This window comes from Musa acuminata, chromosome BXJ2-11 (genome assembly GCF_036884655.1).
Source record: "Musa acuminata AAA Group cultivar baxijiao chromosome BXJ2-11, Cavendish_Baxijiao_AAA, whole genome shotgun sequence".
Taxonomy (NCBI): Eukaryota; Viridiplantae; Streptophyta; class Magnoliopsida; order Zingiberales; family Musaceae; genus Musa; species Musa acuminata.
The window spans coordinates 23,497,205-23,567,480 of record NC_088348.1 but is presented as its reverse complement, the minus strand read 5'-3'; the positions used below and the strand labels follow the sequence as shown (position 1 = coordinate 23,567,480).

The following is a 70,276-nucleotide window of genomic DNA, read 5'->3' as shown; positions in this document are numbered from 1 at the left end:
CGGCGGTGCAACCGCTAGACCCCGGAATTCCGGGAATTGATAGTTTTGAGCTCAAAATTTAAATTGGGTTGGAGCCTATAAATACCCCACCCTTTCAGCAATGAAAGGGCAACAAAAAAAAACACCGAAATCCTGATCTTATTCTGTGATTTTTAGAGCTCAAAAGTATTGTAAAGGCCAAAAGTTCTTCTCCCTCTTTTCTTCCAAGTTCTGATCTTTCAAGAGAGGAGAGAAAATTCTGTAAGGGTTGTCTCCTAAGCCCGTCAAAATGAGTGAAACTGTAAAAGGGTGGTTGGCTTGGATGTGGTAGCCGTTTCTCAGGCTCCCTCTCCGGAATCGAACCCTAATTCTCCGTCACCCGTCACCACCATGGTAGGCCCCTATCCTACCATCGAAAGTTGGCAGAAATTTGAATGATGCGTCGCCGGCACGAGGGCCGTGCGATCCGTCGAGTTATCATGAATCATCGGAGCAGCGAGCAAAGCCCGCGTCAGCCTTTTATCTAATAAATGCATCCCTTCCGGAAGTCGGAGTTTGTTGCACGTATTAGCTCTAGAATTACTACGGTTATCCGAGTAGCACGTACCATCAAACAAACTATAACTGATTTAATGAGCCATTCGCAGTTTCACAGTCTGAAATAGTTCATACTTACACATGCATGGCTTAATCTTTGAGACAAGCATATGACTACTGGTAGGATCAACCAGGTAGCACGTCCTCTACAACGCCAAGCCCAACATGCCGACCCATTACCACAAGGGAAAGGGGGGCAACGATGGGAAGGCCGTCATCCGTCAAAGGGCGACTAAGAAAGCCAACCGATCATGTGCCAAGAGTCCGAAGACCCATGGTACATTCTTATCCACTGCATCCAAGAGCACTCACGTGAACACTGGAGCCACTCGAAACGAGAGGTCTGAGACATGCCATCGTTCGAGGAGACACAAGGTGCACGGACATCGACACTCCTCACGGATAAGTATTGGTAAATGGCTATGAATGGACAAATTTGCTGAACACATAATGATGGATGAAGATCAGCATCATGAGGATGAGCACAGCATATTAATTATGTGAAATCCAAGTTAAAAGAGATGAATGTGAAGTAACCAGCAGGGTAGAGAAAGGCAGCATATTCATAGCAGCAGACGATGCTGTTAGAATACAACACAATGTAGAATCGTAGATGACCATCTTTATTACAAGAAATTGACAAGCGCATGACAAACATATTCTACTAAAATGTTTCAAACTTGACAGAGGAATGACAAACATATCAAGGGGAGGAAAGCTGAAATAAAATGGATATGTGAAAGGGGTAAAACCTAATGATCCAATGATTGTTATTCCTAAGAGGTATACATTAACAGTGACCTCAAAATAAGGTTAGTCGGAAAGCATTTTAAGAATTAAAGTGAACCATTGAGTTGTAAAGACATTTACACACGATAATACAGAGTGTCCAAATTTAAGGGAATGAAAGGCACATATAGCTAGCCCAAGATAAGGTTTCACAAAACAGGACCTTAAAGCTAATAAATGTGTCTACAGTATAGGATATTCTATGAAGCTGAAGGACAAGTCTAAATGATTTTAGCCACATATTTATTGGCTGAAGTGAGTATCATAACTGTCATCTATTTTATCGAGCTGCAAGCATTATAGCAGATATTTACATAGGGACTTCTTTCTATTTTACTTTCTTTTTTGTTTTTGCTTTTTTTATAAACGATTCGACTTGCAGTTGGTGATAATATATGAATCACCACCAAGGACTAGCAAATTCCTCACCCAAGAACTTTCTCATGCACAAGTCATTTGAAACTAAACATACACCTTATATGGGTCTTGATATACTCTCATCCTCTTAAGCCTGGTTTATTTTCAAAAGAAAGTAAAGTCACAAACATCATTATTAGTGCAAGGTCATCTTCAAAATTCTGTTGCTATAACTCATGATGAAACAGAAATTGTAACTTTTAGTTCCTAGATTCTACAAGTAGTTGAGATCTTTACATGAACACATTAATTTTGGACTAAACATGTCACGACTTGGCCCGAGGGAAAACTGACCCATTAATTCGATCAATTTAAACAACTGGCCCAAAAATACTTAAACTCAAATTAGTAGTAGGTTCATTTAGTCCTATACACAATCACACACTTATTCTCCAACTTCCAGTGCAGGACTAGATGGGGATGTCATAACTTTAACATCCTTGTCAAAGCCCAAGGTCCAACTCATAACTTGAAATTATAATTATTACATGGTTCATAAGGTGGCGGGTTCACCTCATGATATGCCACCTCCAGCCCCACCATCAAGAGCTATTTCCTAGTAGGGTAAATCCGATATGATACTATTTGTCATAATCCAACCCAATGAGAAACCAACCCATAACTTGATGAACCTAAACCATGCAAATGCTTAACCTCCGATTAACAACAATAAGCTCATCTAGCCCTATATACAATCACATCCATCCTCCCACTTCCAATGTGGGACTAGATTCGGGTGCCAGGAAACGTATTATCAAAAGATGCCATGCAAGCAAAATCTATTAAACATGGATACTTTGAATTGCTTGCCATATCCATGTTTGCAACAAATATTTGTTAAATACAAAAATTATAGGATACTTTTGGATAGTATCAAATACTTTTTGACATACGTACTTATGTTCTAGTGAAATAGCTAAGTGATACATCAAGGGCACTTCATTCATGGATGTAATATGGGAAAAGCTTAACTGTTCTTGAATGATTATCTTGTGATCAGTCAAAACGATTATATAACAAATTTATGTAATACTAGATTGAAATAATCGAACATCATATATGATTAATGAAATTAAAATAATGCTCTTGATTCATTTACGTTATTATTATCAACGTACTGCATCAATATCCATGCAACTGGATCAGCATGCAGGAGAAGCTTTTCAGTCAGTTAAGTGTTTCAGCCAAACTAGACAAAATGGCTATGTTTTCAGTCAAAACATACAAAAATCTCACTGGTAATGATTTAGTCACTGAATTGATCTAATCCTTCTATGTTGGCTCACTGTGCAACATGGGCAAAATGGTGATGCCCATACCCTCTGTTTGCTCAGTCTTCCTCCATAGTTCACAATATCTGTGCTCAGACTCTCATGTAGACTCCAAGAATCTCATCTCCAAATTCAATTTTCTTTTCTACCAAACTTGCATAAGCTGCTACCAACAATATCTAATTCCACATGTTAATTGCATAGACCCCTGTTGTAATTTCATTAATTTCAAAATACTCTAGTTATTTTGTACAGCATATCTTATTTAAAATTGTGCATCATTGTTGAAATTTTTTTTATCACTTAAAAACATTTGTCCTCAATTTCATGAAGCAAAAAAAATTAGTTACTCTGCACAAACTATTGACAACCTCATGGTTATTGATTTCAGGTTAAATTGTGAATTAACATTCCGTAAGAGAAAATAACCTGTGCTGAAACAAGTTGCTCTGTGTCTGAAATTGGTGATTCCTGATTCCCATAACTGCAAGCAGAGCATAATATCAGTAACTTAAAGATGATGGTTAAGAAAACACACTTCCAGAATTTCCCATAAAAGTAGCTCCTGTGGCAGCAAGCTTATACTATTGTTGTAAGCATTGAGTATATGGTTATTATATACTGCCAATCTGCCATAATATCCAGAAAAAGACTAACTTCAATATTGTTTTACAGAAAAGAAACATAGAATATGTATTTTGTTTTTTTCACTGATTTTTATGCATATATAATCAAGATTGAGCATGATTTGTCTTAACACTATTATATATTTACTTAGATGAGTCTCGATTTAGCCTCATTATATATTCACTTAAAATTCAGCTCAATTCTGAAAATAGTTATGGTTATAACCTATGTCAAGCCTTTGTTCCTCAAAATTGCTTCTTACAAAGCTTAATTAGTTACTCAATCAGTCTCAATTGCAAGATGAATATCTGAAACAGGAGAATAATTCCAGGTCTAACAATTTCAAACACAACAAGAGAATAATTCTGGGGCTCTGTTGAGCATGCTAAGACCCTTGGTTTAGGATCTTATGTCTAGTACATGCAACTAGATGGTACATATTTCAATTCCCAAGTTGGACTGTGACAAGTAGAAATTATAATTAGCAAAATCTAAAAACCAATCAATTAGGCTGGCAAAGTTAAGTTGTATATCCAAAATACAAACCCTAAAACTTGAAACAAGAAGTCTAAACAACATGCGAAAAATCAAGGAATGTTAACAGGATATGAGAGAGCATACCAGATGCTATGTGGTGTGTCATTATGAATCCCATATATATTGTAAAATTTTACTGCTTCCGGAAGCTTAGCACGAGATAAAATTTCATGAGTTTCATTGGCCCATTTCAGAATTTCTAAATTCAACGGTAAAGGAACCTGCATGCTTCCATAAGCAACCTGCTAAACCCAAGGTCAAAATCAGAATCTATAAGTGAATAAAGAAAGAACCTAATTACTCATATAAATGTCACTGACTTTGTATGGTATCGTAGAATTATTTTCTAGACTAGAAGTTATAAATTTCTTCTTACATCTATAACTTTGTGAAATAAATTTATCTTTCTATAAAATCAGTTAACATCTGTTATTTAATTAAACTAGAAGCTTATTATAAGTTTTCTTGTTTGGTTCAGTTTGTTAACAAAGAGAAGAGAATCTCTACCGAGTTAATTGCAACTTACTCTCTGGCGGTTTCATATTTCACATTCTTTTCAATTTTTTTCTTCATTAGGTAATGGTAAAAGAAAGAAATTTTATTTAAAGGGCTCAAAGAGAAATCAATTGTGCCCGGTTCTCTTCACCTCTTTCTAATTTTCTCCCACTTGTTGCATTAAAACAGGAGAATCCAATTCTCTCCATCCAATAAAGCTGTGAAGGAATTTAGTTGACAGGTACTGCATCATAATCTGAGCGATCAGTCATGCCTTACCGTATTTTTTGCAAGAGCCTCGTTCATCAAAGTTATAGCTTCTAGAGGCTCATATGACTCCAGCAGAATACTGGATTTTCCAGAACCATCATGCTTCTGTCTCCACATTTGCAAAAGAGGAACATCTTCCCAACAAAAGTTGGGACAGGCCATCAACTCATAAATGGATGGGCATTCAATAAGCTGAAACAGAAGGCACATTAGCTCATAAAATCCAACCTAACTTCTCAAATCTACTTAAAATTAGTTTGTAGTACAGGAGAATAACATAACATATGATTGCATTCATACAGACTTACACCTAATGATTTATACATTATCTACCTACAATATACTAGAAAAGTACAATGAATAATAAAATCAAGACTAAAAACCAAGAATAACATCCCAACAAAACTGATCAGATAATATTAAAAGTAAAACTACAGGAGAAGACCATATAGATGATATAGAGTGAAAAGACCATTTATATCAATATTTGATAATAATAATAATAATAATTTACAAACAAAAAGCAATTCAACCACTATCAGTAGCAAATGAAAAAATGAACTTTTGCAGCGGGTGCTGTTTCTATGCATTTCAATTTCGCATCTCGAATTATGGTGAAAATTTATATACATATGCACAAATGCTGCATCTCAAGCCAAGAATAGTTGCACAACACTTTTTATTTCTTTCTCCAATAAAATGCTGAGTCCGGCAGAACTGAAGGGTATACAATGAAGGTATTGTCTTTGTTCTAATTGACAATAAGAATAAGAGAATCATGATCAATGATCTCGGTTAGAATGCTTTTATGATTCTTAATTTTGTAAATTATGAACGTATAAGTTACAAAATTCAATTATTTTCATAAGATGATTTTTAGTCCTACTCTGATGTCACACTGAGTCCTAATTCAGCTACAGTATGGTCTGTAGAGGTTGTATGGACATTGTGATTCAAAATATAGGAATCACACACAATTGTTAAAAGATTAAAAGGAATTATAGGTGCCGATATACTTCTTGTCTGGTGAAAACCAGGTACAGTGACCTTACTGGGCAAAACAGTCCTACAGTAGACTTGACAAAACAAAATCATCCACTGCACATACTGATCAGTTTTCAGCTGCTAAATACCGATCCATAACAACCAGTTCAGATGATATTTTAAACCTTAGTCTCTACCATCAGTTTTTAAACTTTATCCAACTAATATTAATTGACACTGATCCTTGTACAGATTTTTAATCTTATACCATAATGCCAACATAATACAACTCAGTCAAGGCTGCATCGTCCAACAGATGCAGCACAATGTTCACTGCTACATTGTAAAACTAAATGACCAGCAAAGAAAGACCAAACTGCCTTTTTTGAATGCACATACTGTTAGGCATTTAATTCTGACTTTTAGGTTCAATTGGCATCCAAATTTGATTTAATTAGCCAAAGGTTTCGTTAAAAATCACGTATTAAAGGAGAAGCTAAATTGTCCTTTAAGCAATAAAAATTCATAATTACAGAGAGAACATACCAGAGAGATGTTGCCTCTAATCAACTATTCAAATATAAATGATGATAAACTAATCCAAGGAACAAAGACGAGGCAGAGTTAAATGATTAAAGGAATAAAGAAATGGAGTGGGAAAATATACCAGTTGTTGCATGCTCCATTTGGTGATGAAAAAGTTTCCCTCCCACCCTTCCACGAAGGACATACCATTCAAGAGACCAGTTGTTATATATCCAGGTGCACCTGTCCATACAATAAATGAAGTATACCTAAATATACTCATAAATTTGTGCAACAATGATGTCGATTAAACAAAAGCTGTTAGTGCCTTGATCAATAAGGCATGAGGAACTCCTTAAACCAAGTAACATGATAGTTCTGATGAAATGAAAAATATGCTGGAAAGAGTTGTATTACTAGAGTTTCATTCTTGAAAGAGCATAAGATAGTCCGCTACATTATGTTTACAACTAGATGAAAGCTTCTTTTCAAAGAATCTGATAATCGTGCAAGTTACATGAGCATTGGGTTCTTGTCATGTCAGACATTATAACACTCTGACATCATAACAACCACAGTAAGAATATTCTCTAAATAATTTTGGTTGCATAGTGTAATTTATTTTAACCTAGAACAGTGCCACAGACAGAAGTTCTCATTGAACTCACAACAATTTTTAATCATTTACCCTTTTGTCCATATTATAAGGACTAAATTAGATATTTTATGTCACTGCAACAGAACTCAAAAGCTATCCAGCACTTGCGGTGAAAAAAGATGATCATTTTAGGACTAATGACAAAAGGGCAGCCACCATCATACGCAATAAATATAGCTGGTTTCCCAAAGTTTAAATATGATTCACAGTGAACATATCAAGTTTTTGGGATACATCACATCCCTTCGTTTTTGAGGCACCTCCCTTGCTTAAAATCTTGAATATCCCTTTGAGGTAAGGATAATACATGAACACAATCTTTTTCCAACCATAGATGAGATCTTAAAATTGTGTTCCTTGCACAAAGTCTCCAATCTAATCAGATCCACTTTTGTCAATAATCATATTGGATATGATTGGTTTACATCTCAAATAGAACTACAACAGATTATAAACAAACGAAAATTAAGGAATGCACCAATACTCTTAGTGATACTCTGCCACTTACAAGCACTAACTCATCTATTCCATAAGAAAATCATCAGATATCACCAGCATAGGGCAATTATTATAATACAAATAGCCTAAAAACCCAATAACTTGCAGTTCCAAGCCCTAACAACAATCCGTGATGCATACATCCAAGTTATATCCACACAGAAATGCACCATCATTATGTCTTTCTGACCATTGTGGTATCACAATTTCTTCAACTTAAATCCCTATCATACTAGGAATACTGTAATACATATTGCATAACATATAACCCAAAAATCCTCTTTTCAAATTCCAACGTGTGACATCCAAAAGAACAAACCCTACACATGTTGCTCGTCTCAGGATGCATTAGTCTACACGAAGGGGTCCATATGGCAGTTAAGCTACCATTTCTCAAGGTCTAGGTAATTTATCAACCAGAAAACGCTTTGGAGAGGATCTTACCAACGAATCATTCATATGGACAATCATTATTTCCTCATCTCTTGACATAAGACTACTAGAATTTTCTTTGCTTTCTATTTAGTCTGATGTTCAAGTTCACACTATTTCAGTCAAGGCATCTACAGGTTCAGTTTGCCTTGGGACTCGCAAATTCAACAAGAAAAGGTACTAAAATAACTTCTTAACTGAAGGCTAAATCTTAGGACTCTGGTCATTTCCAAGGCAATCCGTTGACAGGAACTTGAAGAAATCAACAATGAGATCCATAACACTGAAGGGAGTCAACGAGAATCAACCAGCATTTGACATCATTTTTCAATAAAGTAGTTGTTAGGTTAAGGATCATGCCTATCAGGTTATACTTGCACTTCTTATAGCTGCTCTGCTGCAAATTCAGACTAAAAACAATGCAGCCACAAAATTTATATTAGAACATAATAGATCAGAATATGGGAAATTCTTCACAGGCCTTATCATGTCCATGCCTCATTTATACAGGCCCAAAACACAAGAAGAATAATGACACAACATGTGGTAATAACTTCCTGAAGGAGGTAAAGGAAAGGGTCCAGCATCTTTGCTAAACTATCTAAAGAGGAAGATGTCCAAGGTTTGCTCTCACCATTTTACTAGGATCTCCTGTATAGGATGGGTCATTGCATGCGACATAATTATCTAAGCATCCAACAAGAAGAAAGCACCAAGTATTATTTACTTTCAAATCCTATGCTACTAAAAACTCAAGATATGAGCAGTAGAGATAATCATTCAAGTAATAAAATACAAAAATATAGTGCTTGGCCATGACAGAATACTCAAATTGTCTTGCAAGTTTGAAGTCTTTTCTGAACTACACTTTTCCTTTATACAGGAAACATGAACAAGGAGCAATTAGAAAAGATATCTTCTCACGTATTAACGATAAAGCAAATCTAACTAGAAAAGGTTAAATAGTTGGTCAAATAGATACTTCAAGAAGAAAAACAGTCATCATTCTCAATAACTACTAGTTCCTTTATCGCAGATAACCTCAAATGGTACACTTCAACTTCCACAAATAGTCTAGTTTCTAATGTAAGCACTAAGACCACAGAGTTCAGAATTCATCTATGTTTTCCCAGTCAAAGTAAAGCAGAATTTACAAATATGCTAAGGAATTGTACCTTGAAATGGTGCAGCAATTGCAATCCAGCTCTTCACATATTTCTCAAAAATCTAAGAAATGTCACATAATTGTAATTTGTAAATAATAGAATCTCTAAATAATTGCCACAAAGAGTAAAGGGGAAAAAGCTTATTTGCACAATAGAAGAATTACAAGGACTGTTGGCTTAATAGCAAAGAGTATTCTTACATCACTGTGAAGGCACATGAAACACTTCACAAGCAGCCCTCCCATTGAGTGGGTTATAATATTCATCTTCTTTCCACCGGATGACACACATACCGATTCTAGCTTTGCAGATAACCTATCTAGAGTTTCTTGAAGCCTGAAAGAAAAGTATGTGAAAATGTTAATAGCTATAATCCCCATAGTAGAATCAAGTAAATCAAATTTCCAAGATAAAATGGCAATTATTAGATCAGATTTTTTTTCCTTGGAAAGCTATCATGCTGGTGAAGTGATTTATTTTCATTGTTTCCAGTGCATCCCATAACTAAAGTTAGTTGGGTTTCCTCATATTTGGTATTGGGTAAACACTTTCTTTTTGTGAAACAGCCCATAGAGCCCAGAAATATGAGCAGTACTTATGTAATCACAATTCTTTTTTGCCTCCTGGTAGATATGACACGGATGGAGTTATTATACATGGCATTTCCAACCTTTCAAATTTATGATTAGGATGCTCCAAGACTATTAAATTTCTTATCAATAACCATAAGTATACTGCAGCCTGGTCGAACTTAAGAAACAAAAGAGTCTCTACTAAAATGTTCTTTGCAACCAGGACTATGATTTGAAAGTCAGGATCCTGACTTATATGACACACTGTTCAATTAGTGGGTACCTGTGCTGATGAAGAAAACATATCCTCATTATCTTGATCAAGTTCCAAGAAGCAAGAAAGGAAGAATACATAAGCAAGAATGAAAAAGACTAAAGCAAGTGATAGTGGAGCAGAACCATGAGAACATGCCAAAAAGAACAGTAAAGGTTGCAAACTAAAGATAAGAGGAAGCAAGATAAATAGGCATCCGTATAATGATGGTACAAAAGGAAAAATTTTGAAACCAAGAGGAAAAAATGGCCAATATCGGGCAATAACTAAGAGAAGGTGTTGCACAGAAAAATTGAAGAATGGAAGGTTTGGCAAGTCAAATGGTACATGATGCTTTGTCTTCTTTGGACAGCTGACATAAAGATCAGAAAGAAAGGAGTTGAATCTGAACATAATCTGGAGTGTGCCAGAATTGCCTCTAGGATGACCCCTCCAAACAAAACCACCTTCAACGTTCAACTTACATCAGGAGGAACCTAAATTTAGCCAAGGCAAGGAAAAAGTGGAACATAACTAGGAATCATGGAAAGGGCTATACTTAAGAGGGAGGGAAGATGTCTGCTAATGGAAATGAGGTTTCAAGCAACTTTCATCGACGAGATGTCCCCGTCGATGAAGACCTAGATAAAGTATAGCAAGATCAGTGGATGACCTTTCACACAAGGGAGGTAGGGATGATTAAGCTATAAAACAAAAGCATAATTCTCCTCATTCACTAGGTCCCTAGCAAATTGTGTCCCATACTGAGGATGCCCAAAAGTGACATGAACCTTCTTCATGCACTTATGACAAGAAAAGGCACCAAGACCCAAGCATTTACAGTAAACATTATATGAGGGTTGTATGCAGCAAAAGATTAAGTTTATCATAATCTCAAAGGATATGACTAAAACAAGAATTGATCCTATTAAGCCTCTTTGAGACCTTATTCCATTATTTATCACATCGACATGACATAAGGATGAGGGATTTCGTCATTATTTAATAATGATACTGTTATTCAAATCCCATCTCTATGTTCGGATTGATGGAAGAGCTATTTTGCATCCCTATTCCCTCGTCACAGAACAAAATGCATATTACATACTACTAGCAAAGACCAAGAAATATAATCTCGAGCACTTACAAAACAATTTACTCAATCATAGTAATATTCACAAAAAAATATTTCAGGTAAGCAGCTGCTATCATGGTTTAGTATAGCCATTGTATTACATTCATAGAAGATGCTACAGCAACATGATGGGTGAATAATTTTCTAAATTGCTTGTGGTGGATTATATGGTAGACAAAATAAACAAGGTTTTAAGAAACAGCCAATGCAAAGTCTCGGTCAGCTTATGGATGGTACAATACCTGGACACGATACAGTATCCTTCAGTTGCTGATGGTAAAAAAAAAAATGAAGCAATGATATATGTCAGTCAAACTGGTAGATTGTTAGTGGGGCATACCAGTCTTCATGGATCATATTTGACCCCATGCATATAACTGCTATTTCAATTACAATATAGTTCTAACCCCATTTTATTCACTGAAATGATTTGGAACAACTTGACGACTTTGGGTCTTGGATTTCCCCTAATTCAATACTATTGCTTGAGAAATTAAAGAAAATAGATATAGCAGTCCTATAACATAATGTGAATATAATGTGATTGTCCACATCTGTATCACCATTTAATGTCATCTATTATCATTGATGTTTCGCATAAGATTCAATCTTTTTTTTTTCCTCATGTGATGTGTGAAATAGTGGCGTGATGGGATAATTAAACTATTAACTTTGTTTGGCCTAAATCACTAGCCAAAATGCTTTATCTGAAGTTGACAGTACTACACCCATCAGACACTTATAAGCTAATCTTATTATTGTCTACTTCCGATGTGGGATTAATCAAGGTGTTACAAACTATCCAACTTAAGGATTTAGCGTCCTCGTCAAAGCCTGGTACAACCCAGATCAAACCCTAGCATAGTGCATGAGTTATAGCCCAATAGTGGCTCCACACCATGACTTGTCCATGCCCCTCGCCACGCCCAACACTAGGTTAGCTTTAATACCAATTGTCACGATCCGACCTGATAGGATAACTAGTCTATTAACTTCGTTTGGCCCAAACCACTGGCCAAGATGCTTAGGCTGAAATTGACAGTAGTACACTCATCAGACGCTTATAAGCTCATTTTTGTCTTACCCACTTTCGATGTAAGACTAATCAAGGTGTTGCATAGGTTTTTTAAATTTTATTGTAAAAAGAAGCTCTTCGTTAAAGACTACAAATATTGATCGATCACTATTTAATGTCTTAGTCATTATGCTATCCACATAAACTCACTATTGTTATCTATTTCATTTTACTGGTGCCATAAACAAATACATTCAATAACTAAGAAAATCTATTGCGAGTGAATACAGGAAAAACTACAGAGTTTCCATGTCTTATATTGCTGCATAATGAATATCATAGAAGTAAAGATTATACAACATGCAAACAACACCTAAACCATGTAGTAACCTAGTGTAAATTCCCATTTAACTTTCCATGTGGACATGCATGAATACATACATGCATATGCTAATGTCTATGCATACATATATAAGTTTGTAACTATGTGCTTCTATATTTACAAATATACTTTTGTATACTTTACATAGGTATATATATACAAATATGCATGTAGGTGCAGAAGCATATACTTACGTATGTATATGTCAATAGATATATGAAGTCAAGTCTGATATATAGAAATCAGCAAATACATTTTCACGAGAATGTTCCAAGAGAACTTCAGAATATAAATGGAAAAACACACTTAAGGCAAGTTGTTTGTAAAGCAATTTCTGAGTCACTTGTGAATGGAAAAGCATATTTGAGAAGGGTTGTTTAAAAAGCAACTTCTGCGTGGCTGACCTATTACTCTGTCGAAAATCATATCCAAACCCAAAAAGGGTTGTGCCCTCTTGGTAACCCCACGTTATCATCTGCTCTATCATGTCATGATAATAGCAAACCCCATCCCGTCCCACAATCTACAATACATAAAAAATTTAAATTGATTACACAACCAGAACAACATATATATATATATATATAGGGAGGAGAAAGGAAGCTGATGTCACATTCTCAGCTTATAGCTTATGAAATAAAAGCTGCAAGTCTTAAAGAAGAGACACTCAAATACCATGTCTGGGTCCAAACAATCAATTGCATATAGTCCATATCTATCTTCAGGAACCATAATTCTTGATTTTTCATCAAGTGAAATTGTCTTCCCTGCACATTGGAAATCAATTACATATTGCTTAGTTCACCAGTAAAAAAATGTGCTTGTAATAACTAGAAATGATTGTGTTTATGTTGCAAGTTTTAACCATTGTAATGCCTAAAACGATATTGATTCAGCTCCACAAAGGACACCAGAATAAGATTCAAGCTGCATATAGCCAGAGAATTACTTGGTCCACCCTAACAAAGTCTATCATAGCTGGATCATACCATGCCAAGCAAGATAATGTATGTGCATGGATGAACACCTGCAGATAGACAAAATTTGTACAAAATCTGTACAACTACATTATAGATGGCTTCTGTAGTCAGAAAAATATGGTAAAGCACAACTAATAGGAAGAGAACATGGCATTTTTCCTCCAGTTGCACCTGTAAAGAGTAGTAGCCCACAAACTGGGTGGACCGTACGATCTGAAACTTACCAGCTTGCTTCAAAAGTGGCATGCAGATTGCCTCCTACTATCAGATTCAGACTGAGGCTCACCATCCAATTTGGATCAAAAACTGTAAGCCAGTTTTAATTATTAAAGAGAACAGGTACCTGATGGTGAGCCTACCAACTAGAACCCATGTCTTTTAAAAAATATATTTATTTCAACTTTTGATAGCTTTTTTTTTCTTGTTTCCTCCCTCCCTCCTCCCTATCACCCTTCCTTTCTTTGATATGCTCTCCCCTCCAAACTTGACCACTTGCTAGTATCATGCTCAGCATGGACTGGTGATGCTAAAAATGTTAAGTTCCAATACATGTAGAACATCACACTGTCTTCCCAAACTGGCTTAGTCATGCCGCATGAAGTACCAAGATAACTAAAGAAATTTAAAAAGGTAGTTGTTACCCGGAAAAGAAAAGAAACTAAACAAGCAACATCATTGTGCATATTCTTTTAACTTTTTATTGTTTTTGACAGTGCCTTGATGAGGTAACAATGTCACTTTCTAAAATATTGGATGAATAAAAATGGATATGCCATCATATTATTTGCATTAAAATATTGGATAACTAAAAACAAATGATCAACATAATTTTCCAGCATTTAGAAACTTTAGAACTTTCTTATTTCAAATTACTGCATTCAAAAACAGAAAAATTCCCAATGATTCTAGCATCATGACCAAGGCCTATATTTCTGGACTTCAATTCAAGCAAATAAAACATAGAAAACATCTGCAAATTTTACTTTCCATCATCACTCTTAGTCCTTGACTCCTTGATACTCAACTTATTCACATTGTTTTAAGCAAGCTTGGTTCTCATGGTTCCTCGAAGAACTAGTCATCAATTTACTAAAATTAGCATGAGAAATAATTCAAGAAATACCAAACAACTACCAGGTCTTTTAACATGTAGGAGAACATTTTCAACCTAACCAGATAGCAAACTCACAATAAAGAGATTTTCTGTGAGTAAAAGATTCAGAATTGAACCACATGAAGTAAGAGAAAGAAAATTTCCCCCTTCATATCATAGGTGTCCAAGAAAACAATAATAATTCTAGAAATGCATTCCAAGCTGCCTGAACAAATCACTTTTTCAAAATCAATTTAGCAGTTTTCAGTGAGAGTATAGCAACAGGTCTTATGTCCTCCGCAACATACAAGTTGGCAAAACTATGAAAACAACTAGCTTATCCTTCTCCTTTTTATTTGGATAATTGGAGATTGGTAAAGCCAAGTACATAAATTAATTTGACCAAAACGAAACTACTAATGTATTTATTCTTCGTCAAAGTAATGTTCTCTATACATTTTAGGGTTTGTCAATCATGTCTTGAATTATCAAACTTAAAGAAAACAAGAACAAAGACCTCTCGGACCATAAGATTACTACAGTTGCGATCTTAATCGAGAGATGGGGAGAGCAAAACTTTACCAGTGGCGGGATCAAATTGCGACCAGACCTTCGCCCGGAACTCATGATCGGAACCAAGAATCCGCACCCACACCCGTTCCTCCTTACCATTATCATCAACGGCGTTCAGTATCGACCCGGCGATCCCGGGAACCAGCAGCACGGGATCAAGATTAGGGTCCACGAGCGGCTGCTGCTTCTTGACCAACCTCAAGCACAACTCAATCGACCGTATCAGGTCCTCCAGCACCGCCATCCGCGGAGAGACCAGACGAACCAGATCAACCTGAAAGGAGGGCGAGAACCCAAGAGGAAATCAATCGATCTGGAAGAGCTAATCCAGAACGGGGGATCGATCTGGTAGCGCTAACAAGAGGTCGGAGTCGATTTCCCAAAAATCCGGGCTGTGAAATGGGGGTGATGTTAGGGTTTCGTGAAAGGGTAGAGATGGGGGAGACGGGGAGGAAGGACTGCAGCAATAAAGGCTTCGTTCTCCCTCCCGGTGAGAGGGCGAAGGAAGAAAGGGGTCGCGTGATTATCAATTTATCGACTTATCGATTTGATCTGAGCCGTTGGATCGGTGGCCGTCGGTTAGTCCTCGTTGATTAAGATCGTTATACGGTCCCCTAAACAACGGTCCTAATCCGAGAGGTGCGGGAACCTTCAGTATCTTCACCGAAAAGGGAAACGATAAACAGGGGGGCCAGATGGGTGATAGGGAGGTGACCGTAGACAACTTTGGTCACGCCAACGATTGGTTTAGGATGCGTCGGGAGATACCAAGAGAGGGACGTACGGTGAAATAATCGTACGGAATGAATATAGTGTCTAAATAAGAATGAATAGATGTTATGAATGAATGGTCTTTTGCGCAATCTTTATGTAAGGATGCTTAATTATAGAGATGTTTGAAAGTTAAATTAAGCTGATTACCGATTATATCTAAATAATTAATTAAAATTCAACCGTATATCCATTAATTTTTTTATAAAAAAAGTGACGAATTCCCTTAAAATATGTTGTTGTTCGATTTACCATAATTTGACGAATAAAATAATGTCATCATCTAATCATAATTAAATTGTGATAGTATTTAGTATTTCTGTCATTATCAATTATCCATTTAGGTTTAGCATTGACCTACCATTTTATATGTATTTATTTAATTAAAGCTTAAAGATGTTATTGAATACGGAACTCTTCACCGTTGGATAAGTCATATGGAATCCTTGTTTTTCAGGGAAAAAATTTGTTTAAGAATTTTAGAATAATTTTCTTGTAGATTACCTAAACATTGCCGATTCTATGAGGATTACTAAGATTTTAGATATTATTTGCATAACAGATTCTGGATTATTAGTGATATTCAAAGTAACACTAATTAAGTCTTTAACCTCTCTAATTCGGTCTAAGATTTTTGAACTATAAATAATGGTTTGCTATGTGTCGCTTTCCCTTTACCAATCAACTCCAAAGGACAACGATCAAAGAAAACAAAACGAAGTTGGGAAACAGTTGAATGTCCAAATAAACTTACCTAATTAGTATTGACCAAAGCAATATCAATCTTACCTTAACCCTAGTAAGTCCTTTTCTATTATTATTCCAAATATAAGGTTCAACACTAAACTCTAAATCAAGCACTCTAGTAGAATTAACAAAGTTTCTAATATAAGTAATTAAAGAATTTGATTATCCACTATAGTGCTTCATATCATATTATATTGGACTTTCAAATTTGTTCATTCACTCCGACAATGATAATAATATTCTTATCACTTGTATACCACTAAATTCAAATACAATCAAAATATTTTTTTTAGACTTATTTTTTTTAACAGACCTAAGCATAAGAACATCTTTGTTCTTAAATCGGAATAAATATAACATATATAAATAACTATCATTATCAGTTTCATAACGATTGCATGGCTTATCAAAGCTTAGTAACATATTAAATTTATTATACACTTCAGCATCCTATGGGCGTATCATTCTTATTCAGAAATAAAAGTTTCGATCATCTTAAGATGGTCACAAATAATCCATTGTCTACATACAAGCAATTCTTCTCATCTCTATGAGTTTTGCATAACTATTTCAGTCCCCAAACAATCCATCCCTACTTGCATGGTCTCATCATTTACCAAGCGTCTTGTTTACCTTGTGCACCATCAATTTTAGTTACCAATGTCAAGCCGTAGATCGAACTCAACCATCCTAATTTTTGCAAACTATGCATTCTACCCAACTCATTTGTGGTGCCTCTCGTGTGAATGGTTGGTCATTCATTTAAATGTCAATGTTGGATGTCTACTCCTCTAAGTGACTCCTTTCCATATATTTTTACTCTCGTTTCTCTCAAATGATTATACATGTTGTATGCCCTTGACGTAGCCTCGCTATGTTCCTTATTTTTGTATGCTAAGTATTTTTAAATATGCTTGTCCTACTCTGAAAACCATCTATAATGGACTAAGTTGATTTTGTTTAAGTCATATAGCATCCCCTTGTGTGTCTATTTATAAAGGATTAATCTCTCCAAAACCTCTCATGATATCTTAAAGACATAAAAAAAATATGGGTTAGAAGAAACATTTAACTTGGAATCTTACAAGTAGATATTTCAATAAACACTTAATAGGCTATGTAAATTACAATCATAGACTTCACAATATGAAACAAATGGTCTAAGATAGTCTATCGCGATCAAAAATCTCAATAAGTACTCATATGATATTGCTATAGAACAAAACAATAAACCAACCCTAGATACCACCCTAAAGGCTCATCTAACTATGCGTTATTTAGATAGCTCTTAGGTGCTGTGTTAACTGACACTTCGCATTACTCTACAAACCTAGAAAACTTTCAAAATAACTACCTAATATGGTTTGTTTTTGGATAATTTTACTTTCGTACGATGATTCTATACAACTTACATTTACATGATTATAGAACCATCAAGCCTACTATAAGTCTTGTATACGCTATACTGAATAAAATAAAAAAATATGAATATATATAAATATTATATCAAATATCTTGTGTATAGATTTATCTGTAATAATATACAATATATTAGGTATGTGTATCTCATATTCATACTTCTAACTAATTAGCATACTCTCTTATAAAAGTATTTACTCATGTTCCACTCATATTACTCTAAGTTTGACATTAATGCTCAATCATGTCGATACATAATAGAGAATCATTCACAAGAACACATATGACATAAAATGATTGATTAGGTATAATCTTGATATATTTACCTATTGTATCTTTCTTATATCATAATCTTCAATCATGATATTCAAAAGTAATCATCTTAATAATTAAGCTCCCCCTTAACTTGTATAAATGTACGAAACTATTCACCAAGTAACACATGGCTTTTTACATCATAATTTTTCACTTACACATGGTATATGTGAATTCTTTACTATTAGCATCCCTACCATTAGGGAGATATAATATAAATATTTTATAATTCGATAAATATTTTTATTTTAATTTGCGTTGATGCAGCAAATGACCCATTATATTTTTTTAAATCAAGTCGGTGTCTATGTGTCAATATTTTTATGAGCACAAAAACATATTTAATTGAGTTATCTATCATAACATGTTGTTATGTTTGTGATATGTCGTTTTGCGCATCCATTGGTTTTATTTTTATCCTCCCTTTTCCAAATTAATCACGTGCAAAGCACATGAATGAAGCTAAGGTACATAACACGTGTCACCGGAAGCGCCGTTAATGTGACCCAAGTGCGTCCATCACTCACCAAACCTAACTCAACTCAACTCAACTCAACTCGGGGTTGGTGAGACGGCTCATGTCGTCCTTGTCAAAACAAAACCGCATGGGAAGACAAGCGAGTCATGACGATATTAAGTTTGGTTGGATAAAGCTAAATCTGATGCCCCCCAATTCGGGTTCATGGATGCCATTGAGATGACGGTCCACATCAGCGCGTGACTATAGGATACGGGTCAAAATGAGCATTCGTTAAAAAGGATCATATCAGATTTAAATGGGCTTTAATGATTACTAATACATTGGCTTTAGTTAACTTTCATTTTGATTTCAACACGTCATTGTTCCACATGTTAAGCTCCAAGTGGGCCGGTTAGTTCGGGAGCAAAGCGAGTACGAAGAAAGAGACAGAGAGGGAGAGAGAGAGGTGCTGGGTTTGAACATGGCGTACAGGGTGCTGTGTGCTTCGAGAGTCGCCTCCTACCTGAGGATCTCTGTCTTCCACAGAGGCTTCTCCACTGGTAAGTCTGTAATCTTCATACACTTTAGTGAATTTTGGGATTTTTCGGGTTTGTGGGTGGAAAGATCTTCTGTGCGGATGGTGAATATGCGTGGTCCCGTTTCTATCTGTTGTTTTCTATGCGAATGGTCGGATTTCTCTTGACGGTTTTTGTTCGATGCTTTTCGTTGTTTTTGTTGATGATTGGATCATCGCGTACCGGCAAAACTGAGATATATTCCGGTGACGTTAGGGTTGTGGTTATATTCGATGATAGTTTCATGATGTTTTCGTTTGTTCTATATTCTTCGTTGCCACTCGATTTGAGCGTTTTTATTTTGTCGGTGTTGGCTGATATATATCCCAGGGGTGATGGTGATGTGATGGATGATTTGGCCTCTTGTGCGTTGGTTAATTGTTCTTGCCATTTCCCGCAGTGCGGGTTGTGAAAAGGATGAGCAGAAGGGATTAAGACAACTGGCTTATGGTGGCAGTGCAGTTGCCACGGTTGTTTTCAATGTTGGAGTTCGTAGATCGAGAAGCATCAAGTTGATCTGAATCTAAGAGTCCTAGTAAATTGGACTGATGGACCAATGCAAAGATTATTAGAACCCTTACTCTGCCCCTTACTTCATCATGGTTTCCTAGTATAACATTTGCTGACGCTTCAGATCCTATCTCCCTCGCTAGGACGTAAAGCAATTCATATTGCATAACTTCATAGTGCAGAGGCATGGAATGCTGAATTAAAGATATCTAGATTTTGAAGTTTCATCAGTATCTTTTGGTATTACTAATGAATATCCCCGGAAGTATAGCGAGCTAATCGTAACTTGATCATTTTCTGTACAGTTATTAAGGATTTGAAATATTCCGACACTCATGAGTGGATTAAAGTTGATGGATCTTCTGCAACGATAGGAATAACTGACCATGCTCAGGTGATTTTTTTTTTTTTTTTTAAATAGTTTCATTTTCTGGTATCTGGTGATTAATTGTCTTAACAACATGGCAGCTCCTGGCCGAAATATAACTATCTAGCTTTTCAACTCAACATTTTGATTAGGAGCGCAATACTGTGATGGTGTCCTTTTCATTTCAACAGATTAAAAAAAAAAATTCCTGTAGACATGGTTATTTTGATGTTGTTCAGTTTTATGTATGTGTATACAATTTCTACGTTTGACTTTTGCGAGTTCTTTATGGTTTTTCCTTCCAGGATCACTTAGGCGACGTTGTGTATGTTGAAATGCCAGAAGTCGGCACAACTGTAGCACAGGGAAAGGGTTTTGGTGCAGTTGAGAGTGTCAAGGCAACCAGTGATGTCAATTCTCCTGTCTCTGGAGAGGTGGTTGAAGTTAATTCTGAGCTAACTGGTTCTCCTGGATTGGTGAGTTTTCAAATTTCTTGTTTTCTACCACTATTTTATTTAAGAAATAGAGTTTCTCCCAGTTGTCACATTATTTTTTAGCCATTTACAGAAAATGCAAGCATCAAAAACACTAGCCTTGCTGTTAGGTTTTCAAGACTGTTTCTTGTTTTAGCTTATATGCATGGTTCTCTTAGTAATAAATGAAGAATAGTCATTCAAAGTAATCACCATTGCTGAACAGTCTTAGCAGATTTAGGTATCGGAAGCTGCTAAATGCTGTCATTATTAAAATAGCTTAGGTTGGTTAAATATCTACAGACTTGTATCAAATTGTGCCATTATCAACAATGGCAGAGAGTGTCGATCTATGCTTGGCTATGGATGAGGCAGATGACTTGATGCTTGGTAGAAAATGACGACTTAATCTCAAGACGCAAATCGTCTTGGATATGTAACTGGTAGAAAATGTTTGGTGTTGTTTTCCTTGTACAGGAAGCAATTTGCTGCTCATTTTGATCTTCTTAATTATAGATTTGGCATTTACTTTTATTAAACTTAGATTTCAATTTTCATAATTTGATGCCTCTTTGCACGAGTAACAAATAACTTCCCAATTCTCTGATATGTGATGGGTTCAAAACAATACTCTCTTTCTATGCATATATATATACACACACATCCTTCTTGCCTCTATTTAGATTCAATCTAGGAAATCTTGTGCAAATAAGAGGTAATAAATGTGTAAATTAGTCTATATGCAATAGCTCTGGTGATCATAAGAATATGGACTGGTTTATGGTCCCTTAACAAATGTTCCATCGTTTGCAAATCCAAAGGGTAGGGAGAGCTTGGAGTGATTAATATTTGTGTACTTCAATCTTTTCATCTTTGAAAATAATGGTGGAAAGCAATCATGGTCACACAGTCAAGCATGAGGGGTCTAGTCTGCTCACCTCGGCAAGGAGAACCTTCTCCCCCATCTGAGGCAATATATTTATCAAAGCAGCCTTGGGGCTTATCTCTATCTTTGTTGTGGGTGATGGTCATCCTATCCTGCTTTTGAAGGACATTTGGTTGCATCCTTTCCTCCCGAGCATGCCTTCTACAGCCTTGTCACTCTCATTCGCACACCCTTATCTCTGTGAGTACAACACACCAGTGTGACAGTTCAGGCCTAGGAAATTACTCTAACCTTGTTATTTGTCCTATTTGACAGTTCTCTAGCTCTTTGTTCTTTTATCTATCATACACCAAAAAGAGCATACTAATTTATACTCCTCCAATGACTCCATCTCTTGGGGATGGACCTCTTCCAAACTTTTTTCTGTTTCTATATGTTTTTCAACAACAATGGCACTATTTCTAGATTTCAGAAGATGATTTGAGTGGCTCCCTGCATCATGAAGGCCAAAGTGTTTCATGTGGTTGGTCCTAAAAAACAGAGTAGATTATAAAGTGGTTCTCTTGAGGAAGGGATGGATTCATGATGACTTGTGCCAATCTGCCCATCAGCGGCAGAGTCCACAGGCCATCTATCTATTCTTCCTTGCATTATTTACTTGGGTACCCAATTTTTAGAGCTGGAATCTAGTAACTGAAGTAAGAAATCCTTTTGACCTATTTAGGTCAGTATTGCAGCACTGAGTCTAAATACTTTAAACATTTCCACATGGCATTCCAAGGAAGAGGAAGGAATGCTTTGATAATATATCAGCACTTTGAAATAAAAGAAAAAAAAGGGAGATAAGGTGAAGTTGGATGTCTTGGATCCAATGTGTCGTGTTAAAAGAAAGGCCCAAGGCTTTTCTGTAGATAGTCATTTTTCTCATCTCTGCAGGAAGAATATAACCCACCTAGTTGTACATTAACATTTATCACATTTGATTATTTAAAGATGATGGTGATATAGCAAAATGGATGGAAAAAGAGTGTGTATACCAAGTGTGGGCTCCTTGAAATTTCTGCATGAAACATAAGATCAGGAGAGACTGATTTGCTTTGGTGATTGCTAACTTAGATACAAAGTAACTAAACTATTCAGAGTTAAAAGGGTATTAAATCAGGGCGCAAGTCTCATCGCAAGTTCAATTCTGTGTCAAAGCTCGCCGAACTTGTTGGTATTTCATGAAATGATATCGCTACTTGATGGGCACTGCTAACAATGTGTTTCATCTCATCAAGAAATAGTTATCAGTTTTTAATTTGTCGGTCCACCAACTTCAGCTCTAGATGTGTGTTTATTTGCTTTCACTTTGACATCTGTTGTTATAGAGCAGCTTTTGGTTGCATTCTCCCAAACTCATCGATTTTGCATGTCATCCTGTAAGTGCAACATATATTGTCTTTGATATTCCAATCCCTGAGGTGAACATGCAGATGATTGGAGTATATGACTAAATCAAAATGATTTCCTACCATCTTTTCTTGTGAATTGCACAATTCTGATGTCATACCATCGAAGACACGTCTTGGCATTTGTTCGCTTGCAATATTCTAAAAGTTAGAATTTTGGTTATTGTTTACTTGTTGCTGTTCCCTTACATATTCAAAAGCATGTGTATATGTTCGTTAATATTCGTGTCTTGAAATTGACAATGTCCGTATACTTGGCTGCGCTAAAGCTGTTTCTCCTTTGAGGGTTCGATAAAACCAGTGAGATGGTCATTTGTGTTTGGTAACTTGACTCAGGTTAATGCGAGCCCATACGAGAATGGCTGGATTGTAAAGGTTAACATGGGTGACACGGGCGAGTTGAATTCGCTGATGGACTCGGAGCAATACTCCAAGTTCTGCGAGGAAGAAGATGCTAGGCATTGAGGATTTTTGGATTACAAATGGTTCCAAGTTTCTGAAGCCTTGGTTGAGCATGCAGGTTCTTGCAACACTCCACCCGTGCAATAATCACTCGTGGTTCCGTCTTTTTTGCCTTTTGTGTAGGGACAATATTTTCAGTGCTTCTCTTCAGTTTTCCATCCATCTTTCCTTTGCAGCAGACTATGGTTTACTGCTGGACTGTTCATTTTGGTGCTCAACATTTATTTATAAATGTCTCTTAAAGACCACCCTCGGTGCCTTGAAGTTTGACTATATGGAGTCTTCCTTATGACATGAGTTAGTGGACCACGATGGACTTCTGAGCTTAGTGGCTAAGAGGTAGAATTGGAATGACCAGTCTCTAGGTACGCTAAATTACCATATTGCTGTTGCTAATGGACTATGCTTTTTATCTACTTGAGATATTCTGACTAGCACAAAGTGTAACTGTAATTTTACACTTGCAGCTGCCCAGTCTTTTTTTTTGGGGGGGGGTGGGAAATCGATTTTGTTATTATTATAATAAGTGAATTTGATGGACGCTATGCATCCCTTCGAGTATGTCTTTTAGGGGCGTCCTTCATGGGTTCAAAAGCGTTTCTGGATCCGACCCGGTAAGATTTCCAACGATGAGAGCACAAGAGTGAGAACTTGAGACTGGGAGTTTTGGTGAAGGATGACATGGCGCGCAGGAGTCGGCACTTGGCATTGGATCGGCGTGAACGAGGTGCAGACATACGTGTGGACAGCAGAGGCTGCTACGTAGCGCCCTGCATGTCTCGCCACCCCGATGCATGCATTCCGAGAACGTGAGCTGGCTTCGACTGTTCACATGTCCGTGCGTGTATATATATACTCCCCGCGCCATCATCGTCAGTAGCTGCTTAATTCGGGAGTTGGAGGCAAGATGGAGGTGAAGGCAACAGCATGTGCTGTCGTCATGTTTCTGCTTTTCTCTGCCTCTCGTAAGTAGTGTTGTCTGGATAAGTGATGTGCATGTTCAAATCTTTTATGATGAATGTTTCAGCTTCATCCATTATGATCTGGTCCTGATTAGCTATGAAGATGACGATGGTAATAACGTACGTCTGGAAATGAAAACTGGTCGCAGAGCTGATGATGCCGGGAGTGGAAGCAAGAGTGTGCAGGTACCCGAGCCGCTCCTTCCGGGGGCTATGCTTCTCCGACACCAACTGCGCCCATGTCTGCCAGACCGAGGGCTTCAACGGTGGGCATTGCCACGGTCTCCGGCGCCGGTGCATGTGCCTGAGGAGAGGCTGCTGAAGCGGGCCCTGTCATTAGATGAAGAGTCAGTCTTGTTCTGCATGCATAGTAATCCAGATTAGGCCAAAATAAACTGTGTTCTTGGCAGCACGTGTCTGTAGTTTAGGTCGAGTCAAATACAATCCCTGTTAAGGAAAGGACACCATTTACTCGCATGAGATCATTGATTTCGGGCCAGATTAGTATGAATGACGACCCGGCAACGCACTGCTTGTCGAACGAGGTTGGTGGGAAATCTAGCAAAGGTAACATCACACGTCCTGCCGCGTTACTTTCACGACTGACTCGATCGGATGGATGGGTGCGGCGTTGAAGAATTAACTCGTTCAGGATCACTAATATCAATCCGTTTCATAAAATATCTTCAGCGTCTGTGAATTATGGACATGGTCTGATTCCACATTTATAGGGAAACAGAGGAAGTCCTGTTATTCTTGGATAGATCGGTCGGCATGGGCTACATGTGCTTAACACAAGGATGATGAGCTGCTGTAACAAGGAGGAGATCAATCATGCGAGTTCCTGTTCCAAATTTGCTCCATAAAGTCGAGATTTTAAGGTAGAAGGAATTGCTACGAATGGACCAATCAAAACAAGTTGGTGGGATCTTTGCTTGAACTTTGGAGCATCAACAACATTGCAGTAGCTTCGGTGTGGTTCGACGTGGGAATTAAATCGGTCAACCGTTGACTGACGCGATCGCAGTGCAGCCGTAGCATCAAAGTCGCTATTCATCAAACAGGGCCACAGGTTTAGCATGGCGTGTCAACGAGGGGAAGGAGAAGAGTTGGCTGAACCGAGACGGCATCGCACATGTTTACGCATCCCAAGCCAACCAGCACGAGTCATAGCCACCGCACCCCACCCAATCATGTCCCTGCAATCGCCACCCCAAGAAGAAGGGATGCTTCCTCGAACCTGCGCCTTTGTCCCCGCGCGCTCCACCACCATCGGCGCGGCGTCATCAGGACCGTCCGCTGAATTAAATAGATGGCTGTCATAGCATCTCGGTCAGCCTTGGTCACTGCAATCTTTCGCTGCAGCTATATAAACACGCCGCCGCTGCCCGTTTGCCTACTCCTTGCTTGCCTCGCTTCGACTGTCCATGGCAACCAGTGACGCGACCGGAAGCCCGGCGGTGTTCGCTTCGTTGTCGGAGCCGACAGCCTTCACGGCCGCATCCGACCTTACCATCGACTGGTCGGCTAGCAGCGGCGGCCGCGTGGCGAGGCCATCGTCCCGGCGGCGGCCGAGGGCCTCCAGAAGGGCCCCCGTCACCATGCTGAACACCGACACCGCCAATTTCCGGGCGATGGTGCAGCAGTTCACCGGCGTCCCGTCCGGTCCCTATTCCTCGGGTTATCGGCGCGGCGGTGGGCCGGTCGTCACCTTTGGTCGCAGTTCCAGCGATCCGGTTCGCGAGACGGTGACGGTGTTCCCGGAGCAACACTACCGACCGCAGCAGCAGCGATATCAGTATTCGGAGACAGCATTTAGCGTTAGCAGCAACTACAGCGATGCATTTCTTCAAGAGCTCACCACCAATTCCGCGATGAGTTCGGAGACGGCTGATGGCTTCTTGTTCGAAGGCCTATCGAGTCAAAGCACGGTGAGGCCAACCTCTGTGAACAGCAAGCTCGATCGTTACTTGTTGTGAGAAGACAAGGGATCAAGAGAGGAGAAGCTTCACTATCATTTAGCTTTTTCGGTATCAAAGGAATTGATGGTCAATGGTCAAAAATCAAAGAAGGAACTGAGAATATATATATATATATATATATATATATATATATATATATATATAGCTAATGAAACATATTCTTGGTTTACATTCTTCCTCTTTCCCACAAAATATATAGCTGTGCCAAAAATATATTTCAAGATAAATATTATTAGAATAATAATCAAAATAATGATTGTTTTTGGAGAAGTATGTGAACTCTGTAATCTTGAGGAAATAGTTAGAAGAAGGTTGGGTTACTGTGATGGCTGGCTGCTCTGTTGATTCACTATATGATAAAAATCAAATATTAAGAATCACTTTTCCTGGACTTAAACTCAAAGCTCACACGAGACGTATATTTTCTTACTAGAGAACTCCTATTTCACCTCCTATCTTCATCTATATAGTTTTCTCTTACGACGAGACTCATGGTTTATTTATTATTGGAACAAATCCTAATTGATTGAGAACTTTCTCTTCTTACTTAGAACCCTAATCCAAATTCAAATCGTGATAAAACCTAATTAATACTCTGCCAAGTAGTTAAGAGTGTATGATGACAAAAGGTAAAAAATTTACTTATATCAGTAATTTAAACTCGAAAACTTTCTTTCTTTCTTTCTTCTTGGCAGTGGCATCAGAGCTATGGTCACAAATGAAATGAATTTAATTGCATACATATTAAGGGATGCTTGCTCTGAAATGAAATGTATCCATAGGTAACAGGATCAAATGGAGTATCCCAAATGGTGATCCAACTTACATGGATCATACCTACATTGCATTTGGGCCTCACTATGCTTGCAGGCCCATCAGTACACAGACTTTACCACAGCGAAAAAAGCAAAGCTATAGCACCATAGCACTACCAAATGTGCTAAGGTGGTAGGGAGAAGCTGCTGCAAGTGAGGTCTTGTGCCCAAGAAGTAGATCAAACACTTGAGTCTGAGTCACCTGAACTTGATGTCTCCTTTTTTTTACATATAGCTTAGCTGCTAGCTGCCTATAAAGAATGCTTATGTAGTAGGGATAGAAAATTCAAAGATGAAAGGTAAAGTACCAAAAAAAAAAAAAGAAGTTGGACCATTGGATTATCATCATTAAGCTCGCATTGCCTTTGGAAAAAGGTTAAAATAAAATGATTAGTTTATTCCTGCGTTTGCTAGTTTGTCTGACCGTGACGAAGGGATCATTGGCTGCTGGTTTTATGAATGTTCACACTTCTTTGATGACTGCAAGGCCATGGGCAGTTCAAGGTGAATTGGTGGAAGATGATCTTGAGTAGGTACCAGTGAGGATGGTCTCATCGGCCACTGATCATGAAACCATCGAGTTGGCAGAAGGAAGGATCGATCATTGAGAGATTAGAGGCCAAATGCAGGTAGAAGAAGCATGCTAGCTAATAGCTCATACATACATTTCAGCTGACAACAAAAGCATCATATCCGAAAATTTCTCATCATCAAAAAAATACAATGATCGTAAAAAGAAGGTTTTGAGGTATCTCTTTATTGGAAAGGAAGAAAATAAATAAATATAAAAAAAAAAAGGCATAAGATTATCATGGTTCGATAATTCTTTACCTACACCAAATTCATACCTTTTTCTCTCACACTCTCTAGACACCCTAAAAAGAAACCTAGAAGCATCCAAAAATTATTTCATCACATTTTACTTTCCCTCTATACATACGACACTTATAGAACAATATAACTCTAATTTTGAGAGAGACTTTTTCATACTAGAGTTTGTTATTCTCCTGGGATCATTGGCTCTAGGAATCCGAAGATACTTGTTCTTGAAACTATGGTTTCATTAATATTTAATTAGTGAGTGTTTTGAATCTTTTTGAATTGTTGGAGTTCATAACTGGCTAGATTCATATTATGCTTGTAATTTTTTGGTGATCTCATCTAAAATTATTCTATCAACTGTTTTTTTTTTTGGGGTGGGGGGTACAGATATCATTCCATCGATCGAATGTGTTTAGACTGTGAACACCAAAATTAAGAAAGCCATATTTCAGTGGCTTAGACTGTGAACACCAAAATTGTGATTTTGGAGATGGAGTTATAGCTTTTATCAGTTCACTACTTAACCAAGCTAGGGGTTTGCCGGGAAGACATATCCTCACACAGAACTAGGGTTACCTAGAAGACGTATAGGTCATGGCGTGAAGCTTCTAAAAAGAGAGTGGTTCCTTAGACAAGGAATCAGTCAAAAGAGCATCTCTAACTGTGTGCTTGAGATCTAAGCTAACATGGCTTGTGGATATGATTTGGAGCTTGATGAACTAAAGGTTAAAAGACTGCTTTGCAAAGTATGTGGTTAAGTGGGACAGCTCCAACTGCACGTGGATTTCATTAGGAATCTTTTGCTGCTAAAGAGGCCGAAGCTTCCTTGTCGACCGATCGAATGTGTTGGATGGACTGAGAGAGAGAGAGAGAGAGAGAGAGAGAGAGAGAGAGTTTGTAGCTTTCCTAAACCATGATTTGGTTAATGTATTTCTTGCTGAAATCGAGGAATAATGCATGATGAATACTATACATGTTCATCAAGAAATTTAGTCGACCTAACTAACCGATTAGGGTTTTCGATGAATCGAAAGTAGTGGTTTGTTCTCAAGTTTGACAACTCGTTCGATCGAGTTGAAAGTTCTCTTAACTGGTTCAGTTTTACCTTGTTCTCCTTCTCATCCAAATCGCAAAAAATATGAGAAATAAAATCTTTCATTAGATAGTAACCGGTGGACATGTTTGATGCCAAAGTGAGGATGGTGAGTGCAGAAATCCTGTCCTCTGAGAATCTTAGCTTTGAACAGCACTTTATTTTTTTAGAATACCCAGGAAAAGTATATGTCCATATGACACAAGCAAAGTCACAATCTTGGTATTTCAAGAATGAAACACAATCTTTGTGCCTTCTGCCACTCAAATTTAGGGTTTCTGAGTTCCATATTTTAAGTTCCTTGGAAACAGTTGAATTTACAATGTTTGAATCTACTGACAATTTTGGATGCCATCAGATTATGAGGGATAGTACTTACATGAATATTTTGATGCTTAAATACCAAAAGAATACGTCTTTAAGAGATATTGCAAGAATTGCTGAAGAATCTCTGTTGAATTGTCAAAGAAGAAAGCATCTATTCCCTTGTGGTGTATGTACTTAAGTGGCATGGGTTTTAGGATCAAGATAAAGAAAGGGAATGATGGAAGAGGAAGAAGTAACCTTCTGTTGTCCTCACTCCTCCTGACTACCTTTTATTGCAACTTGGTGGGTTTGACATCTTAAATTTTGCATGGATTTGGGGTGATGGAATGCTTCGGTGACACACATCTATGTCAAGTAAATCTTCAGCTCCACCAATTAAGCAACCGATGGGCTATCCACTGGAGAGCTCCATACATGAAATGATGCTGTTCTCTGTGTCTCATGTGCTATTCAACTATCCTATCGCTTGCAATCACAATGATCATGCTGGCTAATTACAAACAACACACACCATGGGAGGCGGCTCAAACTCCCTGCTTCGATTGTTCTTGATGCATGCAACGCAGCCACGAAGTTACATACACGAATGGCATCCATGCTTGCTGGAGAGAAGAGTCAGAACGAAATGCAAGGTTTGACCGATAAAGATATTGGAGAGTAAAGTAGGAAGGAAGTGGTAGACATGGATGTTTGCATCGTGTTCTAACCAATTATATGGCTATTTTAACCTTTTTTTATGCACACAACATGCACAAGTTTGACTAACTCTCGGACCGGTAGAAGCAATAAAGTTGATGAGGAGATTGTTTGAAGATGGTTCTGGATCTTACGATTAACCCAAAAACCTGTTCTTTGCGAGGTGGAGAGGTGGGTGAATCATGAGTTAATATATTCTGATTATGTTTGCATGGCTTGGGATATCTAAATTAGTACGGAAGGAAAGGAAGGGGAGGGGGGGACAGAGATTGATTGATCTCAAGCATAATTGTGAGGGAGTAGTAGGGCTGCATTCCAGGGGCCAATATATGATTGCACTGTTCCTTGTTTTGAGAAAGGCTCCGTGGTGACGAGAAGAATAATGACCTAATTAAGTCATTCTCTCTCTCTCTCTATCTCTCTCCCCCACTAGCACACGTCTTTTGGCAAAGGGAGGCTTGGAGTCGGTGGCTTTTGTGCAGGGAGTAGAATAACAATAAGCCATGGCTTCTGAGGAGAGAGTGAGAGAGGAGAGGGGGGAGTGTCTCAGGCCATCTCTCCAGGAACGGAACCCTATTCCTCCATATATGCCACGCTTTTGTTCTTGAATCTAGCCCAATTCTACACAGAAGGGGAGATAGAAAATTAGAGAGAGAGAGAGAGAGAGAGAAGAAAGAATGTTCCCGTCCAAGAAGGCAACTGTGAGCTCACATGATCGGGGTATGTGCGTCCAAGGGGACTCTGGCCTTGTCCTCACCACCGATCCCAAGCCCCGGCTTCGGTGGACTGTGGAGCTCCATGATCGCTTCGTCGACGCCGTTACTCAACTCGGAGGACCTGACAGTACACACAAATCTCTCTCTCTCTCTCTCTCTCTCTCTCTCTCTCTCTCTCTCTCTCTCTCTCTCTCTCTCTCCCCATCATATGTGAATGATATGAACTGTGTTTGGTTTTGTAGAGGCCACACCGAAAACCATCATGAGAGTTATGGGTGTCAAAGGTCTTACTCTCTACCATCTCAAGAGCCATCTCCAGGTAGGTTTTCCTCAAGCTGATCCCTTTTCGTGACCTTGTCCAAATTCCTTGTCAAACATCATTCATGTATCTTCTGTTGATGCTTGCAATTGTAGAAGTTCAGGCTGGGAAAGCAACCTCACAAGGAACTCAATGATCATTCTTTTAAGAATGGTGAGAAGTAACATTCGTTTTCCCAAGTTTTACTGACTCATTCATGCTCAAACCGTATGCATATACGCTATGTATCTTTGCATCTCTTCGTCATCTTTCTTTCTGCCTCATGCTTCTTCTCTGGTGCTTCAACCTTGGTGCCAGCTGCTTCCCTCGAGCTACAAAGAAACGCAGCCTCTTCATCGGCAATGATGGGTCGTCACATGAACGAGTAAGTCACCACCATCTTCTTGAAACTTAATCCGCAGATGGTTTTGGTTGTGGATCTGAAATTATGGTAGCAGGAACGTGCACGCTGAAGCAATTCGGATGCAGATGGAAGTCCATAGGCGACTGCATGAGCAGTTAGAGGCAAGAAGCCGTCTTACCCTCTTAGACACCAAACACGCACTCGTAGCTCACATCTTCTCACACTGACACTCGAACAGGTGCAGAAACACCTCCAGCTGAGGATCGAAGCGCACGGGAAGTACATGCAGAGTATCTTGGAGAGAGCATGCCAAACACTGGAAGCTGAAAGCTTGGTTTCAGGAAGCTATAAAGGCCATGGGGACCAAGGAGTCGCCGATATGGGCGCCATCAAAGAAATGGGTTCTCCCATGAGCTTCCCTTCGCTCCAAGATCTCCACTTGTGTGGTGGAGACCAACTCGATCTGCAATCACAGGTCGATGGGCCTCTCGACGGGTTTTATCCGATCAGCGACAGCATTCTGGGGAAGAAGAGAATGATCTGGGCAGATGATCTGCGTCTACAGGAACTTGGATCAACCTCGGCGTGCGTTGGACCCAAGGAAGAGCCATGCTGCAAGAGCGAGCAGCTTCAGATTGTACCATCGGTGATCGACGCGGCCATCAGCTCCGATCCGATGGCAAATGTTTACGAGGGAAAGCCTGTGCTCTCGATGGAGAGGCCCGGGGAGAAGCAGTACGAAGGATCATTGAAGCTCGACAGGCCATCTCCGAGAAGAGCTTCTCTTCCCATGGAAAGGATTAATGCCATGATGGCGGGTGGTGCAGTGCCCCAAGCAAGCAACCGGTCTTATGGCTGAGGTTTCCTATGACCGCTTGCAAGAGATTAACCATGTCACCTTTAAATAAGAGATCGAGATGGGGTTGTCTGCCTAACCATTAAACTTGGATTAGCTATAAGTGGAGTACTTGTATGATGGTTAAAGCTACTGTTATGACATTTATGTCCGTCATTATCTTTCTGTTTCTTGTGGGTGAGATAGAATGCTTCCTCCTGTAAGGAAGTGTACTGTGACAATGCAATGCAATACAGAATAGATCTTATTTCTCTCATGCTTGCTTTCATGCATCAAGGTTTTCTATTTATGGAATCAAGGGGCTAATTTCTTAGAAGAAACAAAGCTTCAAAAGAGAAGAGAAGGAACAAAAAGAGTGACTGCAACAGTGTCCCATTTCAACAATATTATAGGTGTTGGGAACCGAGTGCAATCGCGAGAGCTTCTGGTCCTTGGGATTTCGGAGTGCTCTTCTTCCCAGCATCCTCTCGCCGGATATATAATTTGGAGTGTGCCGCCTAGGAGATGCTGCGGCACTTTGGCAGTGCTATTCTATCACTGCAGGCCATAACCTGCGGAAACAGGCATGAGCGGTCACGGTACAGAAAACCATGCAGACCTACAAGATATCTCTTCATCGCACCTACACAACAAAGTGGTGGTATCGGCAAATGTAAAGCAGGAGACCGAGTCGTGATTGGAAGGTGTTTCTTTTGAGCTGGGTCAGACACTCTGTGTAGTTAGTATCCTCTTCTTCCCTTTCTTTTCTTTCTTTTCTTTCTTTTCATTAGAAGAATACTTGCTAACATAATTTAAAATATTAGTACATTTATCTTCAGAGCTCAAAAAATACTCTTCGAACGTATTATATATATTATATTGTATTTTATTCTTTTTCATGAACATTTTGATGAAAGCATCTGCAGAATTGTTTATGGGTATCTATTAAAATAATCATATATATATATATATATATGTAATATTAAAATTTGAAGGATCAAATATGTTATTTGAAACCACAGAAAGAATATGTACGTAAAAGCCCCTAAAACAACTCAAAGCCATCTTAATTATTATGGGTCATCGGAGAGAAGAAGAGAGAGCAGTTGCCTTTATTGGTCTCGGCAACGAAGTTGAATGACGGTGCAAGTTCGTAGGAGAAACATCTGCAACTCAAAGAGAAAGGGAGGGAGGGAGGGAGGGAGAAAGGGATAAAGGCAAAAGGAGGGGTGGGCGAGAAGAGAGAAGACAACCCAGGAAGCTTCTGTAAGCAAGCGAGCGAGAGAGCTTCGGAAGGAGGCAAGAGATTGGTGGTGGGGTTGGCATGTCAAATGCCAAAAGCTGAGGGGCCGCCAAGGCCATAAGAGGAGGCATATAAGGCTTTTTGTTCCCAATGGAAATCATGGGCAGGGGCAGAAGAAATTGCCTCGGACACTGCACCGTCGCAGTCTTCGATGGAGGAGGAACAGCTTCGAGTCCTGGAAAAGCTGGAGTGAGACGCCCAAAGTAAAAGGAAGCTTCGACTTCTTCTGCACAGAACAGATATTACGAGCTATTATTTAATTTCTTATTTATGATTTTTATATTATTCTCCATCTCTTCTCCAATTTTTAATATTATCTTGAATTATTGTTCCTCGTTTTATATCTATCGAAGTTACATATAAATATTTATCCATAGATATTTTTTGGTTTTCTGATAACTCATCTCGGCATTCCTAATAATCCACACAAATATTTTATTATATATATATATTACCAACTATCCTATGATTTTTTTTTCTTTAAAAGATACAAAATATAATCACAAAATAGATCATGACACTTTTTTTATTTAATTTTTAATCATCTAATTTTTAAACATGAATAATAACTTCATTCATATCGCTTGTTCGATGCAAGCTAGTGGATGCTCATCGCTGCTTGTTCGATGCAATGACCGTGAGACTTCCCTCCTCCTGGAACGCGTTGATCGCCGGTTACACGAGGGTCGGAGCCTTTGCAGCTGCCAAGAATCTCTTCGCCGAGATGCCGGACGAGAACATCATTGCTTGGACCGCGATGATCTCTGGGGACTGCCAGAACGGGCTCGGCGGCCGCGCGCTGAGTTTGTTGGAGGATATGCGACGAGACGATTCTGAGGTGAAGCTCAACCGGGTGACGGTCGTGAGCGTGTTCCCGGTGTGCGAACACTCGTTTGCTCTCGAGCAGGGGGAGAGGATTCATCGTTACGCGAGTGCCATGGGCTTCGACAGACACCCGACCGTGCAGATTGCCAGTGATCTTTTCAGAATATGGAATGTAATATGGAAAGTGGGAGCAACTAAGGATACGTATTTCTTTATTAATATCTTTATAATTGATGAAGAATGAGAATGAGAAGTCTTCGGGGGTGTAGCTCACATGGTAGAGCGCTCGCTTCGCATGCGAGAGGTACGGGGTTCGATTCCCCGCACCTCCAAAATTTGTTTTTATATATCTTAATGTTTTTTCGATTATATGTGTTTTGGTGAATGATTTGTGTGCAAATCATGCCACGCTAATAAGCCTTAACGGGAGCAATATGTACGCCAATGCTTCTTGGCATACCTCTTATTAGTTGTCGAGCTGCCATGGAATACGCATCATCATCATCGGCGAAACGCCTTCACGCCGTCGTCATGAATCGATGAATCCCCACCAGATCTGCACTCTCTGCTCTCTGACACCGCCGGAACCTCTCCTCCTCCGCTGTCGCCGTCGCCCCGACCGTGCCCTCCGATCCGATCAAGTGCAACCGGAGCCGTCCCTCTTCTCGGCACGGGTGGAAGACCTGCGGCCGGTCGAGCCGCACCTCTGTCAAGATCAGCCGCCCATCCCTCCACTCCGTCCTCAAAAACCCGCTCCGCCGCGTCCCGTCAGCCACCTCCTCCCCTTCCGCGGCGGCGGTCATCTATCAAATTAAACAATTAATTATAAAAATATTATAAAAAGAAATTATGTTTTAGTATAATTGTGAAAGTTTGAAGTTGATCACGTTACACTTGAAGATAAACTAAGATACACTTTGGTCATAAAACTTATCCAAAAACATATCAAATTCGATAATTAACTATCCTAAATTAATCATAAAATTAGCGAAACACACGTTACGATCGTGTTCTATTATAATTATTAAAGCTTAAGATGGCTTAATCGAAGTTCACCCATTGCACTTAAAAAAGAACTGAACTGCTGCACGAGTTCACAAAAATATATCCAACAACATGTCAAATTTAACATTTAATTTTCTTACAATCATAAAAAAATCTAATTAAATCTTTATTAAAATCAATCTGTAGCTTCATCTAAAATATGTAGTGCTCACTTATTTTTTTTTTTATTTTTTTTTAGGCTTTTAATAATATTTAAAAGTATTTTAAGATAAGAAGAGAATGAGACAACAAAAGGGCACTATAATGAGGAGGGAGAAAGAGGAAGCAAACACTACAAAACAGGTGAGGTAAAGAGTTAGGAGGAAAATTATAACAAATAAGGAAGATAAAAAAAGCTGAATTAGGAATTTAGAAATTTTGACTAGGTTCGATTTAATAAAAAAAATTACTAATTTTATTCTATAATAATCACATCATGTCATTAATTCAAATGATCAAAAGAATATTTTATCAACTCAAAAAACAAACCCAAGTAAAAATAATTATGAGGGGAAATCATCTACTCAAAAATAAACTACACTGGGAATTTAGGAAAGGGGGTAATGCAAAATTCTCTTTTGACACTTCTTATACGTACATTAGCAATGAATTACTCCTGTTCGTCCGATCGTCCCAGCATGATCGCCACCGCTCGTTTCCGCCCGCGCATTCAAATTTCGAAACAGCCCCATCCGTTTTCTCTAAGCGGCCTCGCCTCGTTCAGGACACGATCCATGGAAGAAGGCTCATCGCACGTGTCCGATGGGTCGCAGCAAAACGAAGGAAGGCTTTGATTCGTGATTAACCATTTCCCTGTTTCCCATACGACAGCCCATCCTATCAATACCTACCCTCCTCTCCCCGATTCCCAACGTCCCATTTCGTGGCCTCTTACGCCATATAAAGGCCAAAACAGCCCCCTTCGTTCCTCAAACCCTAAGCCTCCTCCGGCCCTTCGATCTGGGACGATGGCCAGGAAGAAGACGTCCGCGGCGGCGCCGCTGCCCAAACAGCCCTCGTCCGATACGTTGGAGAACCTCAAGGAGCTGAACCGGCTCCTCCTCAAGGAGACGATGGAGCGGCGGGAGCAAGTGACCGCGCTCCGGTCGAGCCTCCACCAACTCTCCCATGACAGCTCCCTCTCCTCCGACCTCGAGCGTCGCGTCACCGGCCTCGTCGTCGCCTCCCGCCTCTCCGAGGTCGCCGCGGAGATGGCGGCGGCGGAGGCAGCTCTGGTAACTGCGCGGGAGCGGTTGGAGTCGGTCTCCGAGGAGAAAGATGCCCTCAAGAAGGCTTTAGATGTTGCTGTGCTGGAGAGAGATTCCGCCGTGGCGGATCTCGATGAAAACAAACGTCAGGCTGAGGCGCGAGTGGCCACCGTCGTTGAGGAAGCCGATCGGACGAAGTCGGATCTCGAACAGAGGAAGGCTTATGTCCGATCGCTGGAAGATGAGAACACCACCTTGGAGGAGAAGATTAAATCGACGGAAGAATATCTGAGAAGCGCTAGTGACCAGTTGCAGTCGATTAGAGACGAGAAGGGTGAGATCGAGATAAATTTGCGGCAAGCAATCCAGGATAGGGACGCGTGCAAAAAGGATCTCGATGTCCTGTCAGTGGCACTTCAGACGGCTCAGGAGAAGGTGGAGAATTCTCAAGCAGCTAATATTGCTCTCAGTGAGGAGATTGCGATCATGCAGCGTGACTTCGAGGAAGACAAGACAAAGTTTGTTAAGGAGATAGCTGGGCTTAAGGAAAGGGCTCACAGCATTGACTGCAAGAAGGAAGAGCTCGAGCAAGAAAAAACTATTCTTGAGACCGAGGTTGCTGGTCTGAGGGGGAGGGTTTCTGAGCTCGGGGCCATCGTGCAGCAAAGGATAGCATTGGAAGAGAAGTTGAGTTTGGCAGAGGAAGCTCTCAGGAGAACCAATGAGCGTTTGGACTTCGTCACCGCAGAGACGGATGATGTCAAGAAGGCTCTGAAACAAGCAATCTCGGAAAGAGATTTGAGCCAGGTAAAGCTTGCCGAAGAGGAGAAGTTGAAAGCTACCGCAAGGAAGGAGACAGAGAGGTTAACAAAAGAGCTTGGCTTTCTTGAGAAAGAGAAGGAAAGACTGCAGCTTGACAATGAGGCACAAAAAAGGGACCATGTAAAGGAGCTTGATGGTCTGAGGGACACGGTGAAAAAGATTGAAGAGGAGAAGGATGAGATCCACAGATTGAGAACCGAGCAGAAGGTGGAGATTGCTAATCTTCAGATGGAGGTGGCGAAGCTTCTATCCAGTGTGTCTGAGCTTCAAGAGTTGTGCAGGACCAACACCGAGTGCAATTTACAGCTGCAAGCTGAGAAAGAATCAGCCTTGAGAGACCTTGATCTCGAGAAGGCAGGAGTGGATGGCCTAAGACTGCAGATCGAGGAGCTAAAGAAGAGCAAGGATGATGCCCATGTTGAGGTCTCGGAAATTAAGGCATCACTCAATTGCCTTATAGCGGAGAATAAGAATATGAAACTGGAATTTGATTCATTGGATAAAGAAAAGGCTTCACTGGAAGAGAAACTGGACAATACATTACATGTGGTCGAGGAAATGGAGGCAAAGGCCAGAACTGCTGATGAAAACTTTAACAGGGTCCTGTTCCTCTTGAAGGATAACGCAGATGTTATGGATGGCTTGGGGGAAGGTGAAGAGAATGGTGTTGGACAGGAAATTGGCAGTGAAAGGGAGTTGGATGCCATCGTGATGACTCTCAAGAGCAAGGCGGCAAAGACCGAGGACATGGACAGAGAGATCAAGGTCTTGCGCGGTGCCATTGCTGTGGCCGAGAAGAAGGGTGGAGGAGTGTGGACTTGGCTGTATCCTACTGTTGCTACTTGTATTGCTGCTATTTCTTTTGCCTATGCAACCAAGAGCGGTTAACATCCGATTTTACAGATTAGCATCTAACATCGGAAACAATAATGTATTTTGTTGTTCCTCGATATCTTTGTCATGGAGGAAAAAACTTTTAGCTGAATCTTCAACAATGTCAAGCATTTTCTTGCTGCCATTTGTTTTGCCTACTAATCTCTGTTGTCAAACATTTTATCTTCTATCGGTGAAACCACTTGTTATCTTGTTTTAACGATATGATTGATGAATGTTTGTACTTCATTAGTTTTGATATGTAGGAAGAACAATATGAACAGCTGTTTTGATTTGCAAGACGGAAGCTTTTTCCTTTCTGTGCTTCGACATGATATGAATGGATGGTTCAACTGTTCTTATACTTTGGAATTAATCATTGTTAGTTCATTGGAGAATCTGCACACCTCTTTTCACATCCTTCGTCTAGATCAGGAACTATGGTTGTCTGATAAATCCACTATGTGCCAGGGTTGAGCAATAGTGATCTAATTACAAGTGAGAATCACAACCAAAATGCTATCTCTTCCATTTCCTCTTTTTTAGGTATCTGTTGTTCTTTGTCTGGTAAATTATACTAGCAACATTCCACATCTGATCCATCATTCGCATTATCCATGAAAAAGCTACGTCTTTTATTCTCTGGAGCAAATCATGGTTTTTATTGCCATTGGAGCTTTGTGTAGTTAATAATACACACACTATATATATATATATATATATATATATTCGATGTGGGTTTGTGGAAGAGCGAGGACTCGAAGAGGGAGGACCGGCGGGAGTGATCTGATTCGGCGGAGCAGAAACCAAATGGGAGTGATCTGATTCGTCGGAGCAGAAACCAAAATCTTAATCTCCATTCTCAAGAACTCTCCTCCTAGGGTTTTACAATGCTTCTCCTCCCCACTTTTCTCCGCCCCCTTCCCGATTTTCCGTTGCGGGATCTCACTAGGACGTGGATCCAAACCATCCTCAAGGATCGATCCGCCTCCTTCCGATGTTTCTTCCATTGCTCGTGAATTGTTGATGGTAAGTAGCTCACGGGTTATGATTATACGAATCATTTGCGCTCCACGTTGATCTTCTTGCAACTCAAGATTCTTGTAAATTTGCTGGTCATCTTTGTTGTGGTTAGTTATAGGAATTCTTGATCGGCGATGTTCTTCTTGCAACTCAAGATTCTTGGGGCCTGCTTCGGTTCGTCCCCTGGAGTTCACCGTAGGAAATTGCTTGTAAGAAACATTTTTGGGATCGATAATTGATCGTAGTTCGTTATAGGAATTCTTGATCGCTGTGTGCTGTTTCCTTCGAACTGATCAATGATGACCTTCTTGCAACTCGAGATGCTTGGGGCTTGCTTCCGTTTTCATCCGCTGTAGTTCGTTATAGGAATTTGCTTGTAAGAAAGTTTTAGGGCTCAAGAATTCTTGATCTTGTAATGTTGGATTAGGGTTTCGATGATTGTTATGCTTACCCTTCCTCTGAGAAGTAGATGTTGGATTAGCGGTTGGAGAAAAGCTAGGTGCTATAAGGTTTTGTTTATTCTTGCATAGAAATGGAAATAAAACAAGAACATTGGACTGTATGAAATGTCATGGATTATGGAATACTGAGATATATGAAAAACGCTTGTTATTTTTGTGAGGATGAAGAAAGAAATTAAATATTGATTATACCAGAATAAGTTCAACTGGGTTGAGAAATGGATCTTATAAGTGGAAGTAGAATTGGAGAACAATCAGAATTGTGAAGATGGGCTTCGTATCAAGAGACATATTGGGATTGATGTGACTTATTTGTGATGTTATTATGAGGCTTAAAATTCCTTCGACTTGTCTGCTTATACAGACTGATTTGCAGTGATAACAATGACAAACTAATTTCCATGAAGAGATTAAACTAGTCTTTAAGCTATGCCTCCTATATTCAAGATTTAAGAACATTGTGGTGTTGACTTGTTTATGTCTAATCCTATTAAAAAATTGATAGATCATTGTATACCCTTTATTCATTTCTATAACCTCTGTAGTCGGAGGAAATGATTATTAAAACAAGAGACTTTATTTTAGTGTCTCAACTAAAGAATGTCAATGTGCTCATTCTTAAATTCTTTCTTTATGATATTACATTGCACTGCATTTAAAATGCTTTAAAACTCATATAGGATCATTTAATGTTTCAAGATAATTTTTTCTGTTGTTCACCTTTCTGAAATCGGACCTCCTATCTGTATGCATGCCCCAGTGGGCTTGCCAATCTTTTCTCGAACGCCTAAAACTCATATAAGATAGTTACCATCGTTAGTAATGGTGGGCATAGTAATGATATTCTTCATTAGAACACTATGCATATTCATAAATGCTCTCCTTTCTGTTTTTACTGGATTTTATATGATAGCTTTTGCTAACATTGGCTATAAGTAACTTTGAGTTCTGTCACTTGCCATTCATTTGCAGTATCCTATTATCCATATTGCTTATATATTGTATGGTATGGATTTACAGAAGGGTAAAATTCAGAAGTCGTCTCTTGCTATCTGCATCTTTATGGCATAACCGATGTCTGGAGCTTTCGTTGTAGGCGATGGGTGTGATATGCATTTCCTCAGCTCCATGAAGGTCACAAATTAAGCAGGTAATTCTCTGCCTGCAATTTGAATTGTGGTAATATGATTAAAAGAAAATTTCAAAAATGGTTTATTTATGGATTCCAAAAGACAATTTTAGCATGGATCTACCTATACATAATATTTACAAAAATACATCTCCTGTTCAGGAATATCAACATTTTAGAAATATTTGTTTAAGAATTTGCACCTTCTTTTGATTTTCTTTGAAGTAAAACATATCCTTCCTTTTTTTAATCATATTACCACTTGGATCTGATCTATCCCTGTATAAATGGCATCCACTGAAGATTTCAGTTCTGTGAGGACATTTCTATGGAATTCTTCATGGGCATCAGATAGAATAGCAGGAACTGCAGCCTGTTCCAAGATTTCACAGGTGTAATGATGGGTACTGAGCTTGCTATAACATGTTTGATGAAATGATCAGTGAGAAGCTGCTCCCGCGTTAACAGTCAAGAGCATCTCAGTTGCCATCCTTACCTGTCCCAGTGACAGGGAACCAAAGGACAAAGAGGTCAGCGACGCAGTGTGTAACTCTGGGATTAATCTCAAGTGTTTGAATCCCTTACGTGCATCAGAATCCCACAGGGATCGCACATGGCTACCCATCCGAGACGCCAACCGCTTCGACAGTGATCCGATGGTGATAACCGGCGACAGGTGAGCGAACGAGGCCATGGGAACGAAACCTGCTTCCGCCAAAGACGAAAGCTCGTACGTTCTCGCCGGCGTGGTGAAGATCTGATGTGCCATCAGCATCTGATGATGTTACAGCCTTTGGATCACGTTATAGTATATACATAGTCTACAGTGTTATGAGCTAATTACAAATTATCTAATTAATCAGACCTTGTTAACATCCTGATTTTTAAAATTAAAAAATTTATATTGTAATCTTTAAAATATCTAATTTTATTTATCCTAATGTTGTCAATTATATAATGAAAATAAAGGATACAAAGATAATCTTAACGTTTTAGTTGATGATGATAGACGATATTGGTGGCGAACGATGATATCGTTGGAGATTGCGGGTGGCTATTATGGATGAGGAGAGTGATGGTGAAAGATGAGGGCCACTTTGTATTTGCATCGATACCGATGTAATTATCAAGCGATCCTTTTATTGCTTTGAAGATGCAAAGTGGCATAGCTTATCAATTGCATCAACGTCGATGCAGATGTAGAGTAGCATCGCTCTGCATCTATATCAGCAGTTCGACAACTGCGCCAACACTAATGTAGATGCCAATCGATGTAAGGGTCGTTCGAGTAACTATTGTAGACGAAGAGAGTAGTAGTGAGAGGTGAGAGTTGTTTTATATTTGTATCGATAACCCTTTCATCGCTCGACAATTACATCGGCGCTGACGTAGATGCAGAGCGACAAAAGGGTTGCTTGGCATTTACATCGACATCAACACAGATGTAAAGCAATCCTTATCTCTTGTCGTTGCTCTTCTCATCTACAATAGTCACCTATAGCCCCCCAACATCTTCGTCCGTCATCATCGACAACGTCTGTCACCATCAACTGAAATATTAAAATTATCTTTTTGTCCTTGCTTACCTACAATGTTAGAATAAAGCTATATGTTTTATTTTTATAAATATAAAAATTTTAATATAAATTTATTAAATAAAAATGTTAAAGAAGTCTAAGTACAAGAAATCAAGTATGACTATCAACCATTTGTATTTACATGAACATTTGTAATTAGATAAAAACTACATGATTGAAACGTGGCCAACCATTTGTATTTAGATACGTGCAAAACCATTTCTTACCAATCGATACATGAAAATTTCTTACCGATTGATACGTCAAAATTTGTATTTAGATACGTGCCCAACCATTTGTATTTAGATAAAAACTAAGGTTCCCAATTAAAATATGATTAAGTATATAAATCATCTCAACGGCATCAGATTTGGTTAAAAAAATTTAGTACGTTTATTGTTTTGCTCCTTACTTACAGATGATTCTCATATATAGCCAGCATTCAACATGCATGGGATTAGAGATAAATTGAGTGCATTGTCCAACAAAAAAGATAGTATCCATAACATTCTTCAAACAAAAGTCATGTTACTTACCAAAGGAGAGTTGACCGAATGGGATTAAGAAAACTTCAAAAAAATCTAAATATAAAAAAAATTCAATTGCTGTCTTTGAATAAGGCTAAAATCTTCACGGAGTAGAATTTTAAATTTAAAATCATTTTTATTCTTACGTGAGATCATTTAAAATTAGGAATAATTTTCTTCTTTTCAGCCTAGTTAACAAAAAAATTTAAAAATAATTACAAAAATCTCTTGTAAGATAATGGGAGAAAGCAAAACATATGATTAGAGAAATCTTCTCCCCCTCCACAAAGCTTAAGCTTCACATAACAATGGAGATAGATAAATGAATATGAATACAATTCACATGAACTATGTAAATTGAAAAAAGAAAATAAATTGAAATATGAATACAATTCACATACAGTTACTGATAATATATTCTTTTTTGTGTTTTACTGTTTTCAACTGCATCACATAATCGTAGCATACATCGGTAATAATAGACACACAAATGTCAATAGTTCAGAGAGATTACACACACGCCCTGTCGATGATTCAAAGCTTCCAATAAATCCCTGTTCACTTTTAGTGCAATCTGTTACCTGCCATCCTCGCTGGAAGTGTTTGATATGCCAAAATTTGCAACCCCACCCAAAAAGACGGTTAATTTTAGTCGCGGAGGAAAGCATGTCACAGATACGAGGGCTCATGCCATCATACTAACCCAACTTGTCAGTAATGTGAAAAGAAGCCATATAAAGAAAGCAGGCATATGCCACAGGAAGATCCAAAACTAGGAGCATGGCCGTTAGCATCAGTGCCAAGGCTTCCCTCCAAAATTTGTTCAGAACAGCATTCCTGCCAACAACTATACAAGAAACAAAAAGGAACGACTTGATGTATGAGCAGGTACTAAAGTGGGGAACAAAATCATATTTGTTACAGTACCGGAACCTTCATCAGCACTTCCAAGGCTTTTCCCCGGAAACTGCAGCAGGCAGCTTCAAGTTTGATCTCCCCTAGCTTTTCAGTAGAACATCAGGCACGGAAGCAGGATCGAGCTCCCAATAGCCACGAAGCTTTCCTCCATTTTCATCTGTTAGCCTGAATGCAGGTATTTGATGAGAGAATCTAATATATTCATTTGTCGGTATCTCCAATTCGGTTGCTGCATTCGTATTTTCTTCAGGTTTAAAAACAGATGTATAGCCATTTACTTTTGTCAAAGGCTTAACTTTCAAGCCACAACCACTACGCTCACAAATCTCCACCACATCATATTCACACTTCTCCAGTTCTGGGAGGCCCCATCCAACACTCCAATTCTTGTACACCGCCCAAATTTCTCCAATGCTAGGATGGATTAGAAAATGGTTCTTTTTGCCAGTTTGTTCGGCCTGTACTAGATGAGAGAAAGTACTAGTCTCCTTAATTATCGAGCTTTGAGGAACAACCTTAAATGTTCCACAACCAATTGGGAAGCCTTCTCGAGACCACCGCCTCTCCTCCTCTAGCACCGGGCAGGCCTCAAGCCATGTAATATGCACTCTAAGCCCTTTTAGTTCCGGTTCGGTCCTCTTTACCAAGCCATAGTACTTGGGATATGTATCTACATCACTATAGAATGCCCAAATGTGACCACACTGGACGGTTTCGATCATCTTGTGTTGTTCAAAATTATAAAATTCTGGATCAGGATAGTGATAGATGTCAGGGCTTAAAGATGGTACTGATGAGGAATCATCATCATCATCATCATCATCATCATCATCATTGATCTTCTCTGCATCTGAGTCACCTCTCTCACTAATTTCTACTTTGGGTGTTTTTGCTTCATTCTGCACATGCTTCCAAGTTTTCACATCCTGTCCTTCACTAATGTGATTTTGTTCCATATCATCAACTCGGTTTATCCCATTAGATAACATGTCTTGACTTGTCCTCTTCTCTCTTTCCTGCATTATACTGGTTACAGGTTCCTCTTTATCAATTGTGGCATTTAAAGATGAACTGCTGCTCCCACCCAACTTTCTAACTCTTGTTGTCTCATTGTCAAGATTAACAGAAGGAAACATCTGTCTAAAGTTACTGGGAAGTGATGCACAATCAAGTTCCAAAGAACCTTGAGGAATACCTTCTCTTTCAGTTCCACTCAACCTGTATGAAGGAACATTATGTGAAAAACAAAGGATTTCATGGGGTGGAATCACAAACGAGGTCATTCCCTTTCCCGTTGCTCGCATAAACAAGCTCACAGATTGTTCTATCCTTACCAAGGGAATCACACTAATGCCAGTTCCCGATGCAAAATCTGAGAGGACTTCTACTACTTCATATTCATGGAACCTATGCTTGTCTGCATCTGTGCTCCACCAGATATTCCAGCCCTTGAAAAGAGCCCAAACCTCACCTTTTCTAGGATAAATAACATAGGAGTTTCTCTTTTCCCCTTTTCTCCATGAAACAACATGAGAGAACGTAAGACAATCTTTGGTGGATTCCGATTTGCCTAGTCTGAAGTTCCCACAAGCAACAGGCAACTCTGCATCAGACCATGTCAACTCAGTTTCATTTACAGGATCGTGCTCAAGCCAAGTAAAGCGCAGCATGAAACCAGGGGTGCAGACCTTCCTAATTCGAGCATAGAATCGAGGCATTCCATCCTGATCATCATACACTGCCCATATCTGATCAACAGCAAATTGACTTGCATCTCTGAGTTTATCAAAGTTGCCAAATTCAGGATCAGGGTAAACAAAACATCCCATAGGAGGAAAAGCCTTAGGAATTGACCCAACAATTGATTCAGCTCCATGCCTGAACTTCTGATGTTCGCTAGTCCCTTGTTGACTTTCATAGGCCTGTTCATTTCCATTCGGCAACTTATTTTCATACATGATGTCATCTTCATTATTCAGTCTTGTTTTAGCAACACCTGTCCCATCGTCTTCCAAATTAACACCTTCAGCACCGGTTCTGCATGATGGTTCTTCAAACCTACCAGCTTTACAGGATGACTCATCTTTACATCTTTTACTAGGGGCTACAAAGGAATTGTCACCATTACCATCTTCCCTTCCATCTTCATTATAAGAGACATACTGCTTCTGCCTACTCGATCTTCGTGGGCCAGATGTAGAAGCATTCTGCTTTACAGGAGGCCCATCATCCACATTTTTTGTGTCTTCACTATCACTGCCATCTGCATCACTAAACTCTAAAACAACCTTTCTCCTCCTCTTCTTACTAGCATTAGTAGTTTTCGGCTTAGCAGCCTGCTGTCCCTTATCAACTTCAGTGACATTTACTGCATTAGCTGCCCCAACCTTAGCATCCACATGAATATTCTTTCCCATGTTTAAAGTTTCACCAACAGAATCTTGGTTGAATACTGATCTTCCACAAGCATCCTCCTGAAACTTCATGTCAGAAGAGGTATTTCTAAATTGGCTTTGTTTATTTATATTATTAGCTTGCTCAACTGGAATCTTTTTCTCTAGATTTTTATAACTATTCCATGGGTTCCCAGCGGAAGGCACAACTTTGGCATTTAAATCATATGCAACAAAAGTATTCAAGCAATTCTGACAGCGCAGGGCTCTGTTTAAAATGCTTCGATAATACTGGTATCTCATTCCACAAACAGGGCAAATTGTCCAGAATGTCTGGGTAGAACTGAAAGGAGATGGCTGATTAAACCCACTAGAATTCACTGTCCTAAGATTGTTTTGGGCATGAGGATTCATCCTTGAATACTGAAAAGGCTTCATTGCAGGGGCACTTTTAATGTTAGCATTTCTTTTGAAGTCATAAAGGCGCCTTTTTTCTTGATCAGACAATACCATATGTGCTTCTCCAATTAGTTTGAAAGCGGCTTCAGCACCTGAAAACTTGTTCTTATCAGGATGTAGCAACAGAGCAAGTTTCCGATATTGTTTCTTAATAGATAAATCATCAGATGTTGACTCCACTTGGAGAATTTTGTACCAATCCATTTCACCATTAACTCTAGCTCCAGCAGAGCAATGAACATCACAGACAGTTAACATCTGAGAGATGTTCTCAATGTCAGGAAAGAGCTGTTGGGCCTTAAGAGCAATCTTTTGTGCCCCCATAAAATCTTTGTTCTGCATCTTTTTCTCTGCAAGATGCTTGGCTCTAATAGCTTCTTCCTTGTTACAGTCCATTGTGATATAAGAATGAAAGAGTGCACTATAGATTCTTCATGCAAGAAGTTTGAACCAGATAAATTTATGCTTCTTGTTCATGTTTGCCTTTTTTCTTTCAGAAAGTGAGCTGAAATCTATCTGTATGTCTGAACCTTCTATTTCAAATAGTTTCTTTCAGCAAATTAGACCGCTGGATGCAATTGACTGTTGCCCTTAACGATACTTAAAATTATGCAACAAAATTCATTCACCTGCATCATAGAAAAGTATTACTCAAAATTTATAACTTCAAAAGACAATTGCCAACAGCAAAGATGCACAAAAGAGAGTTGACTAAAGCAATGCATCAAAATAGATCTAATTGAACTCATTAAGGATACCAAAATTTCTCTGTCAGAAAATCACTTACCTGCACCTTAAGCTTCAAAAGGACTTCCGACCAACAAGCTTTTACACTAAACAGGTTATATTCTAATGCATGTTATGGGAAAAAATAAACAGATTTCAACAGCAGTTATTTTTATTTAAAAAAATCTTCCAATCTTGATGACAAAAAGATTATCTACTGTGATAAGTGCTTCCAATCAACTGCGAGCAAGAAATAAAGCATATATAATAATTTCATTGTATATAGAAAGCAGATATTCAGACTATATTAATGGTCTCAAGAGAGTTTACTACTGCACAGTTTCTCAAATGATACTCCACTTCTTTTTCCATTAACTTTCTGTCAGCCAACTCTCAGTAGTCTGCATGGCATTCCAAGATGCTCCTTCAAATCTTTGTCCCTTTTTATTTCCCCATTAAGCTTTTATGCTCCATCAAATAAAAGTTTGTTGCAGATGTCTCTTCATTGTTAATCTCTATCATCTGTTGCAATCCAATGATTGGGTAACCAAAATTTTCAGGACATAGATACAAGGTATACAGTTTCAAATGATACCGCCCGGTACGTACCAGTCCAATAGTAAACCAGTATATATATATATATATATATATATATATATATATATATATATATAAAGGCGGCATCGCCCCGCCTGAGGAGAAGAGAAGCGACATCGCACATTTTTTAAAATATATATATATATATATAGGCGACGTCACCCCGCCTGAGGAGAAGAGAGGCAACGTCGCCTCGCGTGGGGGAGAAGGGAGGCGACGTCGCCGAAATTTCTTTTTTTTACTTTATACACACACACACAGACGTCAAAATTTCTTTTTTTTACTTCACACACACACACACACACACACACACATATACCGTTCATATATATATATATGTATATCGCTTGGTATACAGTATCGTACCGAGAGAAGGTCAAAACTTCGGTACGGCATGATATTTCAATCCTTGCATAGATGTAAGTGTTGTTATCCTAAAATTTGATTCAAACAAGAAATTTTCTCAAAATAAAACAGAAACAAATTAGCTAATAGTTCTTAGCAGAAGATGGCAAAAATTACACAAACATGATCAAAGAAAAGATGGTTCTAGTTAGAAACCAATGATCATTTAATATGATCAAATTGAAAATACAGACTTCTATAGTATTGTGCAAATATAATATGCCTCATTTAGCGAAGCATTTCATACAAAGTCTACACTTTATAACAAAAAAGAAAGTAAAGATGACATTGATATAGATGTCAAGATAACAATAAGATGGAGAGTCATAAATGACTGCTTGAAAATTAGCTAACGGTAGTTGCAACTATGAATAAAATAAATTCTCAAGTGCACAATAAAAATACGCTTTATCTGTAAATTAAAGGATAAAAAGGACAATTAGAATAAACAAAAAAGATCTAATGATTTTTGGAACAAGTATGTCGAAAGGATTCATGTAGATAAATCAGTGTTTTTAAAAGAGCTAGGCGCCAAGCTCCCAAAACACCCAAGGTGCTAAGCACTCACCCGAGAAAATCAAGACACTCTAAACTATTAAAATATAAAATATATATAATATAATTGATAAATATGATTATATAAATAAAAATGCAACATTAAAGTGAATTTTTTTATGAATTTTCTGTATTGCTTTGTACACTTGCCATTAATCCTAAAACCTAATAATAGTTTTAAATAAATAGAGATTAACAGTGATAAATAGGGACTAATAACAATTCTAAATAGCGATAAACAGTGTTAAATAAGGATTATTAATTCTAAATAAGAATTAGTTCTAAATAGGCAAATAGTTCTAAGGATTAATATCAATTTCAGTTTATTATATGGTAACAATAGTTTTAATATCAGTTAAGGATTAACAATCCACTGTTAATAGTATTTAATCCACTGTTAACAACAGTCATAACAATAGAGGGGTAAAAAAGGAGACACTAATGATAGGACGTGGGGAGGAAGAGGACGACGATGACGGAGGAACCTTTGAACGGTGGTAGCATTGGCGTTGGAAGCTACGACCAATGACAACAATGATGGAAAAAGTTACAGAAGGCGGCAACAGCGACAGAGGAAGTTGCGGATGACGACGTCAAGGGCAAAGGAAGCTTCAGATGTGTTCGTTGTTGGCGAAGGAAGCTACGATCTTGTCCTGCATCAATGGAAGGAGTTGCACACAGAGGCAGCGGAGGGAACTACGCACAAGACCTACAGTAGCAAGAGCTTCAAACCTATTTGTCGACAGCAAAGCGCCAGACCTATGTGTCGACGACTTTGGCAATGGTGGGATTAGTCGTGAGTCGAGGTGGTTCCTAAGGTTTATGGGTTGAGCGCTGCGCACAGGGGAGGAGGGTTGTGTTATTGTTACTATTTATTGTGCTTAGGTGGTTCAGTTGAACCAAGTTATTGTTCAACCGAACCAAAGTTGACTATCTTATTCGATTGCTCACCTTCAACCGGGCGCTTGCCCGAGGCACCTAGACTAAGGCAAGCGCCCAACGATTGGGATCAAGAGAGCGCCCTGGCGATGCTTCACTGAAGCCCGTCACCCGACAACTATGCAATGCCAGAGCGCCTAAGCAAGCACCTAAGCATCTTTTTAAAACACTAAGATAAACTCAAATGATTGGGGGCTAAGAGCCATTCTCACAATTTATGTTGTTTGCTTATTTGTCTAAAAACAGAGAAGCCAAAAATATACCCATAGATTTAGATCAAAATCTGGTAGCAGGAAATTCAAAAGTTTGTTATGGCTATTACATTTTCTTGGTAATATTTCACTAGTGATGGTTCAATAGTTTCAATCTCATAGTTTCTCAGTATGAATCCCAAATAACCAATTAGAAAAAAAGGAAACTACTGATGTTTAGTAGAGATGTAAAAAGCTATAGAGTTAATAATATGAATGAATTACCACAAACTCATACGGTCATGGCCTAACAAATTTATACACATCAAAACTCTAGAAGTCCTTTCCACCTGATTTTTTCGGTCACCAGAGAATTCAAAATTATTTTCCTCCATGAATCATCTTAACCATAATTGAAAACCTTCAATCTGCAAGTAAGTCCTCCCACCTAATTTTAGGTGTCATTAAGCATTCAAAACTATTTAATTTCATGAAGTCATCTTAAGTGAAATTGAAAAACATCAGCCTTTAGTTCTGCAGTCACACCCCATAATAGCAAATAACCAAAAGGGAAGGTGACTTCCAATTAGTGCTTCCTTCTCCTGAAAATTAATGACATTGCAAAAGTATGGGCCTCAGAAATTCAAAAATAAAAGATAGGAGGATGGAAGAAACAAATTTGGCAATCTAAATGGATTAGTAAGTGAAGGGATGTGGAGATAAAATAGGCAACTATTCATTGAATTCTACAATACAGTCATTCAGGAAGTGCCTAAAACAGCAATGCCAATGAGACAGAGAAAAAGTCAATTAATTAAAACGAAGGTTCAATAATCTGATGGTCAGGATCTTTCATGTCAAAACAACTATCTGAAGATCTGGAAAGTATCACCAAGGGTTGAGAGTAGCAGCATAAAAAGCTTGGAATTGGACTTAGGAGTGTAAAATATATTGATGAAAGAGACACATAGCCCTGCAAAAGTTTTTGCAACAGATCATACAAGGTCGACATTTTGCTTCCCAGGATACAATAAGAATGTTTAATGCAACCCTTGAAACCAGACTTGCACAAATTGAGGAACCATGATAGCAACAGGACTAATGAGAACAACTTACACGCCTACAATCAAAATCTCCTCTAAATGTACTATAAATTCATCACTACTGCAAATATAAACAGGAGAAAGCAAACAATGGTCAATCACAATGAGTTAAAAGTCCTCAAAAACTAGAACCTTAAAATCTTAAATGACATCAACCAGAAAAATGCTTCAATTCATTGAAAAAAATTCGATCAATTACTATGCACAAGTAAACCCTCCAACAACCATAATACCTCATCTTGGTAAATACAAATATACTACAGAATAGATTTGGCAGAATTGGATTGTTCTTTGCAGATTACAACTTGATATGCCAGATTCCAACACCAAACCCAACTAGATAAATTCCACTTGATGGATCTTTTTCAACCAATAAGCTCTTTCTAGAGCAACATCCCCAGTTAAATCAAAAGCCATCAGTTTCTTGTAAAACATCCTCCTTTACTTGTGCTACTAATCCTAATTCAGTCACCTTGTATAACCATGGAATTTGTAAACCTCCCTTGAGCATTCTCTGATCTATTAATGTTTCACCTGATCAATTCACCTTTTTGTACATGTTATCTAACTACCTATCTTTCTGATCCATAACTAGAATATTGTTGTTTGTCATTAATTAGCATGATAGGTTCCTACAACATGTCTTCATCTTCTAGATTGGTTCAATAGAATTGCCACATAGATATCAGGTGAATATTAAAAGGCTCCCTGTAAAATTATCCATATGTCAATAAATCAATCAAATTATTCAGGGGAAAATCGGTTGTCTTCAGCAAAAGTTGGAATTAACTCCAAAGCACCAGACATTGGAAGTTCTGTTAGTCTTTGGATAATTAAGTCTGAGATGCATATTACAGAAAGCCTAACAACCTTATTGACATTGGAACATATGAAAACATGACATTTTAAGATTCGTCACGGTCTGGGAACTATATCATATAAACTATGCATTTCAGTGAAAATCCATTAAATCACTGTATACATGAACTTAAAGAATTATGCATCTTGTATATTCCTTAAATTCACAATCTAAATCTAACTTCTCGTTATCTTTTGGGAGCATCAATAAACACCTTATGGAAAATCTAATATCCTAAATTTAGCATCCAAATCAAGAATAAGATGATAAAACAAAATATCACACACACATCAGGGAATCATAAGTTCTCAATATAGACAAGTCTCTTCGGAAGACATTCTAGAAAAGATGGATACATAAACAAGTAATTATAATGGTAGTAGCCAAACAGCATATTAGCACAAACACAAAAACAAAACTTGAAAACTTAATATTTATTTATTTTTCTCATAAAAGTCATGATGTCTAGATACATTAAATTTGCTGTTCTCTGACGTTGTACTTCAACTTTGGATGTCACATAAATTAGATAATGGTCATGCATAGAACTCAAGGTAGTATGTCTTCCTAAAGTGTAAGAGGCTTACTAGCGGAAAAAAGTGAACAAGATCACTAGGAGTGCAGAAAGACTTTGGAAACCATCGTCTTATGGTCATAAAAATTGTTGTTTCTGCCTGATCAAAGGTACCAAACAAAACAGCACAACCATCTTAAGGACAGTGACATTCAGCAAATACTATCATCTCATGGACTAAGCACATCCGTGAATAGCATACAGGCACCTAAAAGCGGACTGATGACAACATAATAACTAATAACATGGCGAATACCCAAATTCACTTCTCGATGGTCCAAGCTTCATGATGCACAACTGAATATTGAAAATGTCAATGTAGCTCCTATTGCAAATTAGATGAAGTTGCTCTGCAGAATGAATGCATGCATATGCATATTTGCACATAAATAGCCACCGAGCATACGGTCGTGATTTCGACGGACCAGTCAAAAGAAGCAGAATATCTCTACTTAATGGTGAAAAACGTACTGCTCTAAGAACAACTATCTTCCCTAATTCGATGATGAAACAAATAAAGGTAGCAAAGGAGAAAGGGGAAAACGCAATCAGACTAACGATCTCAGCTCCATCGAAGAAACGAGTGACGAAACCAAATCCCACCAAATGGAACGAGCGAAGAACGAAACCCTAAATAAATTCGGTTTCTTCATTTTCCAACCCTAAATAAATTCTTACCAAAGGGCCGAAATATCCAACCCCACGCACTAGATGATCTGCGCTGCAGCGAAGAAGGCGCTACTTCGCAGCCGGCCAAGTGACCAGGTGACGGAGACTAAAAGAGGGATGCGGCGGAGAGATCGAGAAAATCCTGACCGGAGACTTGCGGGAGTTCGGGGACGCCCGCAAGGGTGAACTTCGGCGGCGGATGGAGGCGCCGCAGCCGCCCTCACTCGGAACCCTAAAGCGGGCAGCAGTAGCGAGGAGCGAGACGGAGATATCTCGGGAGAGCCGAAAACAAAATTTGCCCGGCAATGGTGTGAGTAAACGCAGCGGAACCCAAAAAGGAGCGAGGGGAGTGGGGGGGGGGGGGGGGGAACAGCGTGGCCGCATCCTGTCGTAGTGCGGCGTGAAATTTGCACCGTCGGATGCGAGATTCGATGCACGGTACAGCGTTCGGATCCGCGACTACTGAGTCAAGCGGCAGAGCGTCTTCGACCGAGCCGTGTGTGGGCGGGGAAAGACAAAACGACGATGGACGGTCGGGATCAAACCCAAGCACTCCGTTTCGTGGCATGTAGTATGTACAATGGAGGATTTGGTGAGGTAGGAGATCAAGTTCCCGTGGGTCATGTGATGAGAAATAGACTGAAATATGGATTGGTGGCTACTTTGATGTGCTTCAATTGTCTTATGAGTTCGAATCAAATTTGGTCAGCTAGAAATTAAGTAATTTTCATTAGTGTGACATTAAGAACAATTTCTTTTTTCATAGATTGATGTTCTATTTAGATCTTATGATGGATTCAAAAAAACATATCGCCTCCTACAGAGAATTGAGAATTGGATTAAGCTCGACTATGAATTAGAGGTCGGTATGAATTTTATCACCATAATAAATATTTTTATATATTTTTTTTGTGTCTATCGAAATATGTTTTATATTTTTTTATTTTTATTTGTATTTACAGAGACTAAAATTAAAAATCGAGGGGTCACCGTGCATTTGTATTTATAATTTAAAAGTATAAATAATCTTTATAGTAAAATATATAATTATTATTAAAATAAATGCTAATATGATAAAGTAAAAAAGGTAAATTTTTGAAAGAAACTTTTATTTTTTAAAATTTTCCATAAAACACTTCTACTTTAAAAAAAAAAATTCTAAAACAATATGTCTAGTCTTCTGAAAAATATCATTTTACATCTTTCTTCGTTGGACCTATCATCGCTCGTATAACTCATGAGGATCATCTCCGTTAATCCTGCCTATGTGACTTCTAAGGAAATCAAAGTTAATTTTAACTTATATTCATTTGAAACCTACAAATTAATAATCCTAATTATGGGCGATTCATTCTACTATTTCTCATTATTTTGTAAGGATTTCTACTATTAACACTTGTTTTTTTATTGAATTATTTGAATTGAAGCTTTGGGTACAGTAAATTATCATTGTATGTTTTGCTCCTAACCCTCACATGAGATGGCAAAGGCATTTATCCCTCTCATTCTATTCTTTTTCTTATCTTAAAAAATAAGATCTATGAGCAAAGAAAGAGACTGAGTTTATAAGTAGTGGTAAGAATTACGGATAAGAAAAATGGGATGGATCTATGAACAATGATGATGAATTCTACATATGATAAATAAAAAACTTTTGCACAAAGATTACAAGTGGATATTTAGGGTAAAGAGAGACAACTAATGGGTAGAGGCACAACCAAAGGAGTGGAAGCCGATAACCGATAAAATAAAAGGGTCATTTTGAAAATAATATTATTTATAATTTTTTAAGTACGAGAGATATTTTAAAAAATAGAGATATTTTTTAGAAAAAATACCCAACTTAAAATATCCCAAGTTACTATGCATTTGTATTTATAATTGAAAAGCATAAATAATCTTTACGGTAAAAATACATAATTGTTCTTAAAATAAATGATAAAACGATAAAGTAGAAAAATGCTAATTGACCTTAAAATAAATGATAAAAATTATAATGTAGAAAAATGCGCATGTGGGAAACCAAACTTCGATCGCTAACGTGGAAGGAATTTGTAGAAGCATCTAAATAGCATACATAATAAGACTTAACTTGAAAGCTTTATCTCGATGATATTTTATCTCAGAATTATGCTGAAATATTAAGTGAAACTTGGAGTCACTTAATAGCATAATAGGATATTGATTTAAGAGTCTTAGTTAAGATAAACATTTCTATGGTAATTGGAGTCAAAATTTTAAATTTATTTTTTCTAAATAAAAGACCAACGCAATGCTATATATATATTTGAGAGGAAAGATAAGAAGCCAAAAAATTAAGAGATTTATGAGGGATTTTGAATTTTGATGTTTAATATAAGTTTTTAGTTTTTGAGGTGTTTTTCTATTCTCTTATTATTATTATTATTATTATTATTATTATTATTATTTCATTATTTTAACGAGAGATTTTTCAACAAATTTATATTATGAAATCACCAGCATAATCACAAGCTGAAATATGGTGGAGGAATATTTACTTAGATATTGTATTGATAATTTTAGGATAGAGTCTACATGGTATCATGACAAGACTACCTTTTAACTCTGTATCTTCCTCAGGTTTCCTGCCTTTCCATATCGATGGCTTTGTAGGTGTATCAGAAACATCAGATCATGGAGAATCGACCTCTCTTTTGGGCAGCCATGCTTTCCAGAGATTGCCGTCTTTTTCGTTGCTTATTTGTATACTTTTATCACGTTAATTTGATCCAAAGAAAAAGAAACTATAAGGTATGTAATTGGAAGAATAATTCATGCCTTTGGCATATTTTATACTGCTAATCTTTTTGGTGCCTATCCAAAGAACATCATTGCATGGTTCAGCAGAAGTTAGAATTGACATTGATGAGACATCTATCTCTTCTGTGATACAAGTCACTTTTTGATGAGACGGACATCTATCTCTCTCTCTCGCTCTCACGGAGGGAGAGCGAAGTGTGATCTGATGCTTATGTCAGATGCTACGTGCTTAAGCGAGAATAGGGTTGATAATGACGCTAGAGCTCACAGGGTAGGCGACAACTCTCCATGACTCAAAAACCCCCACCTCAATTAAAAGCACTGTCATTTCACGTTTCCTGCCTTCCTCTGCCACGCAAGTTAATGCACGAGAGAGAGAGAGAGAGAGAGAGAGAGAGATGAGCTTCATATGGAATTCCCTCTGAAATAGCTGATGGTAGAAGAACGATGAGATCATCCACCATGCAAATTGATAGGGAATACGATATCGACCGACATGTGATAGTTGAAATCCGAATATTTATTTATGCGAACGAAGATTCAAAATCGATAAATATATAATTTTTTCTCTTAAAAGAGATAATTATATTTTTTATTATTATTTATGACATAAATTTCTTTCTATAGGGTAAGACATAAAAAGATATTTTAAGTTTAATATAATTTTTTAAATAAATTATTCGAATCAACATTTATGAATCATATATTATTACTAATTTGAACGTAGAATAGAAAAATATCGAATAGAATAAATTAAAAAATTCTTTTTCAATCTCGATCTATGTATAAATGATATTTAGAGAGTTTTATACTTTTAATTAGAGATACTTAAAACAATCTTACATGTATAGATTTAATCCATGTCAAACTGATAAAAATAACAATAAAAAATGTCTAATGACGTCCATTAGACATTTCATTTACATATAATCGCTTGCCGTAAAGCAATTACCTTGGAATTTATGTGGTGATTTTGTTAATGGTGGTGATGTATGACAGTGACTCTGCCCAAAAGAAGAGAAAAAAGGTAAAAGAAGAAGAAAGAAGATATTAACACTACTTTTGTATCCAATAATCTATTATAAGCTTCATTGAAAACAGTGGTTTCATCTCTCCTCCGCTGTGTACCAATGAGAAACCCATCACACCCTCCAAACCGTCGGCCTTTTCTCTCTGTTCTCAGTCCCTTTTCCTTTGCTCTTCTCCGGCCTTGATTCCCCCACCAGCCCAAGTATTTGCTCCAACCCTTCATCTTCTCCGCTGTTGTTCCTCATGGCAGCACCTGAAGAAGCTCCTGAACCACTGAAATACCAGGTACTACATTGCTTCTACTCCCTCTCCTTCGCTTGCTCAAAGAGACTCTATCGAACTGGAACCGAGAATTAAGGTTTTGGTTCATGTTGATGCTTCAGACTCTGGCCTTGAAGGTCTCCATCCACTGTGAAGGCTGCAAAAGGGAGGTGAAGAGAGTCCTCCAGCACATAGATGGTTGCCCGGCGCCAATCCATGACGCTTCATCTCTGTTCCCTGTTAATCTCTCTTTCACCACTACAATATCTGATGTTTCGATGTCTCTCAGGGGTTTACAAGATTAGCGTCGACTCCCAGCAGCACAAGGTTGTGGTAACTGGCAACGTCACGGCCGAGAGCCTTGTAAGGAAGCTCACTAAGTCGGGGAAGCATGCTGAGCTCTGGCCGAAGCAGAAGCCGATCGAGAACGCTGGTGGAGGTGGCGGTGGCGGCAAGAAGAAAAAGAACAAGAACAAGAATGACGGCAAACCAAATGAGCCACCGGAAAACACTGAAAACAACGTGACCTACTCAGGCGACGACAGCTCTGCCGAAGCGTCGGACAAGCCCGACAGCGAAGCCCCTCCGTTGCCGGAGAAACAGAGTGGGACAGAGAAGGCTGTCACCGATGCAGGTTGTGGTAAGAAGAAGGGGAAGAAGGGTCGCAAGGAACACGACAGCAGCAGTGGAGGCAGTGGCAAGCCTGGTGGAGCTGATCCCGAAGTGGCTTCGCAAGAGGCCGGGCAGAAAGTGGCAGGCGGCAGTAGCCTTGCGATCCCACCGGCAATCGACGCAGTGAGCTACAGCTCGGTGCATCCGATGCCGATTCTGATGCAGCAGCAGAGCAACTGCATCTACTCCACGGCGCCTCCAGGCTCATACTACTTCAGCGAAGAGAACGCCAACGCTTGCTGCCTCATGTGATGAGGGCAATCTCTCCTTTTGGTTTTGTTGCTGCTGATGTATATATATCTCAAGTGGTTTAGCAGTGGCCTGGAAGTGTATGCCTGGGTAAATAGTGGAGTCAAGCTTATTATACTAGTGCAAGTGTAATGATGGAATGCAGGAGAAATTAAACTGGGGATATTGTAGCAGCTTTTTGATATTGTATGATGGTGCTCTAGAATGGCTATTCTTCAACAAAACTGATCCCTTTGTCTAAATTTTTGCTCTTGTTTTCCTCACTGCACTCATATAAGCATAATTACCACTGAACATAGACAAAGAAGATTTAGAAGCAGATAAATCCAAGTGATCAGAACCTGGAGTTAGATCGAACATAGCAATGTCAGCAACAATCTAGTGTGATATTCTGACCTCTGTTAGTTGTTTCTGAAACTATTTTCTAGAAGGAAACTTTGTGCTATAATATCTTCCTGATTGAAATGCATGCTGAACACCTCTTGACTTTGGTGGGGTGGGTTGCAGTGCAGCACTGCTGATGAGTCATTCATGTTTGACCTACAAGAATATGTAGTCCAACTTTAATAGCTAGGTTGACCTTTTTTAGCAAGCAGAAATCACAACCAGGTGATTCTTTCCTCTATGTAGTCCGACTTCAACAGCTGGATTGACCTTCATTGGCAAGCAGAAATCCCAATCAGGTGATTCTAGCTACATGCTGAGAGTAGTAGACACATGAAAGATACAACTCATAGGAAATTATGAACATTTAAGTGGGTTACTACTGTCTAAGATACTTCAAGCACACCCTATTGGACTGTCATCGCTTTGCTTCACAATTCTCTTCGTGGTGTCAGCCTCATACAAACAAATAATTAGTCCACATATATATATATATATATATATGGATTCATTGAGTATATTTTAATATGTAATATCATCATAATCTTGTCATTGGCCAAGGGGGAGTTCTTTCCCTGACAAGACCACTCCTATTGATGCTGCTGCTTCTCTCTATCATGATAATGTGATCCTCCTGCGGCTGATGCCATTCCTATCCCACTGGTTCATGCCATTCCTAGGGATAACGTTTGTCCCTGGGAGGGCACTCTCTCACATATGATCCACAGCCTATGAGACCATTCGACCAATTCTTCTCTACACCCTTAAGTTTGTAAAGATCATGATATCCTCCTGCTGCAAGGGATTGATTACTAGGAATGAAACATACATTAAAGGAGAAGTACGGCAGACACTTGGGGAACTGAGATGAAATGTTCCATAGCTCCATTAAACAGTAGTTATGCCTTGTGTGAAATTTCAAGACATACGTGAACTTGTCTTGAGGAGAGAGAACACATGAGAACTTGTTGTGGGAATCATTCAAAATACTGATATTTCGTAACATAAGGATTCTTATTCGAAAGCAAATCGAAGGATACAGCTATAATCCCCACAGAAGCTATCACCTTTTCTTAGGAAAAGATTTCCTTCTAATTTAGCCTGCTATTTGGGTTAAGCCTTGTGTGAAAGAACTGCAATCTAAACAAAAATTCTTGATCCTGCTATAGCGAAACATTAAGTCCAATGACACGATCACCAAGTTCTCCGGCTCACCTCAGAAACTGCGATCAGTCCCGCACTAAACTGTACACTATCTATAAATTGCGATAGTTAATGATCATGCCCAAAAAGGTGAAGGATGCATGATGGCGAGATGGCCCAATCAAAATCAGCAGATCTTAAGACGAGAGTAGGGGTTTAAGGGGATGACCTCTTTGGCGTGGTGGAGACACTCCAGGTAGTCGTCGCGGAGGAGGGCGCGCACTTGGGCTCCCGGCAACGGGACACGCAATCGCTGAAGTCGCAGCACCGGCCATCGTTCCCCGTGATACCCCACCCCGACGCCATCTCTTCTCCTCCGACCCGGACGGGAAAAAGCGTTAGACGATGATGTTGATGATGGGGGTACCATCGAGTCATCCTCACTGCTAAGACGAAATCAAATCCATCGGAAGAATTGAACCGGACCCAACCATGGTTATCGGGTGCGGATTGAACCGGACCGGATCCAATCTGACGCAATGGGCCTCGGGCCGCCAAATCTCGGACGGATCAATGTACATAATTTGATGTGATCCAAACTTTAAGTTCTCATGTCACAGAGGCAATGTGACATGAGACAAATTAATAAATATTGATTGGTACATCTCAATCAATGAATAAGTACTAATTAAATTCATTAAATAATAATAAAAAACTCACTTGATGATACTTATATATCAACTCAAATCTAAATTATTTTATCCCATATATATATATATATATATATATATATATATATATATATATTATTGAAGTATATTTTTCTTTTACAATTGGTCTTAATATAAGCCTCTTCATAATCACCCATCAACTGCAATTTTGTTTTTAAGTGAGTCAGTCCTTAAGGGCCATGCAGATGATGAAAAGGCTAAATATTGTGGCACATTCAGAGTTATGCATTGATTCACTCTTTGGGCTAATGTAATTGCTTGAAGCTTTTGGATATTTTGTTGTTCATTTTTTTTTGTAGAGTGCATTGTTTTGTAAGGAAAACCAATGCATTAGCCCTCTCTCTCTCTCTCTCTCTCTCTCTCTCTCTCTCTCTCTTTGCTAGGAAGCATTTACAACTTTGACAGTAATATTCACTTTCTCAAGAAGATAATGCAGTCAGTAGCCTTTTCTTTTCTTGATGCATATCTCACAAGTGTATTTGCTTCTCCCTGCACATGGTAATGTTTTCTCTGAAGAAAATCTTGACATCTTAGAACAGCAAGCATGTCCAAGAGCCGTCAGCTTTTCCAGTAGTCATCTCAGTTGAATCACTCATGCAACCACAGTCATGATTCCTCTGGTATCTTCTTTCTTAAAACCTTTCGTATAAATGTGATTTGAGTGTTTCAAATGACTTTTTTTTGGTAGCTGTGTCAAACTCACCCATCTATACTATATTTTCTTGGTCCCATCTTTTTCAGCAAAGGAGTAGCAGCAGAGCTAAGTGCAGCACTTAGGGGGAGGTGATTCCTGTCATGCTTTACCATTATTTCTAGCACAGACTTTTGGATCCACTCTTGATGCTCTGTAAGTATCCTATCTATGACATGATTTGTCTGAAAAATCCATCAAAAACCAACTGGACATGTAGGAGCTCCAGTTTTTTGAAGATGATGTTGTTTGTATCTTGGAACACTAAAAACACATTGTCCGAACTCAAGTTATTGTACTTTGTATTTGTGGATGGTGAGATTCTTACCAGCACAAATTTTCTAGTGAAAGAAGTCAGGATGAGTTACTGCTGCAATTGAGGCTTCTTTGGATTATTTTTGGGGGGCATAAAAATAATAACACAAAAACAATCATGCAAAGTTGATGTCCATGTCCAAGCATCAAAATGATTGTTTGCATAGATCAAGCTTCGGTTCTCCAAATCTGCGTTCGGGTCTCTATACTCTTTCATACATTTCAAAGCAGAGTCTGTGTTCCAATGATCCAATCTATGATCTTTGATGGGAAAAAAAAAAAATGGAAGGATTTTGATCAGAATTTTATGTTGTTATTAACTTAATGAATGATGCAACTCTTTGGGGTAATTAAAAAAGGATGATGTCGACTGTCTGCTTAAAGTTTAGATTTCTTTGTCAAGCAGGGATGTCATCAATGAGGTCCCTTGTCATGCTTGCTAATTTCTGATCACCAATCAAAACACCCATGCCATTTTTCTTGTTGCAGAGACATATGGCTTTAATCTGAACTTGTTTGGGGAAAAAGTAACATTATTCCAAGACTTTAATCTGCATGTCCACCTTAACTTGGAGGAACTTTCAAACCATGGATGATGTTGTCGACAAAATTCCTCTCTCATGAACAGGATCATGGCAGATAAAAAGGAAGAAACATATGGCTTTATCTTGAGAACTTTAATCTGCAGGGCCTCATTAACCCATAGGAATTCTTAGGTCAACATCCAAGCATGATTTTAATATTGTTGTTGACAGTGGTCACATCATATTAGGCTTCCTTCATGCCTCCCAAATGAAAGGTAAGCTCAATTAAGAATCTCATAATTATTGACTTAGGAACTGACAAGTTTGTGGTCTTTAAGAATCTACTGAGTCATCAAAACATGAGTATAACGATCACACATGTCTAATATAATATTCTCTTGGAGTTTAGCTAACTTGGTCACAATGTTGGCCAAAAAAAGTAGGTCAAGATTGAGATTGTGTTGATATAGATTTTGATACTCCTGAAAGAAAGTAGGCTCTACCTCATGAATTCTTTACCTCCATGCACTGTGTACTTAAAAGTGGGTCTCTAATCCACACTCTTTTCCATGCTACAACCAGTAAAATCACCAGAGACAACCCAAATCCTCACATGAAGCTTTCCCAAGTCAATTGGATACTCAGAAACTGAGAACTCCTCCACAAGTCAAAAAGAGAAGCTGGTGTTAGTCTATTCCTCAATAAGCATGCAGTGCTTTGGACCACAAAGAAGATCCAATCCAATCACCTTACTTTAATCTCTCACTTTTCTTCTTATTTATTATATTTGTCTTGGCCAATCATGGAATCATCAAGAAGAGCAGGCAGTCACTTGTGCAGCCAACAGTGCAGGCTTCTTTGTCATGGAGTTAATGGGAAGAGAGGCATGAATTCTCCCTATAACAGTGGATTCGTCTCCTAACCTTATCTCCATATGACTCTTTCTGAGCTAAAGCCAAGCACATTCTTGTCAACACAAGAGAAAAATCCACTTCCAATAGATGATGAGAAATGGATTCTCATCAAGAAAGTGGAGGACATGATGACTAAGAAGCTAAATGAGATTCGTCCTCTGCAGCTATCAAGTCAATCTCAAGTTGTAGCTTCTACATGGCAGGTCTTTTTCATCTTTATGTACCAATGTCATATTAAGATAGCAACATAACATGTAACATATCACAACTTTTTTAAAAGTACCAAGATGATCGATTTTTTTATTTCTATAGCTTCCACGTGATCGATTTTTTTTATTTCTATGTGCCAAGATCGTTTATCCAAAATGAAAAGTAAGTTTTGAAGAAAATTTATGACATGATGACTAGGTAAATTGAACTTGGTCCTATGAGACGATGAAAAGTCAAATATGAGGTTGTACCTTCTATATAATCAAAATTTTTTTTTTTCTCTTTATTTGCTAATATCATGTTAAGATCGTTCATCTAAAATAAAAGATAAAAACGTATCTATACCTCAAACTTTTAAAAGTATCAAGATAATAAACATTAGAATCGATCTTCACGAGCGATAGATTTACGGATGAGTAGGAGGATGAATACGAATGAGGTGACCTGAAAATTAAGTAATATCAAAGTCTATAAGAACATTAGCTTAAGTTTGGAAGAAAAAAAAAGTACAAGTGAAAAAAAACAAAAAAATCTTTGTAAAATATATAACATTGGGACTCTCGTAGATTGAACTTTGAAAAAATCTCCCATATTGAGAGTTATGGAGGATACTTTCCATTTTGACTTGAGAATCCACTTGTCAACTTCTTCTTGAGGGCCGGTTTATTTCCTCACATGACAACTGTTACTTGCAAGTATCATCGACTCTTTGGCTACTTCTCAGGCAGGAGCAACCAAAACATGCCCGTGACTTGTTCAACCATGCGAGGCCATCAGCTGATGCAGAGAGCACCAAAAGCTATTGCTTCTTGTTCAGAAACTGTATTCGCTGTTACATGAATCCTCTATCTATTCCATTTCACTGTTGTACTACAGACAATACTGTACGAGTGCATGGAAAGTCTGTCGTTTAGCTTTCGTTCTCGTGTTTAGCTCACTCGATACCTTCTATATATGTATAGCAAGTAGTCGCCTTTGAAGAACCCTTTTTTGGTCCGTCGACAATCGACTCCTCTCAGGCATCTCAAAATCATATATATCTCTCCCTTTCCATGAATGCATGGTAACCAAGCGTTCACATGGAGCAGGCATCCATGGAAATCTTACTCTAGAAAAGCTACAGTACTCGACTTTCGTTTTGGGAAGGAAAACATTCTTTTAGAGTTCATAAGCCATGAAATAGTTTGATTGTATACCAAAACCTCATAAAAAAGAAAAAAAGTTCAGAAAGAAGGTGTAGTATATATGTACGTATAACACTAACAAATGAACACAAATTCCTTACTGTTGTAACTACAATGTTTCGTTCATGAAGTCATCCTCATGTAGAATATGAACTATACACATTGCTCCTGCCTGCTTAATCCATCTCAGGCATACGACTTGAAAGAGTATGACCGCATAATGATCCACTGGCTCCATTACCTCATTGAATTTGTGATCATAATCATTGCCATCGCAAGAGCTTGATCCATCCCAGGCTGCACTCTCAGTGCTAAAACATCTTTGTCCAGTAATTTCATCGGCATCGAACCGTATTTTCTGCCAATCTATCACGCAATTAATGATGGTTAGAAGGCATTTGGGAGATGATCATGAGACTTCGAGTGCTGCTAATAATTAATACCTCAGCTACAGGAGCATTTGCGGCGGCCTGATAGATCTTGGACCATTCCTTCTCGCGAGACCAGCTCATGCGATAGCCTAAAGGCTTCACTCCATCTTCGGGGAACATCGATATGGTGCAACTAGGGCTGCCCAAGTCCTTTGTGGCTTTGAACAGCGGTCTTTGCTCTCTCACTATTCTTTGGACATCCTTGTCTCCTTTGTAGGCCTCCCAACTCTCTGTCAAGTTCAAGATCTGTGAAGGCACGGAGAGATCAGCTATAATCCGCATGATCGATAAGAAGCTTATATCCAATTCTTATGTTCCAATTTGCCTCAAAGGAAGCTTATATCCAATTCTTATGTTCCAGTATATATGATGCAGCTTGTCTCTCACATTAAAATGGATTGCTTTATGTAGGTAGTACCTGCAGCTATACAATATGTGCCCTTAAGAACATGCATGCTTAGGATGTTAGCTGCCTTCTGTGTATATTACTTAAGATTATATCTAATCTGCTGCCGAGTATGATATGCTGAGATTTCTACCGTATGCTTTAATGAGATTAAGAGGAGACATTCACGGTTATTAAGATTGTCTTCATCATTTGGAGAAATATACTCCTGAGAAGTCATCATCATTCCTAGTAGACTTGGAGGAGTCCCAACAGAGAAGCCTCTACACGACAACAATAAAAAAAAAGTAAAAAAGAAAGAAAAACAAAGCTATATTTTGTTTTTGTTTTGTTTTATGGGGAAATGGAAACAGTAGTGCATTGTTTTGTAAATCACATCATGGACTAATTTTCCTTCTCCGTGGGTCCATCAGGTGAAAAGTGCTTGGTTTTCAAAGGGATGACCGTGGAGGTGTGGTCCTTGTTTTTCTCAAAGCATCTCACTCAACCAAACATTATGGAGCAGGAAGGGAATGTCTTCTGCGGGACCTTGAAGCATCCATTGCATGCATGATTGTGCAGTCAGATGAGATGTCGAGCAAAAAGCAACTTGAAACAAATATAAAGATGCAATTTATTAGCTGAAATATGAATCATATTTTTGGTAAAGATGATGCATGCCTTTGTACAAGATAAACAAAATAGTTTTAGGTTCTGATGCACTGCACTACTTCTGTCCATGGAATCTTATGACATTTGTTACTGAAATCTCCCTAAAACTCAACAAGAACTGAAACACGCATGTATGTATGCGGCCACATGAGAGAGAGAGAGAGAGAGAGAGAGAGAGAGAGAGAAAAGTGTGGCCTAACCTTGCGGCAGCGGCGGATGGTGAGCAGGACATGGCCGGCGCGATCCATGAGCACCGTCTCCTGCTTCCAGTTGTGGGCGTAGTTGTCGACCCGGAAGACCATCCGGCCGTCGGCGTCGTCGTACACGGTGTACCCGTGGCTGTTGAAGAGGAGTGACTTGCACCAGACCGTAAGCCGGACGGGTGCCGGTGAGCACAGCTCCGGGAAGACCTCTCTCGGCCACCCGCCCTTTGTCTCCCCTTCCCCCGCCCTATCCTCCACTGCCTTCTTCTTCGTCTCGCCTCTCGTCGCCTCCATCGATGGTGGTGGACTTTCTTGATGCTGTGAAACCCGTTCTTAACACCAGCTTTAATACTTACGGCTGCCGTCGTAGCGAGCACGAGATGAGGAATTTGACCTGTCGCCGTTGCAGCTTCTTCGAGGGAGAAATCGTGGTACGTACTGTAGTTTGCAGCTGACGGAGGTGACGGCCAAGTCCCCATTCAACGTCTCGTAGGTGCATCAGATACGTCGGGACTCTGGCTTGCTGTGACGATCAAACAGAGTGGCACTCAGGTATTGGCCCTAGACATGGGTCCCACAACAGAAGTTGCATCTTTAGTGCGGTCCAAGGCTGATTTGGCAGCGGTCTTCTTCGTGAATAGTTCGTGGAAGCAAGTTAATCCTGCCACAACGTGCATCAGCCATGATGTGAAAGGTACAACGTGCATCAGACATGCATGCATCATCCATGACCCCGATCGACGGTCACTGTCATCGGGTTTCTTCTCCACGGAAATCGTTGCGTATTACAGTGGGCGTAATATTCTAATCTTACTTTTTCAGTATCATGATTTCGATGGAGATGATTTCATCAAGGATATTATTTTGATTTCATGGAACCATAGACAACTCTATTTTACTTAAGGTTCCAAGGAATCTAACGTATTGGATTTAGCTAGTGTTCATAATATAATTACTTAAGGTTCCTCTTTTTTGGAACAGCATGGAGATTCCCACGCAAGGAAAAATTATGTTGCACCGGTCGTCGCTTACCGCGTCCTGCACGTTTTTATTCGGTCGGAAGCCGTGCGTCCCACGACTAGTCCACGACGCAGGCCACGAACCCTCAGCAGTCTCCTCTTACGCACGTCAAGATGGGAGTTCGTACCGTACTTGGGGTCGTATGTCGCGAGATATTGCATGTCCAGGGTGCTGATATAATTATCACACTCTGTGCACATTTCCCTTAATGAGGGCCGTACCGGCGAACCGTAATGTAGCTCGCATCATTCGACCCTTTGGTAGGCCGGTTCATTGCGACCACTGTTTTCCCAATCGTAACTCCTTCCTTGCGCGTGTTCCTCCCCCTTTGAATCGGGATGCCAAAGTCCTGCCTAACCTCGTGCCATGAGAGAGAGAGAGAGATGTATGCTTCCTCTCCTCTCTTCTATTGCAGTAGTAGAGTCTAATTCAACGCAATGACTGACATTCGTTGACTCGTGTGATTGTATTCCTTCTATCACATACATGCGTTCCATACATTACTGGACCGTTCGCCGGCCTAATTCTTCGTTTTGGAAACAAAACAGGGTGAGTTGAAGAAGATGAGGTCCAAAACAGCAGCAGGTGAGCAGCAGCCATCTTATGTTTCCACTGTTTGACTGGATTCGGAACCGTATCGCCGGCCGAATCCATGGGTTTTCCAGGCCACCGAGCGAGCATAATGACTATAAATATATTACATTTAAAATTATTGATCGATCATTTCGAAGATAGTTATCATAGTCCCCGACATATGTTCGAAACCGACACTTCCCCGTCTTTATTTGGTTTAATCCGCATGAGATCAAAGCAAAGACCCGTAAATGCGAGTGCCATAGAATCCACCACCCACAGGTTTTGTTGAACATGATTTGGAAACATCTACCGTCCGGAGAAACGTCAGAGGTACGGCATAAGCACTGGAGTCTCAAAATGCAGAGCTGCTGTGTGAGCCAGAAAATGATAGCAATAAAACATCACAAGCGGCGTACACCATTTCTCCAAGTCTATTATTCTTGATTACTTAGTAAGCGCTATGTTAAGCGTAGAAAAATCTATCATTGCATTGATGAGCAATCCACGGGTTTTGCAGGGAACTGAATCCGTGGGTGGAGAGATATATATATGTCTGTACTGTATATACCTCAGATGTGTGTTGAGAGGCCAAACATTTCCAAAGTTTAGATAAAATAATTTATAATTGACTTCATCATTAAGATTCAACACTATGTTCATAACTTCTCTTCCTTTTGTCATTGTAGACAAGAAAAAAAAAGAATAACATAATGATGTAAAATATTTTAATCATTACAAAGTATATAAGTTATAAATATAAAGAAATCATGTCATGAAAGATAAGATCATTTGAATAAAAAAAAACTGATTCATATAGTAAATCTCTTTTTTAAATAAAATATAAAGAAAAAATCATAGGAGTACAAAGAAGAGATCTTGATTCAAAAAAAAAAATCAAGTAATTTTAAGAAATCAAGATCATGATTTGGATAAAACTCATTCAAATTCAAATCATCAAAATCATTTTCATAATCCAAGAGATTCATACAAATGATATATATAGATTCATCAATCTTCTTTTTTTGAAAACTCGATAAGGTAAGGATTGAGAAGTTTTCAAGAAAAATATATTTCCTTTTTATTTCATACAACTATGCCTTTGTCATTTATGCCAAATCAAAACATGCATCTCTTTTGGTTTTATTATTAAAAATCATCATGACCAAAAATATAAAACATAAGGCTTCTTTAAATAAGCAATTTGTTTAATCATTTTGATTCCAATGATAATATAATTATCTTTTTATGTGTTCATTTTATGTGATTAATTTCATATAAGTATACTCAAGTTTTTCATACGAAAACCATACATCATAGTTTAAAATCGAAAGAGCAAATCTCATCATATAAATCATCAAGATCAATAAACTATAAATCACCCAAAAATCATCATTACTTCAAATCATTATGCATAATTATAAATATAAACTCGTTAAGCATGATCATTATGCATCATTACTTTGGGCATGATACCTGGTTTCAAGTTTTCAAGGTATAACACACACAATTTCAAACTATAAACATGATATCAAACCTCTTAACATTTTCATTAAAACATCAAATATGGTTTCATCGAACATAAGACATCTTTAATCAATATCGAAAAATAATATGAAAATCAACATAATACACATTATTGCTTCTCAAGCATACATAAGATTAATCTTATTTGATGTACAAGCATTATATTTATATCTAATATTTTATTATATTTTCATAAAACATGTAATTATCATGATCCCAATATTTTTTTATTTTTTTTTTATTTTTACTAACTAATTAAAAAATAACTCATGAAAAGTATCATATAATTTTGAAATAAAGTAAAGGGGTTTCATTTGAGTTGTTTACCTCATTGACGAAAGTCATCAAAGTGAAGTTCGCCCCTTTGTCTTCATCGGTTTGCTCCTTATCTTCGGAGGAACTCGTTTCATCCCAAAGTACTTTCATCTTCAGAGGAACTCGTTTTTAAGTTTACTTTTAATTTTTAATTTTTGTTTTAATTTTTTTTTAATCTTTATTGTGAGAAGTTCAAGTTCACCATCACTTTCGCTTGAGTAGTCTTTTTTTGTTCTAAGTGCAAAATCCTTCCTGTTCTTTGGAAGGTTGTTCTTAAGTTCGTCATGT

At 38.5% G+C, this 70,276-nt stretch overlaps 8 protein-coding genes, 1 long non-coding RNA gene and 1 other non-coding gene across 14 annotated transcripts in view; 7 read left to right on the top strand and 3 right to left on the bottom strand.

The window, feature by feature from the left end:
- The window catches only part of LOC103971400 (lecithin-cholesterol acyltransferase-like 4), an 18,364-nt gene extending 2,606 nt beyond the window's left edge, over window positions 1–15,758 (bottom strand). Inside the window, exons 1-9 of the mRNA XM_065131631.1 lie at window positions 15,258–15,758; window positions 13,278–13,369; window positions 13,007–13,125; window positions 9,446–9,581; window positions 9,255–9,306; window positions 6,634–6,734; window positions 4,992–5,174; window positions 4,302–4,459; window positions 3,483–3,537 (exon numbers count right to left, since the gene is read on the bottom strand). Of these exons, the coding sequence (XP_064987703.1) occupies window positions 3,483–3,537; window positions 4,302–4,459; window positions 4,992–5,174; window positions 6,634–6,734; window positions 9,255–9,306; window positions 9,446–9,581; window positions 13,007–13,125; window positions 13,278–13,369; window positions 15,258–15,492 (1,131 nt within the window). The 5' untranslated portion in view covers window positions 15,493–15,758. The remainder of the gene's footprint in view (window positions 1–3,482; window positions 3,538–4,301; window positions 4,460–4,991; window positions 5,175–6,633; window positions 6,735–9,254; window positions 9,307–9,445; window positions 9,582–13,006; window positions 13,126–13,277; window positions 13,370–15,257) is intronic.
- A 3,588-nt stretch (window positions 15,759–19,346) lies between these two features.
- Window positions 19,347–23,957, top strand: LOC135627172 (glycine cleavage system H protein 2, mitochondrial-like). The gene is made up of 4 exons (XM_065133172.1): window positions 19,347–19,520; window positions 20,351–20,439; window positions 20,718–20,888; window positions 23,559–23,957. The coding sequence occupies exons 1-4, from the start codon at window positions 19,442–19,444 to the stop codon at window positions 23,685–23,687; spliced, it is 468 nt and encodes a 155-aa protein (XP_064989244.1). The 5' UTR covers window positions 19,347–19,441; the 3' UTR covers window positions 23,688–23,957.
- Window positions 23,958–26,073: 2,116 nt separating this feature from the next.
- LOC135627546 (VQ motif-containing protein 22-like) lies at window positions 26,074–26,625 on the top strand. The gene has a single exon (XM_065133670.1). The coding sequence runs from the start codon at window positions 26,074–26,076 to the stop codon at window positions 26,623–26,625; it is 552 nt and encodes a 183-aa protein (XP_064989742.1).
- Window positions 26,626–30,836: 4,211 nt separating this feature from the next.
- Window positions 30,837–32,871, top strand: LOC135627171 (myb family transcription factor IPN2-like). 3 transcript variants are annotated; one of them, XM_065133171.1, is made up of 6 exons: window positions 30,837–31,224; window positions 31,340–31,416; window positions 31,512–31,569; window positions 31,714–31,780; window positions 31,854–31,920; window positions 32,004–32,871. In XM_065133171.1, exons 1-6 carry the CDS (start codon window positions 31,059–31,061, stop codon window positions 32,616–32,618), a joined length of 1,050 nt encoding a protein of 349 aa, XP_064989243.1. In that variant the 5' UTR covers window positions 30,837–31,058; the 3' UTR covers window positions 32,619–32,871. The 3 variants fall into 3 exon arrangements, with proteins under 3 accessions (XP_064989243.1, XP_064989242.1, XP_064989241.1); XM_065133170.1 differs by having other exon boundaries at window positions 30,838–31,224; window positions 31,515–31,569; window positions 31,998–32,871; XM_065133169.1 differs by having other exon boundaries at window positions 30,838–31,224; window positions 31,998–32,871.
- A 2,110-nt stretch (window positions 32,872–34,981) lies between these two features.
- Window positions 34,982–35,054, top strand: TRNAA-CGC (transfer RNA alanine (anticodon CGC)). Its single transcript has one exon. It is a non-coding gene; the product is annotated as a tRNA-Ala (tRNA).
- Window positions 35,055–36,734: 1,680 nt separating this feature from the next.
- LOC135627545 (uncharacterized) lies at window positions 36,735–38,684 on the top strand. The gene has a single exon (XM_065133669.1). The coding sequence runs from the start codon at window positions 36,735–36,737 to the stop codon at window positions 38,682–38,684; it is 1,950 nt and encodes a 649-aa protein (XP_064989741.1).
- Window positions 38,685–39,409: 725 nt separating this feature from the next.
- LOC135627092 (uncharacterized) lies at window positions 39,410–42,389 on the top strand. 2 transcript variants are annotated; one of them, XR_010492532.1, is made up of 3 exons: window positions 39,410–39,698; window positions 41,174–41,303; window positions 41,586–42,389. It is a non-coding gene; the product is annotated as an uncharacterized LOC135627092 (long non-coding RNA). The 2 variants fall into 2 exon arrangements; XR_010492531.1 differs by lacking the exon at window positions 41,586–42,389 and having other exon boundaries at window positions 41,174–41,532.
- Window positions 42,390–43,739: 1,350 nt separating this feature from the next.
- LOC135626384 (uncharacterized) lies at window positions 43,740–54,092 on the bottom strand. Of its 2 annotated transcripts, XR_010492327.1 has the most exons (3): window positions 53,784–54,092; window positions 44,314–47,785; window positions 43,740–44,233 (listed from the first exon to the last, which is right to left on the bottom strand). XR_010492327.1 is itself a non-coding variant. In XM_065131626.1 (2 exons), exon 2 carries the CDS (start codon window positions 47,550–47,552, stop codon window positions 44,385–44,387), a length of 3,168 nt encoding a protein of 1,055 aa, XP_064987698.1. In that variant the 5' UTR covers window positions 47,553–47,785; window positions 53,784–54,092; the 3' UTR covers window positions 43,740–44,384. The 2 variants fall into 2 exon arrangements, 1 of the variants encoding a protein (XP_064987698.1); XM_065131626.1 differs by having other exon boundaries at window positions 43,740–47,785.
- Window positions 54,093–57,518: 3,426 nt separating this feature from the next.
- Window positions 57,519–58,769, top strand: LOC135627544 (heavy metal-associated isoprenylated plant protein 36-like). The gene is made up of 3 exons (XM_065133668.1): window positions 57,519–57,869; window positions 57,968–58,043; window positions 58,135–58,769. Exons 1-3 carry the CDS (start codon window positions 57,828–57,830, stop codon window positions 58,767–58,769), a joined length of 753 nt encoding a protein of 250 aa, XP_064989740.1. The 5' UTR covers window positions 57,519–57,827.
- A 5,529-nt stretch (window positions 58,770–64,298) lies between these two features.
- LOC135627307 (protein LURP-one-related 8-like) lies at window positions 64,299–66,971 on the bottom strand. Its single transcript, XM_065133353.1, has 3 exons — window positions 66,551–66,971; window positions 65,306–65,539; window positions 64,299–65,228 (listed from the first exon to the last, which is right to left on the bottom strand). Exons 1-3 carry the CDS (start codon window positions 66,845–66,847, stop codon window positions 65,100–65,102), a joined length of 660 nt encoding a protein of 219 aa, XP_064989425.1. The 5' UTR covers window positions 66,848–66,971; the 3' UTR covers window positions 64,299–65,099.
- Between the last annotated feature and the right edge of the window lie 3,305 nt (window positions 66,972–70,276).

What these genes read in the sequence shown, in the direction of transcription:
- LOC135627544 (XM_065133668.1), top strand. Translation starts at nt 57,828, where the DNA reads ATGGCAGCACCTGAAGAAGCTCCTGAACCACTGAAATACCAG. An exon ending in CTGAACCACTGAAATACCAG is followed by an intron (nt 57,870 to 57,967) that starts GTACTACATTGC and finishes TTGATGCTTCAG; the next exon opens with ACTCTGGCCTTGAAGGTCTC. An exon ending in AGTCCTCCAGCACATAGATG is followed by an intron (nt 58,044 to 58,134) that starts GTTGCCCGGCGC and finishes GATGTCTCTCAG; the next exon opens with GGGTTTACAAGATTAGCGTC.
- LOC135627546 (XM_065133670.1), top strand. Translation starts at nt 26,074, where the DNA reads ATGGCAACCAGTGACGCGACCGGAAGCCCGGCGGTGTTCGCTTCGTTG.
- LOC135626384 (XM_065131626.1), bottom strand. Translation starts at nt 47,552, where the DNA reads ATGGACTGTAACAAGGAAGAAGCTATTAGAGCCAAGCATCTTGCAGAG.
- LOC135627171 (XM_065133169.1), top strand. Translation starts at nt 31,059, where the DNA reads ATGTTCCCGTCCAAGAAGGCAACTGTGAGCTCACATGATCGGGGTATG. An exon ending in TCAACTCGGAGGACCTGACA is followed by an intron (nt 31,225 to 31,339) that starts GTACACACAAAT and finishes TTGGTTTTGTAG; the next exon opens with AGGCCACACCGAAAACCATC. An exon ending in TGATCATTCTTTTAAGAATG is followed by an intron (nt 31,570 to 31,713) that starts GTGAGAAGTAAC and finishes CCTTGGTGCCAG; the next exon opens with CTGCTTCCCTCGAGCTACAA.
- LOC135627307 (XM_065133353.1), bottom strand. Translation starts at nt 66,847, where the DNA reads ATGGAGGCGACGAGAGGCGAGACGAAGAAGAAGGCAGTGGAGGATAGG. An exon ending in CCATCCGCCGCTGCCGCAAG is followed by an intron (nt 65,540 to 66,550) that starts GTTAGGCCACAC and finishes GTGCCTTCACAG; the next exon opens with ATCTTGAACTTGACAGAGAG. An exon ending in CAAATGCTCCTGTAGCTGAG is followed by an intron (nt 65,229 to 65,305) that starts GTATTAATTATT and finishes ATTGCGTGATAG; the next exon opens with ATTGGCAGAAAATACGGTTC.
- LOC135627172 (XM_065133172.1), top strand. Translation starts at nt 19,442, where the DNA reads ATGGCGTACAGGGTGCTGTGTGCTTCGAGAGTCGCCTCCTACCTGAGG. An exon ending in GAATAACTGACCATGCTCAG is followed by an intron (nt 20,440 to 20,717) that starts GTGATTTTTTTT and finishes TTTTCCTTCCAG; the next exon opens with GATCACTTAGGCGACGTTGT. An exon ending in TAACTGGTTCTCCTGGATTG is followed by an intron (nt 20,889 to 23,558) that starts GTGAGTTTTCAA and finishes AACTTGACTCAG; the next exon opens with GTTAATGCGAGCCCATACGA.
- LOC135627545 (XM_065133669.1), top strand. Translation starts at nt 36,735, where the DNA reads ATGGCCAGGAAGAAGACGTCCGCGGCGGCGCCGCTGCCCAAACAGCCC.